Source organism: Barbus barbus, assembly GCF_936440315.1.
Source record: "Barbus barbus genome assembly, chromosome: 42".
Classification (NCBI taxonomy): Eukaryota; Metazoa; Chordata; class Actinopteri; order Cypriniformes; family Cyprinidae; genus Barbus; species Barbus barbus.
This window is the reverse complement of record NC_136720.1, coordinates 6,421,486-6,493,574: the sequence shown is the minus strand read 5'-3', so window position 1 is coordinate 6,493,574 and position 72,089 is coordinate 6,421,486.

The following is a 72,089-nucleotide window of genomic DNA, read 5'->3' as shown; positions in this document are numbered from 1 at the left end:
GAGCGTCTAAATACATTAATGCTGTGTTTAGTGCAACTAAGCGAATAAAGAGAAAGCAAGGCCACAGATGCTGAAAATCTTCTTTCTCAGTGAGAGAAAGTTGGTTTATGCAATTTTAAGAGTAAAGCTAAAGTACATGAAAGATGTTTTTTTCTCATGAAATGTAAAGTAATTTGCAATGCAGAAGACAGTTTTTCATATTTTGGAGCTTTTTGCAGAGCAAGTTATTTTACAGCTTCAATGCACAGAATCAATGTGCATAGAGCGTCTAGAGACGCTGTGTTTAGAGAAAGCAAGGCCACAGATGCTATAAAGCTTCTTTCGCAGTGAGAGATTGTTGGTTTATGCTATTTTAAGAGTAAAGCTTAAGTACATGAAAGAGGTTTTTTTCTCATGAAATATAATGTAATTTGCAATGCAGAAGAAAGATTTTCATGTTTTGGAGTTTTTCTGCAGAGCAAGTCATATTAGAGCTCCAATGCATAGAATAAATGTGCATAGAGCGTCTAAATACATTAATGCTGTGTTTAGTGCAACTAAGCGAATAAAGAGAAAGCAAGGCCACAGATGCTGAAAATCTTCTTTCTCAGTGAGAGAAAGTTGGTTTATGCAATTTTAAGAGTAAAGCTAAAGTACATGAAAGATGTTTTTTTCTCATGAAATGTAAAGTAATTTGCAATGCAGAAGACAGTTTTTCATATTTTGGAGCTTTTTGCAGAGCAAGTTATTTTACAGCTTCAATGCACAGAATCAATGTGCATAGAGCGTCTAGAGACGCTGTGTTTAGAGAAAGCAAGGCCACAGATGCTATAAAGCTTCTTTCGCAGTGAGAGATTGTTGGTTTATGCTATTTTAAGAGTAAAGCTTAAGTACATGAAAGAGGTTTTTTCTCATGAAATGTAATGTAATTTGCAATGCAGAAGAAAGATTTTCATGTTTTGGAGTTTTTCTGCAGAGCAAGTCATATTAGAGCTCCAATGCACAGAATAAATGTGAATTAATGTGCGTAGAGCGTCTAAGAACACTAATGCTGTGTTTAGTGCAACTAAACAAATGAAGAGAAAGCAAGGCCACAGATGCTGTAAAGCTTCTTTCGCAGTGAGAGAATGTTGGTTTATGCAATTTTAAGAGTAAAGCTAAAGTACATGAAAGATGTTTTTTTCTCGTGAAATGTAATTTGATTTGCAATGCAGAAGAAAGATTTTCATGTTTTGGAGTTTTTCTGCAGAGCAAGTCATATTAGAGCTCCAATGCACATAATAAATGTTAATTAATGTGCATAGAGTGTCTAAGAACACTAATGCTGTGTTTAATGCAACTAAGCAAATGAAGAGAAAGCAAGGCCACTAATGCTGTAAAACTTCATCCGCAGTGAGAGAAAGTTGGTTTATGCAATTTTAATAGTAAAGCTTAAGTACATGAAAGATGCTTTTTTTCTCATGAAATATAATGTAATTTGCAATGCAGAAGAAAGATTTTCATGTTGTGGAGTTTTTCTGCAGAGCAAGTCATATTAGAGCTCCAATGCATAGAATAAATGTGCATAGAGCGTCTAAATACATTAATGCTGTGTTTAGTGCAACTAAGCGAATAAAGAGAAAGCAAGGCCACAGATGCTGAAAATCTTCTTTCTCAGTGAGAGAAAGTTGGTTTATGCAATTTTAAGAGTAAAGCTAAAGTACATGAAAGATGTTTTTTTCTCATGAAATGTAAAGTAATTTGCAATGCAGAAGACAGTTTTTCATATTTTGGAGCTTTTTGCAGAGCAAGTTATTTTACAGCTTCAATGCACAGAATCAATGTGCATAGAGCGTCTAGAGACGCTGTGTTTAGAGAAAGCAAGGCCACAGATGCTATAAAGCTTCTTTCGCAGTGAGAGATTGTTGGTTTATGCTATTTTAAGAGTAAAGCTTAAGTACATGAAAGATGTTTTTTCTCATGAAATGTAATGTAATTTGCAATGCAGAAGAAAGATTTTCATGTTTTGGAGTTTTTCTGCAGAGCAAGTCATATTAGAGCTCCAATGCACAGAATAAATGTGAATTAATGTGCGTAGAGCGTCTAAGAACACTAATGCTGTGTTTAGTGCAACTAAACAAAAGCAAGGCCACAGATGCTGTAAAGCTTCTTTCGCAGTGAGAGAATGTTGGTTTATGCAATTTTAAGAGTAAAGCTTAAGTACATGAAAGAGGTTTTTTTCTCATGAAATATAATGTAATTTGCAATGCAGAAGAAAGATTTTCATGTTTTGGAGTTTTTCTGCAGAGCAAGTCATATTAGAGCTCCAATGCATAGAATAAATGTGCATAGAGCGTCTAAATACATTAATGCTGTGTTTAGTGCAACTAAGCGAATAAAGAGAAAGCAAGGCCACAGATGCTGAAAATCTTCTTTCTCAGTGAGAGAAAGTTGGTTTATGCAATTTTAAGAGTAAAGCTAAAGTACATGAAAGATGTTTTTTTCTCATGAAATGTAAAGTAATTTGCAATGCAGAAGACAGTTTTTCATATTTTGGAGCTTTTTGCAGAGCAAGTTATTTTACAGCTTCAATGCACAGAATCAATGTGCATAGAGCGTCTAGAGACGCTGTGTTTAGAGAAAGCAAGGCCACAGATGCTATAAAGCTTCTTTCGCAGTGAGAGATTGTTGGTTTATGCTATTTTAAGAGTAAAGCTTAAGTACATGAAAGAGGTTTTTTTTCTCATGAAATATAATGTAATTTGCAATGCAGAAGAAAGATTTTCATGTTTTGGAGTTTTTCTGCAGAGCAAGTCATATTAGAGCTCCAATGCATAGAATAAATGTGCATAGAGCGTCTAAATACATTAATGCTGTGTTTAGTGCAACTAAGCGAATAAAGAGAAAGCAAGGCCACAGATGCTGAAAATCTTCTTTCTCAGTGAGAGAAAGTTGGTTTATGCAATTTTAAGAGTAAAGCTAAAGTACATGAAAGATGTTTTTTTCTCGTGAAATGTAATTTAATTTGCAATGCAGAAGAAAGATTTTCATGTTTTGGAGTTTTTCTGCAGAGCAAGTCATATTAGAGCTCCAATGCACATAATAAATGTTAATTAATGTGCATAGAGTGTCTAAGAACACTAATGCTGTGTTTAATGCAACTAAGCAAATGAAGAGAAAGCAAGGCCACTAATGCTGTAAAACTTCATCCCCAGTGAGAGAAAGTTGGTTTATGCAATTTTAAGAGTAAAGCTAAAGTACATGAAAGATGTTTTTTTCTCATGAAATGTAAAGTAATTTGCAATGCAGAAGACAGATTTTCATATTTTGGAGCTTTTTGCAGAGCAAGTTATTTTACAGCTTCAATGCATAGAATCAATGTGCATAGAGCGTCTAGAGACGCTGTGTTTAGAGAAAGCAAGGCCACAGATGCTATAAAGCTTCTTTCGCAGTGAGAGATTGTTGGTTTATGCTATTTTAAGAGTAAAGCTTAAGTACATGAAAGATGTTTTTTCTCATGAAATGTAATGTAATTTGCAATGCAGAAGAAAGATTTTCATGTTTTGGAGTTTTTCTGCAGAGCAAGTCATATTAGAGCTCCAATGCACAGAATAAATGTGAATTAATGTGCGTAGAGCGTCTAAGAACACTAATGCTGTGTTTAGTGCAACTAAACAAATGAAGAGAAAGCAAGGCCACAGATGCTGTAAAGCTTCTTTCGCAGTGAGAGAATGTTGGTTTATGCAATTTTAAGAGTAAAGCTTAAGTACATGAAAGAGGTTTTTTTCTCATGAAATATAATGTAATTTGCAATGCAGAAGAAAGATTTTCATGTTTTGGAGTTTTTCTGCAGAGCAAGTCATATTAGAGCTCCAATGCATAGAATAAATGTGCATAGAGCGTCTAAATACATTAATGCTGTGTTTAGTGCAACTAAGCGAATAAAGAGAAAGCAAGGCCACAGATGCTGAAAATCTTCTTTCTCAGTGAGAGAAAGTTGGTTTATGCAATTTTAAGAGTAAAGCTAAAGTACATGAAAGATGTTTTTTTCTCATGAAATGTAAAGTAATTTGCAATGCAGAAGACAGTTTTTCATATTTTGGAGCTTTTTGCAGAGCAAGTTATTTTACAGCTTCAATGCACAGAATCAATGTGCATAGAGCGTCTAGAGACGCTGTGTTTAGAGAAAGCAAGGCCACAGATGCTATAAAGCTTCTTTCGCAGTGAGAGATTGTTGGTTTATGCTATTTTAAGAGTAAAGCTTAAGTACATGAAAGAGGTTTTTTTCTCATGAAATATAATGTAATTTGCAATGCAGAAGAAAGATTTTCATGTTTTGGAGTTTTTCTGCAGAGCAAGTCATATTAGAGCTCCAATGCATAGAATAAATGTGCATAGAGCGTCTAAATACATTAATGCTGTGTTTAGTGCAACTAAGCGAATAAAGAGAAAGCAAGGCCACAGATGCTGAAAATCTTCTTTCTCAGTGAGAGAAAGTTGGTTTATGCAATTTTAAGAGTAAAGCTAAAGTACATGAAAGATGTTTTTTTCTCGTGAAATGTAATTTAATTTGCAATGCAGAAGAAAGATTTTCATGTTTTGGAGTTTTTCTGCAGAGCAAGTCATATTAGAGCTCCAATGCACATAATAAATGTTAATTAATGTGCATAGAGTGTCTAAGAACACTAATGCTGTGTTTAATGCAACTAAGCAAATGAAGAGAAAGCAAGGCCACTAATGCTGTAAAACTTCATCCGCAGTGAGAGAAAGTTGGTTTATGCAATTTTAATAGTAAAGCTTAAGTACATGAAAGATGCTTTTTTTCTCATGAAATATAATGTAATTTGCAATGCAGAAGAAAGATTTTCATGTTGTGGAGTTTTTCTGCAGAGCAAGTCATATTAGAGCTCCAATGCATAGAATAAATGTGCATAGAGCGTCTAAATACATTAATGCTGTGTTTAGTGCAACTAAGCGAATAAAGAGAAAGCAAGGCCACAGATGCTGAAAATCTTCTTTCTCAGTGAGAGAAAGTTGGTTTATGCAATTTTAAGAGTAAAGCTAAAGTACATGAAAGATGTTTTTTTCTCATGAAATGTAAAGTAATTTGCAATGCAGAAGACAGTTTTTCATATTTTGGAGCTTTTTGCAGAGCAAGTTATTTTACAGCTTCAATGCACAGAATCAATGTGCATAGAGCGTCTAGAGACGCTGTGTTTAGAGAAAGCAAGGCCACAGATGCTATAAAGCTTCTTTCGCAGTGAGAGATTGTTGGTTTATGCTATTTTAAGAGTAAAGCTTAAGTACATGAAAGATGTTTTTTCTCATGAAATGTAATGTAATTTGCAATGCAGAAGAAAGATTTTCATGTTTTGGAGTTTTTCTGCAGAGCAAGTCATATTAGAGCTCCAATGCACAGAATAAATGTGAATTAATGTGCGTAGAGCGTCTAAGAACACTAATGCTGTGTTTAGTGCAACTAAACAAATGAAGAGAAAGCAAGGCCACAGATGCTGTAAAGCTTCTTTCGCAGTGAGAGAATGTTGGTTTATGCAATTTTAAGAGTAAAGCTTAAGTACATGAAAGAGGTTTTTTTCTCATGAAATATAATGTAATTTGCAATGCAGAAGAAAGATTTTCATGTTTTGGAGTTTTTCTGCAGAGCAAGTCATATTAGAGCTCCAATGCATAGAATAAATGTGCATAGAGCGTCTAAATACATTAATGCTGTGTTTAGTGCAACTAAGCGAATAAAGAGAAAGCAAGGCCACAGATGCTGAAAATCTTCTTTCTCAGTGAGAGAAAGTTGGTTTATGCAATTTTAAGAGTAAAGCTAAAGTACATGAAAGATGTTTTTTTCTCATGAAATGTAAAGTAATTTGCAATGCAGAAGACAGTTTTTCATATTTTGGAGCTTTTTGCAGAGCAAGTTATTTTACAGCTTCAATGCACAGAATCAATGTGCATAGAGCGTCTAGAGACGCTGTGTTTAGAGAAAGCAAGGCCACAGATGCTATAAAGCTTCTTTCGCAGTGAGAGATTGTTGGTTTATGCTATTTTAAGAGTAAAGCTTAAGTACATGAAAGAGGTTTTTTTCTCATGAAATATAATGTAATTTGCAATGCAGAAGAAAGATTTTCATGTTTTGGAGTTTTTCTGCAGAGCAAGTCATATTAGAGCTCCAATGCATAGAATAAATGTGCATAGAGCGTCTAAATACATTAATGCTGTGTTTAGTGCAACTAAGCGAATAAAGAGAAAGCAAGGCCACAGATGCTGAAAATCTTCTTTCTCAGTGAGAGAAAGTTGGTTTATGCAATTTTAAGAGTAAAGCTAAAGTACATGAAAGATGTTTTTTTCTCATGAAATGTAAAGTAATTTGCAATGCAGAAGACAGTTTTTCATATTTTGGAGCTTTTTGCAGAGCAAGTTATTTTACAGCTTCAATGCACAGAATCAATGTGCATAGAGCGTCTAGAGACGCTGTGTTTAGAGAAAGCAAGGCCACAGATGCTATAAAGCTTCTTTCGCAGTGAGAGATTGTTGGTTTATGCTATTTTAAGAGTAAAGCTTAAGTACATGAAAGAGGTTTTTTCTCATGAAATGTAATGTAATTTGCAATGCAGAAGAAAGATTTTCATGTTTTGGAGTTTTTCTGCAGAGCAAGTCATATTAGAGCTCCAATGCACAGAATAAATGTGAATTAATGTGCGTAGAGCGTCTAAGAACACTAATGCTGTGTTTAGTGCAACTAAACAAATGAAGAGAAAGCAAGGCCACAGATGCTGTAAAGCTTCTTTCGCAGTGAGAGAATGTTGGTTTATGCAATTTTAAGAGTAAAGCTTAAGTACATGAAAGAGGTTTTTTTCTCATGAAATATAATGTAATTTGCAATGCAGAAGAAAGATTTTCATGTTTTGGAGTTTTTCTGCAGAGCAAGTCATATTAGAGCTCCAATGCATAGAATAAATGTGCATAGAGCGTCTAAATACATTAATGCTGTGTTTAGTGCAACTAAGCGAATAAAGAGAAAGCAAGGCCACAGATGCTGAAAATCTTCTTTCTCAGTGAGAGAAAGTTGGTTTATGCAATTTTAAGAGTAAAGCTAAAGTACATGAAAGATGTTTTTTTCTCATGAAATGTAAAGTAATTTGCAATGCAGAAGACAGTTTTTCATATTTTGGAGCTTTTTGCAGAGCAAGTTATTTTACAGTTTCAATGCACAGAATCAATGTGCATAGAGCGTCTAGAGACGCTGTGTTTAGAGAAAGCAAGGCCACAGATGCTATAAAGCTTCTTTCGCAGTGAGAGATTGTTGGTTTATGCTATTTTAAGAGTAAAGCTTAAGTACATGAAAGAGGTTTTTTTCTCATGAAATATAATGTAATTTGCAATGCAGAAGAAAGATTTTCATGTTTTGGAGTTTTTCTGCAGAGCAAGTCATATTAGAGCTCCAATGCATAGAATAAATGTGCATAGAGCGTCTAAATACATTAATGCTGTGTTTAGTGCAACTAAGCGAATAAAGAGAAAGCAAGGCCACAGATGCTGAAAATCTTCTTTCTCAGTGAGAGAAAGTTGGTTTATGCAATTTTAAGAGTAAAGCTAAAGTACATGAAAGATGTTTTTTTCTCGTGAAATGTAATTTAATTTGCAATGCAGAAGAAAGATTTTCATGTTTTGGAGTTTTTCTGCAGAGCAAGTCATATTAGAGCTCCAATGCACATAATAAATGTTAATTAATGTGCATAGAGTGTCTAAGAACACTAATGCTGTGTTTAATGCAACTAAGCAAATGAAGAGAAAGCAAGGCCACTAATGCTGTAAAACTTCATCCCCAGTGAGAGAAAGTTGGTTTATGCAATTTTAAGAGTAAAGCTAAAGTACATGAAAGATGTTTTTTTCTCATGAAATGTAAAGTAATTTGCAATGCAGAAGACAGATTTTCATATTTTGGAGCTTTTTGCAGAGCAAGTTATTTTACAGCTTCAATGCATAGAATCAATGTGCATAGAGCGTCTAGAGACGCTGTGTTTAGAGAAAGCAAGGCCACAGATGCTATAAAGCTTCTTTCGCAGTGAGAGATTGTTGGTTTATGCTATTTTAAGAGTAAAGCTTAAGTACATGAAAGATGTTTTTTCTCATGAAATGTAATGTAATTTGCAATGCAGAAGAAAGATTTTCATGTTTTGGAGTTTTTCTGCAGAGCAAGTCATATTAGAGCTCCAATGCACAGAATAAATGTGAATTAATGTGCGTAGAGCGTCTAAGAACACTAATGCTGTGTTTAGTGCAACTAAACAAATGAAGAGAAAGCAAGGCCACAGATGCTGTAAAGCTTCTTTCGCAGTGAGAGAATGTTGGTTTATGCAATTTTAAGAGTAAAGCTTAAGTACATGAAAGAGGTTTTTTTCTCATGAAATATAATGTAATTTGCAATGCAGAAGAAAGATTTTCATGTTTTGGAGTTTTTCTGCAGAGCAAGTCATATTAGAGCTCCAATGCATAGAATAAATGTGCATAGAGCGTCTAAATACATTAATGCTGTGTTTAGTGCAACTAAGCGAATAAAGAGAAAGCAAGGCCACAGATGCTGAAAATCTTCTTTCTCAGTGAGAGAAAGTTGGTTTATGCAATTTTAAGAGTAAAGCTAAAGTACATGAAAGATGTTTTTTTTCTCATGAAATGTAAAGTAATTTGCAATGCAGAAGACAGTTTTTCATATTTTGGAGCTTTTTGCAGAGCAAGTTATTTTACAGCTTCAATGCACAGAATCAATGTGCATAGAGCGTCTAGAGACGCTGTGTTTAGAGAAAGCAAGGCCACAGATGCTATAAAGCTTCTTTCGCAGTGAGAGATTGTTGGTTTATGCTATTTTAAGAGTAAAGCTTAAGTACATGAAAGAGGTTTTTTTCTCATGAAATATAATGTAATTTGCAATGCAGAAGAAAGATTTTCATGTTTTGGAGTTTTTCTGCAGAGCAAGTCATATTAGAGCTCCAATGCATAGAATAAATGTGCATAGAGCGTCTAAATACATTAATGCTGTGTTTAGTGCAACTAAGCGAATAAAGAGAAAGCAAGGCCACAGATGCTGAAAATCTTCTTTCTCAGTGAGAGAAAGTTGGTTTATGCAATTTTAAGAGTAAAGCTAAAGTACATGAAAGATGTTTTTTTCTCGTGAAATGTAATTTAATTTGCAATGCAGAAGAAAGATTTTCATGTTTTGGAGTTTTTCTGCAGAGCAAGTCATATTAGAGCTCCAATGCACATAATAAATGTTAATTAATGTGCATAGAGTGTCTAAGAACACTAATGCTGTGTTTAATGCAACTAAGCAAATGAAGAGAAAGCAAGGCCACTAATGCTGTAAAACTTCATCCGCAGTGAGAGAAAGTTGGTTTATGCAATTTTAATAGTAAAGCTTAAGTACATGAAAGATGCTTTTTTTCTCATGAAATATAATGTAATTTGCAATGCAGAAGAAAGATTTTCATGTTGTGGAGTTTTTCTGCAGAGCAAGTCATATTAGAGCTCCAATGCATAGAATAAATGTGCATAGAGCGTCTAAATACATTAATGCTGTGTTTAGTGCAACTAAGCGAATAAAGAGAAAGCAAGGCCACAGATGCTGAAAATCTTCTTTCTCAGTGAGAGAAAGTTGGTTTATGCAATTTTAAGAGTAAAGCTAAAGTACATGAAAGATGTTTTTTTCTCATGAAATGTAAAGTAATTTGCAATGCAGAAGACAGTTTTTCATATTTTGGAGCTTTTTGCAGAGCAAGTTATTTTACAGCTTCAATGCACAGAATCAATGTGCATAGAGCGTCTAGAGACGCTGTGTTTAGAGAAAGCAAGGCCACAGATGCTATAAAGCTTCTTTCGCAGTGAGAGATTGTTGGTTTATGCTATTTTAAGAGTAAAGCTTAAGTACATGAAAGATGTTTTTTCTCATGAAATGTAATGTAATTTGCAATGCAGAAGAAAGATTTTCATGTTTTGGAGTTTTTCTGCAGAGCAAGTCATATTAGAGCTCCAATGCACAGAATAAATGTGAATTAATGTGCGTAGAGCGTCTAAGAACACTAATGCTGTGTTTAGTGCAACTAAACAAATGAAGAGAAAGCAAGGCCACAGATGCTGTAAAGCTTCTTTCGCAGTGAGAGAATGTTGGTTTATGCAATTTTAAGAGTAAAGCTTAAGTACATGAAAGAGGTTTTTTTCTCATGAAATATAATGTAATTTGCAATGCAGAAGAAAGATTTTCATGTTTTGGAGTTTTTCTGCAGAGCAAGTCATATTAGAGCTCCAATGCATAGAATAAATGTGCATAGAGCGTCTAAATACATTAATGCTGTGTTTAGTGCAACTAAGCGAATAAAGAGAAAGCAAGGCCACAGATGCTGAAAATCTTCTTTCTCAGTGAGAGAAAGTTGGTTTATGCAATTTTAAGAGTAAAGCTAAAGTACATGAAAGATGTTTTTTTCTCATGAAATGTAAAGTAATTTGCAATGCAGAAGACAGTTTTTCATATTTTGGAGCTTTTTGCAGAGCAAGTTATTTTACAGCTTCAATGCACAGAATCAATGTGCATAGAGCGTCTAGAGACGCTGTGTTTAGAGAAAGCAAGGCCACAGATGCTATAAAGCTTCTTTCGCAGTGAGAGATTGTTGGTTTATGCTATTTTAAGAGTAAAGCTTAAGTACATGAAAGAGGTTTTTTTCTCATGAAATATAATGTAATTTGCAATGCAGAAGAAAGATTTTCATGTTTTGGAGTTTTTCTGCAGAGCAAGTCATATTAGAGCTCCAATGCATAGAATAAATGTGCATAGAGCGTCTAAATACATTAATGCTGTGTTTAGTGCAACTAAGCGAATAAAGAGAAAGCAAGGCCACAGATGCTGAAAATCTTCTTTCTCAGTGAGAGAAAGTTGGTTTATGCAATTTTAAGAGTAAAGCTAAAGTACATGAAAGATGTTTTTTTCTCATGAAATGTAAAGTAATTTGCAATGCAGAAGACAGTTTTTCATATTTTGGAGCTTTTTGCAGAGCAAGTTATTTTACAGCTTCAATGCACAGAATCAATGTGCATAGAGCGTCTAGAGACGCTGTGTTTAGAGAAAGCAAGGCCACAGATGCTATAAAGCTTCTTTCGCAGTGAGAGATTGTTGGTTTATGCTATTTTAAGAGTAAAGCTTAAGTACATGAAAGAGGTTTTTTCTCATGAAATGTAATGTAATTTGCAATGCAGAAGAAAGATTTTCATGTTTTGGAGTTTTTCTGCAGAGCAAGTCATATTAGAGCTCCAATGCACAGAATAAATGTGAATTAATGTGCGTAGAGCGTCTAAGAACACTAATGCTGTGTTTAGTGCAACTAAACAAATGAAGAGAAAGCAAGGCCACAGATGCTGTAAAGCTTCTTTCGCAGTGAGAGAATGTTGGTTTATGCAATTTTAAGAGTAAAGCTTAAGTACATGAAAGAGGTTTTTTTCTCATGAAATATAATGTAATTTGCAATGCAGAAGAAAGATTTTCATGTTTTGGAGTTTTTCTGCAGAGCAAGTCATATTAGAGCTCCAATGCATAGAATAAATGTGCATAGAGCGTCTAAATACATTAATGCTGTGTTTAGTGCAACTAAGCGAATAAAGAGAAAGCAAGGCCACAGATGCTGAAAATCTTCTTTCTCAGTGAGAGAAAGTTGGTTTATGCAATTTTAAGAGTAAAGCTAAAGTACATGAAAGATGTTTTTTTCTCATGAAATGTAAAGTAATTTGCAATGCAGAAGACAGTTTTTCATATTTTGGAGCTTTTTGCAGAGCAAGTTATTTTACAGTTTCAATGCACAGAATCAATGTGCATAGAGCGTCTAGAGACGCTGTGTTTAGAGAAAGCAAGGCCACAGATGCTATAAAGCTTCTTTCGCAGTGAGAGATTGTTGGTTTATGCTATTTTAAGAGTAAAGCTTAAGTACATGAAAGAGGTTTTTTTCTCATGAAATATAATGTAATTTGCAATGCAGAAGAAAGATTTTCATGTTTTGGAGTTTTTCTGCAGAGCAAGTCATATTAGAGCTCCAATGCATAGAATAAATGTGCATAGAGCGTCTAAATACATTAATGCTGTGTTTAGTGCAACTAAGCGAATAAAGAGAAAGCAAGGCCACAGATGCTGAAAATCTTCTTTCTCAGTGAGAGAAAGTTGGTTTATGCAATTTTAAGAGTAAAGCTAAAGTACATGAAAGATGTTTTTTTCTCGTGAAATGTAATTTAATTTGCAATGCAGAAGAAAGATTTTCATGTTTTGGAGTTTTTCTGCAGAGCAAGTCATATTAGAGCTCCAATGCACATAATAAATGTTAATTAATGTGCATAGAGTGTCTAAGAACACTAATGCTGTGTTTAATGCAACTAAGCAAATGAAGAGAAAGCAAGGCCACTAATGCTGTAAAACTTCATCCCCAGTGAGAGAAAGTTGGTTTATGCAATTTTAAGAGTAAAGCTAAAGTACATGAAAGATGTTTTTTTCTCATGAAATGTAAAGTAATTTGCAATGCAGAAGACAGATTTTCATATTTTGGAGCTTTTTGCAGAGCAAGTTATTTTACAGCTTCAATGCATAGAATCAATGTGCATAGAGCGTCTAGAGACGCTGTGTTTAGAGAAAGCAAGGCCACAGATGCTATAAAGCTTCTTTCGCAGTGAGAGATTGTTGGTTTATGCTATTTTAAGAGTAAAGCTTAAGTACATGAAAGATGTTTTTTCTCATGAAATGTAATGTAATTTGCAATGCAGAAGAAAGATTTTCATGTTTTGGAGTTTTTCTGCAGAGCAAGTCATATTAGAGCTCCAATGCACAGAATAAATGTGAATTAATGTGCGTAGAGCGTCTAAGAACACTAATGCTGTGTTTAGTGCAACTAAACAAATGAAGAGAAAGCAAGGCCACAGATGCTGTAAAGCTTCTTTCGCAGTGAGAGAATGTTGGTTTATGCAATTTTAAGAGTAAAGCTTAAGTACATGAAAGAGGTTTTTTTCTCATGAAATATAATGTAATTTGCAATGCAGAAGAAAGATTTTCATGTTTTGGAGTTTTTCTGCAGAGCAAGTCATATTAGAGCTCCAATGCATAGAATAAATGTGCATAGAGCGTCTAAATACATTAATGCTGTGTTTAGTGCAACTAAGCGAATAAAGAGAAAGCAAGGCCACAGATGCTGAAAATCTTCTTTCTCAGTGAGAGAAAGTTGGTTTATGCAATTTTAAGAGTAAAGCTAAAGTACATGAAAGATGTTTTTTTCTCATGAAATGTAAAGTAATTTGCAATGCAGAAGACAGTTTTTCATATTTTGGAGCTTTTTGCAGAGCAAGTTATTTTACAGCTTCAATGCACAGAATCAATGTGCATAGAGCGTCTAGAGACGCTGTGTTTAGAGAAAGCAAGGCCACAGATGCTATAAAGCTTCTTTCGCAGTGAGAGATTGTTGGTTTATGCTATTTTAAGAGTAAAGCTTAAGTACATGAAAGAGGTTTTTTTCTCATGAAATATAATGTAATTTGCAATGCAGAAGAAAGATTTTCATGTTTTGGAGTTTTTCTGCAGAGCAAGTCATATTAGAGCTCCAATGCATAGAATAAATGTGCATAGAGCGTCTAAATACATTAATGCTGTGTTTAGTGCAACTAAGCGAATAAAGAGAAAGCAAGGCCACAGATGCTGAAAATCTTCTTTCTCAGTGAGAGAAAGTTGGTTTATGCAATTTTAAGAGTAAAGCTAAAGTACATGAAAGATGTTTTTTTCTCGTGAAATGTAATTTAATTTGCAATGCAGAAGAAAGATTTTCATGTTTTGGAGTTTTTCTGCAGAGCAAGTCATATTAGAGCTCCAATGCACATAATAAATGTTAATTAATGTGCATAGAGTGTCTAAGAACACTAATGCTGTGTTTAATGCAACTAAGCAAATGAAGAGAAAGCAAGGCCACTAATGCTGTAAAACTTCATCCGCAGTGAGAGAAAGTTGGTTTATGCAATTTTAATAGTAAAGCTTAAGTACATGAAAGATGCTTTTTTTCTCATGAAATATAATGTAATTTGCAATGCAGAAGAAAGATTTTCATGTTGTGGAGTTTTTCTGCAGAGCAAGTCATATTAGAGCTCCAATGCATAGAATAAATGTGCATAGAGCGTCTAAATACATTAATGCTGTGTTTAGTGCAACTAAGCGAATAAAGAGAAAGCAAGGCCACAGATGCTGAAAATCTTCTTTCTCAGTGAGAGAAAGTTGGTTTATGCAATTTTAAGAGTAAAGCTAAAGTACATGAAAGATGTTTTTTTCTCATGAAATGTAAAGTAATTTGCAATGCAGAAGACAGTTTTTCATATTTTGGAGCTTTTTGCAGAGCAAGTTATTTTACAGCTTCAATGCACAGAATCAATGTGCATAGAGCGTCTAGAGACGCTGTGTTTAGAGAAAGCAAGGCCACAGATGCTATAAAGCTTCTTTCGCAGTGAGAGATTGTTGGTTTATGCTATTTTAAGAGTAAAGCTTAAGTACATGAAAGATGTTTTTTCTCATGAAATGTAATGTAATTTGCAATGCAGAAGAAAGATTTTCATGTTTTGGAGTTTTTCTGCAGAGCAAGTCATATTAGAGCTCCAATGCACAGAATAAATGTGAATTAATGTGCGTAGAGCGTCTAAGAACACTAATGCTGTGTTTAGTGCAACTAAACAAATGAAGAGAAAGCAAGGCCACAGATGCTGTAAAGCTTCTTTCGCAGTGAGAGAATGTTGGTTTATGCAATTTTAAGAGTAAAGCTTAAGTACATGAAAGAGGTTTTTTTCTCATGAAATATAATGTAATTTGCAATGCAGAAGAAAGATTTTCATGTTTTGGAGTTTTTCTGCAGCGCAAGTCATATTAGAGCTCCAATGCATAGAATAAATGTGCATAGAGCGTCTAAATACATTAATGCTGTGTTTAGTGCAACTAAGCGAATAAAGAGAAAGCAAGGCCACAGATGCTGAAAATCTTCTTTCTCAGTGAGAGAAAGTTGGTTTATGCAATTTTAAGAGTAAAGCTAAAGTACATGAAAGATGTTTTTTTCTCATGAAATGTAAAGTAATTTGCAATGCAGAAGACAGTTTTTCATATTTTGGAGCTTTTTGCAGAGCAAGTTATTTTACAGCTTCAATGCACAGAATCAATGTGCATAGAGCGTCTAGAGACGCTGTGTTTAGAGAAAGCAAGGCCACAGATGCTATAAAGCTTCTTTCGCAGTGAGAGATTGTTGGTTTATGCTATTTTAAGAGTAAAGCTTAAGTACATGAAAGAGGTTTTTTTCTCATGAAATATAATGTAATTTGCAATGCAGAAGAAAGATTTTCATGTTTTGGAGTTTTTCTGCAGAGCAAGTCATATTAGAGCTCCAATGCATAGAATAAATGTGCATAGAGCGTCTAAATACATTAATGCTGTGTTTAGTGCAACTAAGCGAATAAAGAGAAAGCAAGGCCACAGATGCTGAAAATCTTCTTTCTCAGTGAGAGAAAGTTGGTTTATGCAATTTTAAGAGTAAAGCTAAAGTACATGAAAGATGTTTTTTTCTCGTGAAATGTAATTTAATTTGCAATGCAGAAGAAAGATTTTCATGTTTTGGAGTTTTTCTGCAGAGCAAGTCATATTAGAGCTCCAATGCACATAATAAATGTTAATTAATGTGCATAGAGTGTCTAAGAACACTAATGCTGTGTTTAATGCAACTAAGCAAATGAAGAGAAAGCAAGGCCACTAATGCTGTAAAACTTCATCCGCAGTGAGAGAAAGTTGGTTTATGCAATTTTAATAGTAAAGCTTAAGTACATGAAAGATGCTTTTTTTCTCATGAAATATAATGTAATTTGCAATGCAGAAGAAAGATTTTCATGTTGTGGAGTTTTTCTGCAGAGCAAGTCATATTAGAGCTCCAATGCATAGAATAAATGTGCATAGAGCGTCTAAATACATTAATGCTGTGTTTAGTGCAACTAAGCGAATAAAGAGAAAGCAAGGCCACAGATGCTGAAAATCTTCTTTCTCAGTGAGAGAAAGTTGGTTTATGCAATTTTTAGAGTAAAGCTAAAGTACATGAAAGATGTTTTTTTCTCATGAAATGTAAAGTAATTTGCAATGCAGAAGACAGTTTTTCATATTTTGGAGCTTTTTGCAGAGCAAGTTATTTTACAGCTTCAATGCACAGAATCAATGTGCATAGAGCGTCTAGAGACGCTGTGTTTAGAGAAAGCAAGGCCACAGATGCTATAAAGCTTCTTTCGCAGTGAGAGATTGTTGGTTTATGCTATTTTAAGAGTAAAGCTTAAGTACATGAAAGATGTTTTTTCTCATGAAATGTAATGTAATTTGCAATGCAGAAGAAAGATTTTCATGTTTTGGAGTTTTTCTGCAGAGCAAGTCATATTAGAGCTCCAATGCACAGAATAAATGTGAATTAATGTGCGTAGAGCGTCTAAGAACACTAATGCTGTGTTTAGTGCAACTAAACAAATGAAGAGAAAGCAAGGCCACAGATGCTGTAAAGCTTCTTTCGCAGTGAGAGAATGTTGGTTTATGCAATTTTAAGAGTAAAGCTTAAGTACATGAAAGAGGTTTTTTTCTCATGAAATATAATGTAATTTGCAATGCAGAAGAAAGATTTTCATGTTTTGGAGTTTTTCTGCAGAGCAAGTCATATTAGAGCTCCAATGCATAGAATAAATGTGCATAGAGCGTCTAAATACATTAATGCTGTGTTTAGTGCAACTAAGCGAATAAAGAGAAAGCAAGGCCACAGATGCTGAAAATCTTCTTTCTCAGTGAGAGAAAGTTGGTTTATGCAATTTTAAGAGTAAAGCTAAAGTACATGAAAGATGTTTTTTTCTCATGAAATGTAAAGTAATTTGCAATGCAGAAGACAGTTTTTCATATTTTGGAGCTTTTTGCAGAGCAAGTTATTTTACAGCTTCAATGCACAGAATCAATGTGCATAGAGCGTCTAGAGACGCTGTGTTTAGAGAAAGCAAGGCCACAGATGCTATAAAGCTTCTTTCGCAGTGAGAGATTGTTGGTTTATGCTATTTTAAGAGTAAAGCTTAAGTACATGAAAGAGGTTTTTTTCTCATGAAATATAATGTAATTTGCAATGCAGAAGAAAGATTTTCATGTTTTGGAGTTTTTCTGCAGAGCAAGTCATATTAGAGCTCCAATGCATAGAATAAATGTGCATAGAGCGTCTAAATACATTAATGCTGTGTTTAGTGCAACTAAGCGAATAAAGAGAAAGCAAGGCCACAGATGCTGAAAATCTTCTTTCTCAGTGAGAGAAAGTTGGTTTATGCAATTTTAAGAGTAAAGCTAAAGTACATGAAAGATGTTTTTTTCTCGTGAAATGTAATTTGATTTGCAATGCAGAAGAAAGATTTTCATGTTTTGGAGTTTTTCTGCAGAGCAAGTCATATTAGAGCTCCAATGCACATAATAAATGTTAATTAATGTGCATAGAGTGTCTAAGAACACTAATGCTGTGTTTAATGCAACTAAGCAAATGAAGAGAAAGCAAGGCCACTAATGCTGTAAAACTTCATCCGCAGTGAGAGAAAGTTGGTTTATGCAATTTTAATAGTAAAGCTTAAGTACATGAAAGATGCTTTTTTTCTCATGAAATATAATGTAATTTGCAATGCAGAAGAAAGATTTTCATGTTGTGGAGTTTTTCTGCAGAGCAAGTCATATTAGAGCTCCAATGCATAGAATAAATGTGCATAGAGCGTCTAAATACATTAATGCTGTGTTTAGTGCAACTAAGCGAATAAAGAGAAAGCAAGGCCACAGATGCTGAAAATCTTCTTTCTCAGTGAGAGAAAGTTGGTTTATGCAATTTTAAGAGTAAAGCTAAAGTACATGAAAGATGTTTTTTTCTCATGAAATGTAAAGTAATTTGCAATGCAGAAGACAGTTTTTCATATTTTGGAGCTTTTTGCAGAGCAAGTTATTTTACAGCTTCAATGCACAGAATCAATGTGCATAGAGCGTCTAGAGACGCTGTGTTTAGAGAAAGCAAGGCCACAGATGCTATAAAGCTTCTTTCGCAGTGAGAGATTGTTGGTTTATGCTATTTTAAGAGTAAAGCTTAAGTACATGAAAGATGTTTTTTCTCATGAAATGTAATGTAATTTGCAATGCAGAAGAAAGATTTTCATGTTTTGGAGTTTTTCTGCAGAGCAAGTCATATTAGAGCTCCAATGCACAGAATAAATGTGAATTAATGTGCGTAGAGCGTCTAAGAACACTAATGCTGTGTTTAGTGCAACTAAACAAATGAAGAGAAAGCAAGGCCACAGATGCTGTAAAGCTTCTTTCGCAGTGAGAGAATGTTGGTTTATGCAATTTTAAGAGTAAAGCTTAAGTACATGAAAGAGGTTTTTTTCTCATGAAATATAATGTAATTTGCAATGCAGAAGAAAGATTTTCATGTTTTGGAGTTTTTCTGCAGCGCAAGTCATATTAGAGCTCCAATGCATAGAATAAATGTGCATAGAGCGTCTAAATACATTAATGCTGTGTTTAGTGCAACTAAGCGAATAAAGAGAAAGCAAGGCCACAGATGCTGAAAATCTTCTTTCTCAGTGAGAGAAAGTTGGTTTATGCAATTTTAAGAGTAAAGCTAAAGTACATGAAAGATGTTTTTTTCTCATGAAATGTAAAGTAATTTGCAATGCAGAAGACAGTTTTTCATATTTTGGAGCTTTTTGCAGAGCAAGTTATTTTACAGCTTCAATGCACAGAATCAATGTGCATAGAGCGTCTAGAGACGCTGTGTTTAGAGAAAGCAAGGCCACAGATGCTATAAAGCTTCTTTCGCAGTGAGAGATTGTTGGTTTATGCTATTTTAAGAGTAAAGCTTAAGTACATGAAAGAGGTTTTTTTCTCATGAAATATAATGTAATTTGCAATGCAGAAGAAAGATTTTCATGTTTTGGAGTTTTTCTGCAGAGCAAGTCATATTAGAGCTCCAATGCATAGAATAAATGTGCATAGAGCGTCTAAATACATTAATGCTGTGTTTAGTGCAACTAAGCGAATAAAGAGAAAGCAAGGCCACAGATGCTGAAAATCTTCTTTCTCAGTGAGAGAAAGTTGGTTTATGCAATTTTAAGAGTAAAGCTAAAGTACATGAAAGATGTTTTTTTCTCGTGAAATGTAATTTAATTTGCAATGCAGAAGAAAGATTTTCATGTTTTGGAGTTTTTCTGCAGAGCAAGTCATATTAGAGCTCCAATGCACATAATAAATGTTAATTAATGTGCATAGAGTGTCTAAGAACACTAATGCTGTGTTTAATGCAACTAAGCAAATGAAGAGAAAGCAAGGCCACTAATGCTGTAAAACTTCATCCGCAGTGAGAGAAAGTTGGTTTATGCAATTTTAATAGTAAAGCTTAAGTACATGAAAGATGCTTTTTTTCTCATGAAATATAATGTAATTTGCAATGCAGAAGAAAGATTTTCATGTTGTGGAGTTTTTCTGCAGAGCAAGTCATATTAGAGCTCCAATGCATAGAATAAATGTGCATAGAGCGTCTAAATACATTAATGCTGTGTTTAGTGCAACTAAGCGAATAAAGAGAAAGCAAGGCCACAGATGCTGAAAATCTTCTTTCTCAGTGAGAGAAAGTTGGTTTATGCAATTTTAAGAGTAAAGCTAAAGTACATGAAAGATGTTTTTTTCTCATGAAATGTAAAGTAATTTGCAATGCAGAAGACAGTTTTTCATATTTTGGAGCTTTTTGCAGAGCAAGTTATTTTACAGCTTCAATGCACAGAATCAATGTGCATAGAGCGTCTAGAGACGCTGTGTTTAGAGAAAGCAAGGCCACAGATGCTATAAAGCTTCTTTCGCAGTGAGAGATTGTTGGTTTATGCTATTTTAAGAGTAAAGCTTAAGTACATGAAAGAGGTTTTTTTCTCATGAAATATAATGTAATTTGCAATGCAGAAGAAAGATTTTCATGTTTTGGAGTTTTTCTGCAGAGCAAGTCATATTAGAGCTCCAATGCATAGAATAAATGTGCATAGAGCGTCTAAATACATTAATGCTGTGTTTAGTGCAACTAAGCGAATAAAGAGAAAGCAAGGCCACAGATGCTGAAAATCTTCTTTCTCAGTGAGAGAAAGTTGGTTTATGCAATTTTAAGAGTAAAGCTAAAGTACATGAAAGATGTTTTTTTCTCGTGAAATGTAATTTAATTTGCAATGCAGAAGAAAGATTTTCATGTTTTGGAGTTTTTCTGCAGAGCAAGTCATATTAGAGCTCCAATGCACATAATAAATGTTAATTAATGTGCATAGAGTGTCTAAGAACACTAATGCTGTGTTTAATGCAACTAAGCAAATGAAGAGAAAGCAAGGCCACTAATGCTGTAAAACTTCATCCGCAGTGAGAGAAAGTTGGTTTATGCAATTTTAATAGTAAAGCTTAAGTACATGAAAGATGCTTTTTTTCTCATGAAATATAATGTAATTTGCAATGCAGAAGAAAGATTTTCATGTTGTGGAGTTTTTCTGCAGAGCAAGTCATATTAGAGCTCCAATGCATAGAATAAATGTGCATAGAGCGTCTAAATACATTAATGCTGTGTTTAGTGCAACTAAGCGAATAAAGAGAAAGCAAGGCCACAGATGCTGAAAATCTTCTTTCTCAGTGAGAGAAAGTTGGTTTATGCAATTTTTAGAGTAAAGCTAAAGTACATGAAAGATGTTTTTTTCTCATGAAATGTAAAGTAATTTGCAATGCAGAAGACAGTTTTTCATATTTTGGAGCTTTTTGCAGAGCAAGTTATTTTACAGCTTCAATGCACAGAATCAATGTGCATAGAGCGTCTAGAGACGCTGTGTTTAGAGAAAGCAAGGCCACAGATGCTATAAAGCTTCTTTCGCAGTGAGAGATTGTTGGTTTATGCTATTTTAAGAGTAAAGCTTAAGTACATGAAAGATGTTTTTTCTCATGAAATGTAATGTAATTTGCAATGCAGAAGAAAGATTTTCATGTTTTGGAGTTTTTCTGCAGAGCAAGTCATATTAGAGCTCCAATGCACAGAATAAATGTGAATTAATGTGCGTAGAGCGTCTAAGAACACTAATGCTGTGTTTAGTGCAACTAAACAAATGAAGAGAAAGCAAGGCCACAGATGCTGTAAAGCTTCTTTCGCAGTGAGAGAATGTTGGTTTATGCAATTTTAAGAGTAAAGCTTAAGTACATGAAAGAGGTTTTTTTCTCATGAAATATAATGTAATTTGCAATGCAGAAGAAAGATTTTCATGTTTTGGAGTTTTTCTGCAGAGCAAGTCATATTAGAGCTCCAATGCATAGAATAAATGTGCATAGAGCGTCTAAATACATTAATGCTGTGTTTAGTGCAACTAAGCGAATAAAGAGAAAGCAAGGCCACAGATGCTGAAAATCTTCTTTCTCAGTGAGAGAAAGTTGGTTTATGCAATTTTAAGAGTAAAGCTAAAGTACATGAAAGATGTTTTTTTCTCATGAAATGTAAAGTAATTTGCAATGCAGAAGACAGTTTTTCATATTTTGGAGCTTTTTGCAGAGCAAGTTATTTTACAGCTTCAATGCACAGAATCAATGTGCATAGAGCGTCTAGAGACGCTGTGTTTAGAGAAAGCAAGGCCACAGATGCTATAAAGCTTCTTTCGCAGTGAGAGATTGTTGGTTTATGCTATTTTAAGAGTAAAGCTTAAGTACATGAAAGAGGTTTTTTTCTCATGAAATATAATGTAATTTGCAATGCAGAAGAAAGATTTTCATGTTTTGGAGTTTTTCTGCAGAGCAAGTCATATTAGAGCTCCAATGCATAGAATAAATGTGCATAGAGCGTCTAAATACATTAATGCTGTGTTTAGTGCAACTAAGCGAATAAAGAGAAAGCAAGGCCACAGATGCTGAAAATCTTCTTTCTCAGTGAGAGAAAGTTGGTTTATGCAATTTTAAGAGTAAAGCTAAAGTACATGAAAGATGTTTTTTTCTCGTGAAATGTAATTTAATTTGCAATGCAGAAGAAAGATTTTCATGTTTTGGAGTTTTTCTGCAGAGCAAGTCATATTAGAGCTCCAATGCACATAATAAATGTTAATTAATGTGCATAGAGTGTCTAAGAACACTAATGCTGTGTTTAATGCAACTAAGCAAATGAAGAGAAAGCAAGGCCACTAATGCTGTAAAACTTCATCCGCAGTGAGAGAAAGTTGGTTTATGCAATTTTAATAGTAAAGCTTAAGTACATGAAAGATGCTTTTTTTCTCATGAAATATAATGTAATTTGCAATGCAGAAGAAAGATTTTCATGTTGTGGAGTTTTTCTGCAGAGCAAGTCATATTAGAGCTCCAATGCATAGAATAAATGTGCATAGAGCGTCTAAATACATTAATGCTGTGTTTAGTGCAACTAAGCGAATAAAGAGAAAGCAAGGCCACAGATGCTGAAAATCTTCTTTCTCAGTGAGAGAAAGTTGGTTTATGCAATTTTTAGAGTAAAGCTAAAGTACATGAAAGATGTTTTTTTCTCATGAAATGTAAAGTAATTTGCAATGCAGAAGACAGTTTTTCATATTTTGGAGCTTTTTGCAGAGCAAGTTATTTTACAGCTTCAATGCACAGAATCAATGTGCATAGAGCGTCTAGAGACGCTGTGTTTAGAGAAAGCAAGGCCACAGATGCTATAAAGCTTCTTTCGCAGTGAGAGATTGTTGGTTTATGCTATTTTAAGAGTAAAGCTTAAGTACATGAAAGATGTTTTTTCTCATGAAATGTAATGTAATTTGCAATGCAGAAGAAAGATTTTCATGTTTTGGAGTTTTTCTGCAGAGCAAGTCATATTAGAGCTCCAATGCACAGAATAAATGTGAATTAATGTGCGTAGAGCGTCTAAGAACACTAATGCTGTGTTTAGTGCAACTAAACAAATGAAGAGAAAGCAAGGCCACAGATGCTGTAAAGCTTCTTTCGCAGTGAGAGAATGTTGGTTTATGCAATTTTAAGAGTAAAGCTTAAGTACATGAAAGAGGTTTTTTTCTCATGAAATATAATGTAATTTGCAATGCAGAAGAAAGATTTTCATGTTTTGGAGTTTTTCTGCAGAGCAAGTCATATTAGAGCTCCAATGCATAGAATAAATGTGCATAGAGCGTCTAAATACATTAATGCTGTGTTTAGTGCAACTAAGCGAATAAAGAGAAAGCAAGGCCACAGATGCTGAAAATCTTCTTTCTCAGTGAGAGAAAGTTGGTTTATGCAATTTTAAGAGTAAAGCTAAAGTACATGAAAGATGTTTTTTTCTCATGAAATGTAAAGTAATTTGCAATGCAGAAGACAGTTTTTCATATTTTGGAGCTTTTTGCAGAGCAAGTTATTTTACAGCTTCAATGCACAGAATCAATGTGCATAGAGCGTCTAGAGACGCTGTGTTTAGAGAAAGCAAGGCCACAGATGCTATAAAGCTTCTTTCGCAGTGAGAGATTGTTGGTTTATGCTATTTTAAGAGTAAAGCTTAAGTACATGAAAGATGTTTTTTCTCATGAAATGTAATGTAATTTGCAATGCAGAAGAAAGATTTTCATGTTTTGGAGTTTTTCTGCAGAGCAAGTCATATTAGAGCTCCAATGCACAGAATAAATGTGAATTAATGTGCGTAGAGCGTCTAAGAACACTAATGCTGTGTTTAGTGCAACTAAACAAATGAAGAGAAAGCAAGGCCACAGATGCTGTAAAGCTTCTTTCGCAGTGAGAGAATGTTGGTTTATGCAATTTTAAGAGTAAAGCTTAAGTACATGAAAGAGGTTTTTTTCTCATGAAATATAATGTAATTTGCAATGCAGAAGAAAGATTTTCATGTTTTGGAGTTTTTCTGCAGAGCAAGTCATATTAGAGCTCCAATGCATAGAATAAATGTGCATAGAGCGTCTAAATACATTAATGCTGTGTTTAGTGCAACTAAGCGAATAAAGAGAAAGCAAGGCCACAGATGCTGAAAATCTTCTTTCTCAGTGAGAGAAAGTTGGTTTATGCAATTTTAAGAGTAAAGCTAAAGTACATGAAAGATGTTTTTTTCTCATGAAATGTAAAGTAATTTGCAATGCAGAAGACAGTTTTTCATATTTTGGAGCTTTTTGCAGAGCAAGTTATTTTACAGCTTCAATGCACAGAATCAATGTGCATAGAGCGTCTAGAGACGCTGTGTTTAGAGAAAGCAAGGCCACAGATGCTATAAAGCTTCTTTCGCAGTGAGAGATTGTTGGTTTATGCTATTTTAAGAGTAAAGCTTAAGTACATGAAAGAGGTTTTTTTCTCATGAAATATAATGTAATTTGCAATGCAGAAGAAAGATTTTCATGTTTTGGAGTTTTTCTGCAGAGCAAGTCATATTAGAGCTCCAATGCATAGAATAAATGTGCATAGAGTGTCAAAATACATTAATGCTGTGTTTAGTGCAACTAAGCGAATAAAGAGAAAGCAAGGCCACAGATGCTGAAAATCTTCTTTCTCAGTGAGAGAAAGTTGGTTTATGCAATTTTAAGAGTAAAGCTAAAGTACATGAAAGATGTTTTTTTCTCGTGAAATGTAATTTAATTTGCAATGCAGAAGAAAGATTTTCATGTTTTGGAGTTTTTCTGCAGAGCAAGTCATATTAGAGCTCCAATGCACATAATAAATGTTAATTAATGTGCATAGAGTGTCTAAGAACACTAATGCTGTGTTTAATGCAACTAAGCAAATGAAGAGAAAGCAAGGCCACTAATGCTGTAAAACTTCATCCGCAGTGAGAGAAAGTTGGTTTATGCAATTTTAATAGTAAAGCTTAAGTACATGAAAGATGCTTTTTTTCTCATGAAATATAATGTAATTTGCAATGCAGAAGAAAGATTTTCATGTTGTGGAGTTTTTCTGCAGAGCAAGTCATATTAGAGCTCCAATGCATAGAATAAATGTGCATAGAGCGTCTAAATACATTAATGCTGTGTTTAGTGCAACTAAGCGAATAAAGAGAAAGCAAGGCCACAGATGCTGAAAATCTTCTTTCTCAGTGAGAGAAAGTTGGTTTATGCAATTTTAAGAGTAAAGCTAAAGTACATGAAAGATGTTTTTTTCTCGTGAAATGTAATTTAATTTGCAATGCAGAAGAAAGATTTTCATGTTTTGGAGTTTTTCTGCAGAGCAAGTCATATTAGAGCTCCAATGCACATAATAAATGTTAATTAATGTGCATAGAGTGTCTAAGAACACTAATGCTGTGTTTAATGCAACTAAGCAAATGAAGAGAAAGCAAGGCCACTAATGCTGTAAAACTTCATCCCCAGTGAGAGAAAGTTGGTTTATGCAATTTTAAGAGTAAAGCTAAAGTACATGAAAGATGTTTTTTTCTCATGAAATGTAAAGTAATTTGCAATGCAGAAGACAGTTTTTCATATTTTGGAGCTTTTTGCAGAGCAAGTTATTTTACAGCTTCAATGCATAGAATCAATGTGCATAGAGCGTCTAGAGACGCTGTGTTTAGAGAAAGCAAGGCCACAGATGCTATAAAGCTTCTTTCGCAGTGAGAGATTGTTGGTTTATGCTATTTTAAGAGTAAAGCTTAAGTACATGAAAGATGTTTTTTCTCATGAAATGTAATGTAATTTGCAATGCAGAAGAAAGATTTTCATGTTTTGGAGTTTTTCTGCAGAGCAAGTCATATTAGAGCTCCAATGCACAGAATAAATGTGAATTAATGTGCGTAGAGCGTCTAAGAACACTAATGCTGTGTTTAGTGCAACTAAACAAATGAAGAGAAAGCAAGGCCACAGATGCTGTAAAGCTTCTTTCGCAGTGAGAGAATGTTGGTTTATGCAATTTTAAGAGTAAAGCTTAAGTACATGAAAGAGGTTTTTTTCTCATGAAATATAATGTAATTTGCAATGCAGAAGAAAGATTTTCATGTTTTGGAGTTTTTCTGCAGAGCAAGTCATATTAGAGCTCCAATGCATAGAATAAATGTGCATAGAGCGTCTAAATACATTAATGCTGTGTTTAGTGCAACTAAGCGAATAAAGAGAAAGCAAGGCCACAGATGCTGAAAATCTTCTTTCTCAGTGAGAGAAAGTTGGTTTATGCAATTTTAAGAGTAAAGCTAAAGTACATGAAAGATGTTTTTTTCTCATGAAATGTAAAGTAATTTGCAATGCAGAAGACAGTTTTTCATATTTTGGAGCTTTTTGCAGAGCAAGTTATTTTACAGCTTCAATGCACAGAATCAATGTGCATAGAGCGTCTAGAGACGCTGTGTTTAGAGAAAGCAAGGCCACAGATGCTATAAAGCTTCTTTCGCAGTGAGAGATTGTTGGTTTATGCTATTTTAAGAGTAAAGCTTAAGTACATGAAAGAGGTTTTTTTCTCATGAAATATAATGTAATTTGCAATGCAGAAGAAAGATTTTCATGTTTTGGAGTTTTTCTGCAGAGCAAGTCATATTAGAGCTCCAATGCATAGAATAAATGTGCATAGAGCGTCTAAATACATTAATGCTGTGTTTAGTGCAACTAAGCGAATAAAGAGAAAGCAAGGCCACAGATGCTGAAAATCTTCTTTCTCAGTGAGAGAAAGTTGGTTTATGCAATTTTAAGAGTAAAGCTAAAGTACATGAAAGATGTTTTTTTCTCATGAAATGTAAAGTAATTTGCAATGCAGAAGACAGTTTTTCATATTTTGGAGCTTTTTGCAGAGCAAGTTATTTTACAGCTTCAATGCACAGAATCAATGTGCATAGAGCGTCTAGAGACGCTGTGTTTAGAGAAAGCAAGGCCACAGATGCTATAAAGCTTCTTTCGCAGTGAGAGATTGTTGGTTTATGCTATTTTAAGAGTAAAGCTTAAGTACATGAAAGAGGTTTTTTCTCATGAAATGTAATGTAATTTGCAATGCAGAAGAAAGATTTTCATGTTTTGGAGTTTTTCTGCAGAGCAAGTCATATTAGAGCTCCAATGCACAGAATAAATGTGAATTAATGTGCGTAGAGCGTCTAAGAACACTAATGCTGTGTTTAGTGCAACTAAACAAATGAAGAGAAAGCAAGGCCACAGATGCTGTAAAGCTTCTTTCGCAGTGAGAGAATGTTGGTTTATGCAATTTTAAGAGTAAAGCTAAAGTACATGAAAGATGTTTTTTTCTCGTGAAATGTAATTTGATTTGCAATGCAGAAGAAAGATTTTCATGTTTTGGAGTTTTTCTGCAGAGCAAGTCATATTAGAGCTCCAATGCACATAATAAATGTTAATTAATGTGCATAGAGTGTCTAAGAACACTAATGCTGTGTTTAATGCAACTAAGCAAATGAAGAGAAAGCAAGGCCACTAATGCTGTAAAACTTCATCCGCAGTGAGAGAAAGTTGGTTTATGCAATTTTAATAGTAAAGCTTAAGTACATGAAAGATGCTTTTTTTCTCATGAAATATAATGTAATTTGCAATGCAGAAGAAAGATTTTCATGTTGTGGAGTTTTTCTGCAGAGCAAGTCATATTAGAGCTCCAATGCATAGAATAAATGTGCATAGAGCGTCTAAATACATTAATGCTGTGTTTAGTGCAACTAAGCGAATAAAGAGAAAGCAAGGCCACAGATGCTGAAAATCTTCTTTCTCAGTGAGAGAAAGTTGGTTTATGCAATTTTAAGAGTAAAGCTAAAGTACATGAAAGATGTTTTTTTCTCATGAAATGTAAAGTAATTTGCAATGCAGAAGACAGTTTTTCATATTTTGGAGCTTTTTGCAGAGCAAGTTATTTTACAGCTTCAATGCACAGAATCAATGTGCATAGAGCGTCTAGAGACGCTGTGTTTAGAGAAAGCAAGGCCACAGATGCTATAAAGCTTCTTTCGCAGTGAGAGATTGTTGGTTTATGCTATTTTAAGAGTAAAGCTTAAGTACATGAAAGATGTTTTTTCTCATGAAATGTAATGTAATTTGCAATGCAGAAGAAAGATTTTCATGTTTTGGAGTTTTTCTGCAGAGCAAGTCATATTAGAGCTCCAATGCACAGAATAAATGTGAATTAATGTGCGTAGAGCGTCTAAGAACACTAATGCTGTGTTTAGTGCAACTAAACAAATGAAGAGAAAGCAAGGCCACAGATGCTGTAAAGCTTCTTTCGCAGTGAGAGAATGTTGGTTTATGCAATTTTAAGAGTAAAGCTTAAGTACATGAAAGAGGTTTTTTTCTCATGAAATATAATGTAATTTGCAATGCAGAAGAAAGATTTTCATGTTTTGGAGTTTTTCTGCAGAGCAAGTCATATTAGAGCTCCAATGCATAGAATAAATGTGCATAGAGCGTCTAAATACATTAATGCTGTGTTTAGTGCAACTAAGCGAATAAAGAGAAAGCAAGGCCACAGATGCTGAAAATCTTCTTTCTCAGTGAGAGAAAGTTGGTTTATGCAATTTTTAGAGTAAAGCTAAAGTACATGAAAGATGTTTTTTTCTCATGAAATGTAAAGTAATTTGCAATGCAGAAGACAGTTTTTCATATTTTGGAGCTTTTTGCAGAGCAAGTTATTTTACAGCTTCAATGCACAGAATCAATGTGCATAGAGCGTCTAGAGACGCTGTGTTTAGAGAAAGCAAGGCCACAGATGCTATAAAGCTTCTTTCGCAGTGAGAGATTGTTGGTTTATGCTATTTTAAGAGTAAAGCTTAAGTACATGAAAGATGTTTTTTCTCATGAAATGTAATGTAATTTGCAATGCAGAAGAAAGATTTTCATGTTTTGGAGTTTTTCTGCAGAGCAAGTCATATTAGAGCTCCAATGCACAGAATAAATGTGAATTAATGTGCGTAGAGCGTCTAAGAACACTAATGCTGTGTTTAGTGCAACTAAACAAATGAAGAGAAAGCAAGGCCACAGATGCTGTAAAGCTTCTTTCGCAGTGAGAGAATGTTGGTTTATGCAATTTTAAGAGTAAAGCTTAAGTACATGAAAGAGGTTTTTTTCTCATGAAATATAATGTAATTTGCAATGCAGAAGAAAGATTTTCATGTTTTGGAGTTTTTCTGCAGAGCAAGTCATATTAGAGCTCCAATGCATAGAATAAATGTGCATAGAGCGTCTAAATACATTAATGCTGTGTTTAGTGCAACTAAGCGAATAAAGAGAAAGCAAGGCCACAGATGCTGAAAATCTTCTTTCTCAGTGAGAGAAAGTTGGTTTATGCAATTTTAAGAGTAAAGCTAAAGTACATGAAAGATGTTTTTTTCTCATGAAATGTAAAGTAATTTGCAATGCAGAAGACAGTTTTTCATATTTTGGAGCTTTTTGCAGAGCAAGTTATTTTACAGCTTCAATGCACAGAATCAATGTGCATAGAGCGTCTAGAGACGCTGTGTTTAGAGAAAGCAAGGCCACAGATGCTATAAAGCTTCTTTCGCAGTGAGAGATTGTTGGTTTATGCTATTTTAAGAGTAAAGCTTAAGTACATGAAAGATGTTTTTTCTCATGAAATGTAATGTAATTTGCAATGCAGAAGAAAGATTTTCATGTTTTGGAGTTTTTCTGCAGAGCAAGTCATATTAGAGCTCCAATGCACAGAATAAATGTGAATTAATGTGCGTAGAGCGTCTAAGAACACTAATACTGTGTTTAGTGCAACTAAACAAATGAAGAGAAAGCAAGGCCACAGATGCTGTAAAGCTTCTTTCGCAGTGAGAGAATGTTGGTTTATGCAATTTTAAGAGTAAAGCTTAAGTACATGAAAGAGGTTTTTTTCTCATGAAATATAATGTAATTTGCAATGCAGAAGAAAGATTTTCATGTTTTGGAGTTTTTCTGCAGAGCAAGTCATATTAGAGCTCCAATGCATAGAATAAATGTGCATAGAGCGTCTAAATACATTAATGCTGTGTTTAGTGCAACTAAGCGAATAAAGAGAAAGCAAGGCCACAGATGCTGAAAATCTTCTTTCTCAGTGAGAGAAAGTTGGTTTATGCAATTTTAAGAGTAAAGCTAAAGTACATGAAAGATGTTTTTTTCTCATGAAATGTAAAGTAATTTGCAATGCAGAAGACAGTTTTTCATATTTTGGAGCTTTTTGCAGAGCAAGTTATTTTACAGCTTCAATGCACAGAATCAATGTGCATAGAGCGTCTAGAGACGCTGTGTTTAGAGAAAGCAAGGCCACAGATGCTATAAAGCTTCTTTCGCAGTGAGAGATTGTTGGTTTATGCTATTTTAAGAGTAAAGCTTAAGTACATGAAAGAGGTTTTTTTCTCATGAAATGTAATTTGCAATGCAGAAGAAAGATTTTCATGTTTTGGAGTTTTTCTGCAGAGCAAGTCATATTAGAGCTCCAATGCATAGAATAAATGTGCATAGAGCGTCTAAATACATTAATGCTGTGTTTAGTGCAACTAAGCGAATAAAGAGAAAGCAAGGCCACAGATGCTGAAAATCTTCTTTCTCAGTGAGAGAAAGTTGGTTTATGCAATTTTAAGAGTAAAGCTAAAGTACATGAAAGATGTTTTTTTCTCATGAAATGTAAAGTAATTTGCAATGCAGAAGACAGTTTTTCATATTTTGGAGCTTTTTGCAGAGCAAGTTATTTTACAGCTTCAATGCACAGAATCAATGTGCATAGAGCGTCTAGAGACGCTGTGTTTAGAGAAAGCAAGGCCACAGATGCTATAAAGCTTCTTTCGCAGTGAGAGATTGTTGGTTTATGCTATTTTAAGAGTAAAGCTTAAGTACATGAAAGAGGTTTTTTCTCATGAAATGTAATGTAATTTGCAATGCAGAAGAAAGATTTTCATGTTTTGGAGTTTTTCTGCAGAACAAGTCATATTAGAGCTCCAATGCACAGAATAAATGTGAATTAATGTGCGTAGAGCGTCTAAGAACACTAATGCTGTGTTTAGTGCAACTAAACAAATGAAGAGAAAGCAAGGCCACAGATGCTGTAAAGCTTCTTTCGCAGTGAGAGAATGTTGGTTAATGCAATTTTAAGAGTAAAGCTTAAGTACATGAAAGAGGTTTTTTTCTCATGAAATATAATGTAATTTGCAATGCAGAAGAAAGATTTTCATGTTTTGGAGTTTTTCTGCAGAGCAAGTCATATTAGAGCTCCAATGCATAGAATAAATGTGCATAGAGCGTCTAAATACATTAATGCTGTGTTTAGTGCAACTAAGCGAATAAAGAGAAAGCAAGGCCACAGATGCTGAAAATCTTCTTTCTCAGTGAGAGAAAGTTGGTTTATGCAATTTTAAGAGTAAAGCTAAAGTACATGAAAGATTTTTATTCTCGTGAAATGTAATTTAATTTGCAATGCAGAAGAAAGATTTTCATGTTTTGGAGTTTTTCTGCAGAGCAAGTCATATTAGAGCTCCAATGCACATAATAAATGTTAATTAATGTGCATAGAGTGTCTAAGAACACTAATGCTGTGTTTAATGCAACTAAGCAAATGAAGAGAAAGCAAGGCCACTAATGCTGTAAAACTTCATCCCCAGTGAGAGAAAGTTGGTTTATGCAATTTTAAGAGTAAAGCTAAAGTACATGAAAGATGTTTTTTTCTCATGAAATGTAAAGTAATTTGCAATGCAGAAGACAGTTTTTCATATTTTGGAGCTTTTTGCAGAGCAAGTTATTTTACAGCTTCAATGCATAGAATCAATGTGCATAGAGCGTCTAGAGACGCTGTGTTTAGAGAAAGCAAGGCCACAGATGCTATAAAGCTTCTTTCGCAGTGAGAGATTGTTGGTTTATGCTATTTTAAGAGTAAAGCTTAAGTACATGAAAGATGTTTTTTCTCATGAAATGTAATGTAATTTGCAATGCAGAAGAAAGATTTTCATGTTTTGGAGTTTTTCTGCAGAGCAAGTCATATTAGAGCTCCAATGCACAGAATAAATGTGAATTAATGTGCGTAGAGCGTCTAAGAACACTAATGCTGTGTTTAGTGCAACTAAACAAATGAAGAGAAAGCAAGGCCACAGATGCTGTAAAGCTTCTTTCGCAGTGAGAGAATGTTGGTTTATGCAATTTTAAGAGTAAAGCTTAAGTACATGAAAGAGGTTTTTTTCTCATGAAATATAATGTAATTTGCAATGCAGAAGAAAGATTTTCATGTTTTGGAGTTTTTCTGCAGAGCAAGTCATATTAGAGCTCCAATGCATAGAATAAATGTGCATAGAGCGTCTAAATACATTAATGCTGTGTTTAGTGCAACTAAGCGAATAAAGAGAAAGCAAGGCCACAGATGCTGAAAATCTTCTTTCTCAGTGAGAGAAAGTTGGTTTATGCAATTTTAAGAGTAAAGCTAAAGTACATGAAAGATGTTTTTTTCTCATGAAATGTAAAGTAATTTGCAATGCAGAAGACAGTTTTTCATATTTTGGAGCTTTTTGCAGAGCAAGTTATTTTACAGCTTCAATGCACAGAATCAATGTGCATAGAGCGTCTAGAGACGCTGTGTTTAGAGAAAGCAAGGCCACAGATGCTATAAAGCTTCTTTCGCAGTGAGAGATTGTTGGTTTATGCTATTTTAAGAGTAAAGCTTAAGTACATGAAAGGGGTTTTTTTCTCATGAAATATAATGTAATTTGCAATGCAGAAGAAAGATTTTCATGTTGTGGAGTTTTTCTGCAGAGCAAGTCATATTAGAGCTCCAATGCATAGAATAAATGTGCATAGAGCGTCTAAATACATTAATGCTGTGTTTAGTGCAACTAAGCGAATAAAGAGAAAGCAAGGCCACAGATGCTGAAAATCTTCTTTCTCAGTGAGAGAAAGTTGGTTTATGCAATTTTAAGAGTAAAGCTAAAGTACATGAAAGATGTTTTTTTCTCATGAAATGTAAAGTAATTTGCAATGCAGAAGACAGTTTTTCATATTTTGGAGCTTTTTGCAGAGCAAGTTATTTTACAGCTTCAATGCACAGAATCAATGTGCATAGAGCGTCTAGAGACGCTGTGTTTAGAGAAAGCAAGGCCACAGATGCTATAAAGCTTCTTTCGCAGTGAGAGATTGTTGGTTTATGCTATTTTAAGAGTAAAGCTTAAGTACATGAAAGATGTTTTTTCTCATGAAATGTAATGTAATTTGCAATGCAGAAGAAAGATTTTCATGTTTTGGAGTTTTTCTGCAGAGCAAGTCATATTAGAGCTCCAATGCACAGAATAAATGTGAATTAATGTGCGTAGAGCGTCTAAGAACACTAATGCTGTGTTTAGTGCAACTAAACAAATGAAGAGAAAGCAAGGCCACAGATGCTGTAAAGCTTCTTTCGCAGTGAGAGAATGTTGGTTTATGCAATTTTAAGAGTAAAGCTTAAGTACATGAAAGAGGTTTTTTTCTCATGAAATATAATGTAATTTGCAATGCAGAAGAAAGATTTTCATGTTTTGGAGTTTTTCTGCAGAGCAAGTCATATTAGAGCTCCAATGCATAGAATAAATGTGCATAGAGCGTCTAAATACATTAATGCTGTGTTTAGTGCAACTAAGCGAATAAAGAGAAAGCAAGGCCACAGATGCTGAAAATCTTCTTTCTCAGTGAGAGAAAGTTGGTTTATGCAATTTTAAGAGTAAAGCTAAAGTACATGAAAGATGTTTTTTTCTCATGAAATGTAAAGTAATTTGCAATGCAGAAGACAGTTTTTCATATTTTGGAGCTTTTTGCAGAGCAAGTTATTTTACAGCTTCAATGCACAGAATCAATGTGCATAGAGCGTCTAGAGACGCTGTGTTTAGAGAAAGCAAGGCCACAGATGCTATAAAGCTTCTTTCGCAGTGAGAGATTGTTGGTTTATGCTATTTTAAGAGTAAAGCTTAAGTACATGAAAGAGGTTTTTTTCTCATGAAATATAATGTAATTTGCAATGCAGAAGAAAGATTTTCATGTTTTGGAGTTTTTCTGCAGAGCAAGTCATATTAGAGCTCCAATGCATAGAATAAATGTGCATAGAGCGTCTAAATACATTAATGCTGTGTTTAGTGCAACTAAGCGAATAAAGAGAAAGCAAGGCCACAGATGCTGAAAATCTTCTTTCTCAGTGAGAGAAAGTTGGTTTATGCAATTTTAAGAGTAAAGCTAAAGTACATGAAAGATGTTTTTTTCTCGTGAAATGTAATTTAATTTGCAATGCAGAAGAAAGATTTTCATGTTTTGGAGTTTTTCTGCAGAGCAAGTCATATTAGAGCTCCAATGCACATAATAAATGTTAATTAATGTGCATAGAGTGTCTAAGAACACTAATGCTGTGTTTAATGCAACTAAGCAAATGAAGAGAAAGCAAGGCCACTAATGCTGTAAAACTTCATCCGCAGTGAGAGAAAGTTGGTTTATGCAATTTTAATAGTAAAGCTTAAGTACATGAAAGATGCTTTTTTTCTCATGAAATATAATGTAATTTGCAATGCAGAAGAAAGATTTTCATGTTGTGGAGTTTTTCTGCAGAGCAAGTCATATTAGAGCTCCAATGCATAGAATAAATGTGCATAGAGCGTCTAAATACATTAATGCTGTGTTTAGTGCAACTAAGCGAATAAAGAGAAAGCAAGGCCACAGATGCTGAAAATCTTCTTTCTCAGTGAGAGAAAGTTGGTTTATGCAATTTTAAGAGTAAAGCTAAAGTACATGAAAGATGTTTTTTTCTCATGAAATGTAAAGTAATTTGCAATGCAGAAGACAGTTTTTCATATTTTGGAGCTTTTTGCAGAGCAAGTTATTTTACAGCTTCAATGCACAGAATCAATGTGCATAGAGCGTCTAGAGACGCTGTGTTTAGAGAAAGCAAGGCCACAGATGCTATAAAGCTTCTTTCGCAGTGAGAGATTGTTGGTTTATGCTATTTTAAGAGTAAAGCTTAAGTACATGAAAGATGTTTTTTCTCATGAAATGTAATGTAATTTGCAATGCAGAAGAAAGATTTTCATGTTTTGGAGTTTTTCTGCAGAGCAAGTCATATTAGAGCTCCAATGCACAGAATAAATGTGAATTAATGTGCGTAGAGCGTCTAAGAACACTAATGCTGTGTTTAGTGCAACTAAACAAATGAAGAGAAAGCAAGGCCACAGATGCTGTAAAGCTTCTTTCGCAGTGAGAGAATGTTGGTTTATGCAATTTTAAGAGTAAAGCTTAAGTACATGAAAGAGGTTTTTTTCTCATGAAATATAATGTAATTTGCAATGCAGAAGAAAGATTTTCATGTTTTGGAGTTTTTCTGCAGCGCAAGTCATATTAGAGCTCCAATGCATAGAATAAATGTGCATAGAGCGTCTAAATACATTAATGCTGTGTTTAGTGCAACTAAGCGAATAAAGAGAAAGCAAGGCCACAGATGCTGAAAATCTTCTTTCTCAGTGAGAGAAAGTTGGTTTATGCAATTTTAAGAGTAAAGCTAAAGTACATGAAAGATGTTTTTTTCTCATGAAATGTAAAGTAATTTGCAATGCAGAAGACAGTTTTTCATATTTTGGAGCTTTTTGCAGAGCAAGTTATTTTACAGCTTCAATGCACAGAATCAATGTGCATAGAGCGTCTAGAGACGCTGTGTTTAGAGAAAGCAAGGCCACAGATGCTATAAAGCTTCTTTCGCAGTGAGAGATTGTTGGTTTATGCTATTTTAAGAGTAAAGCTTAAGTACATGAAAGAGGTTTTTTTCTCATGAAATATAATGTAATTTGCAATGCAGAAGAAAGATTTTCATGTTTTGGAGTTTTTCTGCAGAGCAAGTCATATTAGAGCTCCAATGCATAGAATAAATGTGCATAGAGCGTCTAAATACATTAATGCTGTGTTTAGTGCAACTAAGCGAATAAAGAGAAAGCAAGGCCACAGATGCTGAAAATCTTCTTTCTCAGTGAGAGAAAGTTGGTTTATGCAATTTTAAGAGTAAAGCTAAAGTACATGAAAGATGTTTTTTTCTCGTGAAATGTAATTTAATTTGCAATGCAGAAGAAAGATTTTCATGTTTTGGAGTTTTTCTGCAGAGCAAGTCATATTAGAGCTCCAATGCACATAATAAATGTTAATTAATGTGCATAGAGTGTCTAAGAACACTAATGCTGTGTTTAATGCAACTAAGCAAATGAAGAGAAAGCAAGGCCACTAATGCTGTAAAACTTCATCCGCAGTGAGAGAAAGTTGGTTTATGCAATTTTAATAGTAAAGCTTAAGTACATGAAAGATGCTTTTTTTCTCATGAAATATAATGTAATTTGCAATGCAGAAGAAAGATTTTCATGTTGTGGAGTTTTTCTGCAGAGCAAGTCATATTAGAGCTCCAATGCATAGAATAAATGTGCATAGAGCGTCTAAATACATTAATGCTGTGTTTAGTGCAACTAAGCGAATAAAGAGAAAGCAAGGCCACAGATGCTGAAAATCTTCTTTCTCAGTGAGAGAAAGTTGGTTTATGCAATTTTTAGAGTAAAGCTAAAGTACATGAAAGATGTTTTTTTCTCATGAAATGTAAAGTAATTTGCAATGCAGAAGACAGTTTTTCATATTTTGGAGCTTTTTGCAGAGCAAGTTATTTTACAGCTTCAATGCACAGAATCAATGTGCATAGAGCGTCTAGAGACGCTGTGTTTAGAGAAAGCAAGGCCACAGATGCTATAAAGCTTCTTTCGCAGTGAGAGATTGTTGGTTTATGCTATTTTAAGAGTAAAGCTTAAGTACATGAAAGATGTTTTTTCTCATGAAATGTAATGTAATTTGCAATGCAGAAGAAAGATTTTCATGTTTTGGAGTTTTTCTGCAGAGCAAGTCATATTAGAGCTCCAATGCACAGAATAAATGTGAATTAATGTGCGTAGAGCGTCTAAGAACACTAATGCTGTGTTTAGTGCAACTAAACAAATGAAGAGAAAGCAAGGCCACAGATGCTGTAAAGCTTCTTTCGCAGTGAGAGAATGTTGGTTTATGCAATTTTAAGAGTAAAGCTTAAGTACATGAAAGAGGTTTTTTTCTCATGAAATATAATGTAATTTGCAATGCAGAAGAAAGATTTTCATGTTTTGGAGTTTTTCTGCAGAGCAAGTCATATTAGAGCTCCAATGCATAGAATAAATGTGCATAGAGCGTCTAAATACATTAATGCTGTGTTTAGTGCAACTAAGCGAATAAAGAGAAAGCAAGGCCACAGATGCTGAAAATCTTCTTTCTCAGTGAGAGAAAGTTGGTTTATGCAATTTTAAGAGTAAAGCTAAAGTACATGAAAGATGTTTTTTTCTCATGAAATGTAAAGTAATTTGCAATGCAGAAGACAGTTTTTCATATTTTGGAGCTTTTTGCAGAGCAAGTTATTTTACAGCTTCAATGCACAGAATCAATGTGCATAGAGCGTCTAGAGACGCTGTGTTTAGAGAAAGCAAGGCCACAGATGCTATAAAGCTTCTTTCGCAGTGAGAGATTGTTGGTTTATGCTATTTTAAGAGTAAAGCTTAAGTACATGAAAGATGTTTTTTCTCATGAAATGTAATGTAATTTGCAATGCAGAAGAAAGATTTTCATGTTTTGGAGTTTTTCTGCAGAGCAAGTCATATTAGAGCTCCAATGCACAGAATAAATGTGAATTAATGTGCGTAGAGCGTCTAAGAACACTAATGCTGTGTTTAGTGCAACTAAACAAATGAAGAGAAAGCAAGGCCACAGATGCTGTAAAGCTTCTTTCGCAGTGAGAGAATGTTGGTTTATGCAATTTTAAGAGTAAAGCTTAAGTACATGAAAGAGGTTTTTTTCTCATGAAATATAATGTAATTTGCAATGCAGAAGAAAGATTTTCATGTTTTGGAGTTTTTCTGCAGAGCAAGTCATATTAGAGCTCCAATGCATAGAATAAATGTGCATAGAGCGTCTAAATACATTAATGCTGTGTTTAGTGCAACTAAGCGAATAAAGAGAAAGCAAGGCCACAGATGCTGAAAATCTTCTTTCTCAGTGAGAGAAAGTTGGTTTATGCAATTTTAAGAGTAAAGCTAAAGTACATGAAAGATGTTTTTTTCTCATGAAATGTAAAGTAATTTGCAATGCAGAAGACAGTTTTTCATATTTTGGAGCTTTTTGCAGAGCAAGTTATTTTACAGCTTCAATGCACAGAATCAATGTGCATAGAGCGTCTAGAGACGCTGTGTTTAGAGAAAGCAAGGCCACAGATGCTATAAAGCTTCTTTCGCAGTGAGAGATTGTTGGTTTATGCTATTTTAAGAGTAAAGCTTAAGTACATGAAAGAGGTTTTTTTCTCATGAAATGTAATTTGCAATGCAGAAGAAAGATTTTCATGTTTTGGAGTTTTTCTGCAGAGCAAGTCATATTAGAGCTCCAATGCATAGAATAAATGTGCATAGAGCGTCTAAATACATTAATGCTGTGTTTAGTGCAACTAAGCGAATAAAGAGAAAGCAAGGCCACAGATGCTGAAAATCTTCTTTCTCAGTGAGAGAAAGTTGGTTTATGCAATTTTAAGAGTAAAGCTAAAGTACATGAAAGATGTTTTTTTCTCATGAAATGTAAAGTAATTTGCAATGCAGAAGACAGTTTTTCATATTTTGGAGCTTTTTGCAGAGCAAGTTATTTTACAGCTTCAATGCACAGAATCAATGTGCATAGAGCGTCTAGAGACGCTGTGTTTAGAGAAAGCAAGGCCACAGATGCTATAAAGCTTCTTTCGCAGTGAGAGATTGTTGGTTTATGCTATTTTAAGAGTAAAGCTTAAGTACATGAAAGAGGTTTTTTCTCATGAAATGTAATGTAATTTGCAATGCAGAAGAAAGATTTTCATGTTTTGGAGTTTTTCTGCAGAGCAAGTCATATTAGAGCTCCAATGCACAGAATAAATGTGAATTAATGTGCGTAGAGCGTCTAAGAACACTAATGCTGTGTTTAGTGCAACTAAACAAATGAAGAGAAAGCAAGGCCACAGATGCTGTAAAGCTTCTTTCGCAGTGAGAGAATGTTGGTTAATGCAATTTTAAGAGTAAAGCTTAAGTACATGAAAGAGGTTTTTTTCTCATGAAATATAATGTAATTTGCAATGCAGAAGAAAGATTTTCATGTTTTGGAGTTTTTCTGCAGAGCAAGTCATATTAGAGCTCCAATGCATAGAATAAATGTGCATAGAGCGTCTAAATACATTAATGCTGTGTTTAGTGCAACTAAGCGAATAAAGAGAAAGCAAGGCCACAGATGCTGAAAATCTTCTTTCTCAGTGAGAGAAAGTTGGTTTATGCAATTTTAAGAGTAAAGCTAAAGTACATGAAAGATGTTTTTTTCTCATGAAATGTAAAGTAATTTGCAATGCAGAAGACAGTTTTTCATATTTTGGAGCTTTTTGCAGAGCAAGTTATTTTACAGCTTCAATGCACAGAATCAATGTGCATAGAGCATCTAGAGACGCTGTGTTTAGAGAAAGCAAGGCCACAGATGCTATAAAGCTTCTTTCGCAGTGAGAGATTGTTGGTTTATGCTATTTTAAGAGTAAAGCTTAAGTACATGAAAGAGGTTTTTTTCTCATGAAATATAATGTAATTTGCAATGCAGAAGAAAGATTTTCATGTTTTGGAGTTTTTCTGCAGAGCAAGTCATATTAGAGCTCCAATGCATAGAATAAATGTGCATAGAGCGTCTAAATACATTAATGCTGTGTTTAGTGCAACTAAGCGAATAAAGAGAAAGCAAGGCCACAGATGCTGAAAATCTTCTTTCTCAGTGAGAGAAAGTTGGTTTATGCAATTTTAAGAGTAAAGCTAAAGTACATGAAAGATTTTTTTTCTCGTGAAATGTAATTTAATTTGCAATGCAGAAGAAAGATTTTCATGTTTTGGAGTTTTTCTGCAGAGCAAGTCATATTAGAGCTCCAATGCACATAATAAATGTTAATTAATGTGCATAGAGTGTCTAAGAACACTAATGCTGTGTTTAATGCAACTAAGCAAATGAAGAGAAAGCAAGGCCACTAATGCTGTAAAACTTCATCCCCAGTGAGAGAAAGTTGGTTTATGCAATTTTAAGAGTAAAGCTAAAGTACATGAAAGATGTTTTTTTCTCATGAAATGTAAAGTAATTTGCAATGCAGAAGACAGTTTTTCATATTTTGGAGCTTTTTGTAGAGCAAGTTATTTTACAGCTTCAATGCATAGAATCAATGTGCATAGAGCGTCTAGAGACGCTGTGTTTAGAGAAAGCAAGGCCACAGATGCTATAAAGCTTCTTTCGCAGTGAGAGATTGTTGGTTTATGCTATTTTAAGAGTAAAGCTTAAGTACATGAAAGATGTTTTTTCTCATGAAATGTAATGTAATTTGCAATGCAGAAGAAAGATTTTCATGTTTTGGAGTTTTTCTGCAGAGCAAGTCATATTAGAGCTCCAATGCACAGAATAAATGTGAATTAATGTGCGTAGAGCGTCTAAGAACACTAATGCTGTGTTTAGTGCAACTAAACAAATGAAGAGAAAGCAAGGCCACAGATGCTGTAAAGCTTCTTTCGCAGTGAGAGAATGTTGGTTTATGCAATTTTAAGAGTAAAGCTTAAGTACATGAAAGAGGTTTTTTTCTCATGAAATATAATGTAATTTGCAATGCAGAAGAAAGATTTTCATGTTTTGGAGTTTTTCTGCAGAGCAAGTCATATTAGAGCTCCAATGCATAGAATAAATGTGCATAGAGCGTCTAAATACATTAATGCTGTGTTTAGTGCAACTAAGCGAATAAAGAGAAAGCAAGGCCACAGATGCTGAAAATCTTCTTTCTCAGTGAGAGAAAGTTGGTTTATGCAATTTTAAGAGTAAAGCTAAAGTACATGAAAGATGTTTTTTTCTCATGAAATGTAAAGTAATTTGCAATGCAGAAGACAGTTTTTCATATTTTGGAGCTTTTTGCAGAGCAAGTTATTTTACAGCTTCAATGCACAGAATCAATGTGCATAGAGCGTCTAGAGACGCTGTGTTTAGAGAAAGCAAGGCCACAGATGCTATAAAGCTTCTTTCGCAGTGAGAGATTGTTGGTTTATGCTATTTTAAGAGTAAAGCTTAAGTACATGAAAGAGGTTTTTTTCTCATGAAATATAATGTAATTTGCAATGCAGAAGAAAGATTTTCATGTTTTGGAGTTTTTCTGCAGAGCAAGTCATATTAGAGCTCCAATGCATAGAATAAATGTGCATAGAGCGTCTAAATACATTAATGCTGTGTTTAGTGCAACTAAGCGAATAAAGAGAAAGCAAGGCCACAGATGCTGAAAATCTTCTTTCTCAGTGAGAGAAAGTTGGTTTATGCAATTTTAAGAGTAAAGCTAAAGTACATGAAAGATGTTTTTTTCTCGTGAAATGTAATTTAATTTGCAATGCAGAAGAAAGATTTTCATGTTTTGGAGTTTTTCTGCAGAGCAAGTCATATTAGAGCTCCAATGCACATAATAAATGTTAATTAATGTGCATAGAGTGTCTAAGAACACTAATGCTGTGTTTAATGCAACTAAGCAAATGAAGAGAAAGCAAGGCCACTAATGCTGTAAAACTTCATCCGCAGTGAGAGAAAGTTGGTTTATGCAATTTTAATAGTAAAGCTTAAGTACATGAAAGATGCTTTTTTTCTCATGAAATATAATGTAATTTGCAATGCAGAAGAAAGATTTTCATGTTGTGGAGTTTTTCTGCAGAGCAAGTCATATTAGAGCTCCAATGCATAGAATAAATGTGCATAGAGCGTCTAAATACATTAATGCTGTGTTTAGTGCAACTAAGCGAATAAAGAGAAAGCAAGGCCACAGATGCTGAAAATCTTCTTTCTCAGTGAGAGAAAGTTGGTTTATGCAATTTTAAGAGTAAAGCTAAAGTACATGAAAGATGTTTTTTTCTCATGAAATGTAAAGTAATTTGCAATGCAGAAGACAGTTTTTCATATTTTGGAGCTTTTTGCAGAGCAAGTTATTTTACAGCTTCAATGCACAGAATCAATGTGCATAGAGCGTCTAGAGACGCTGTGTTTAGAGAAAGCAAGGCCACAGATGCTATAAAGCTTCTTTCGCAGTGAGAGATTGTTGGTTTATGCTATTTTAAGAGTAAAGCTTAAGTACATGAAAGATGTTTTTTCTCATGAAATGTAATGTAATTTGCAATGCAGAAGAAAGATTTTCATGTTTTGGAGTTTTTCTGCAGAGCAAGTCATATTAGAGCTCCAATGCACAGAATAAATGTGAATTAATGTGCGTAGAGCGTCTAAGAACACTAATGCTGTGTTTAGTGCAACTAAACAAATGAAGAGAAAGCAAGGCCACAGATGCTGTAAAGCTTCTTTCGCAGTGAGAGAATGTTGGTTTATGCAATTTTAAGAGTAAAGCTTAAGTACATGAAAGAGGTTTTTTTCTCATGAAATATAATGTAATTTGCAATGCAGAAGAAAGATTTTCATGTTTTGGAGTTTTTCTGCAGCGCAAGTCATATTAGAGCTCCAATGCATAGAATAAATGTGCATAGAGCGTCTAAATACATTAATGCTGTGTTTAGTGCAACTAAGCGAATAAAGAGAAAGCAAGGCCACAGATGCTGAAAATCTTCTTTCTCAGTGAGAGAAAGTTGGTTTATGCAATTTTAAGAGTAAAGCTAAAGTACATGAAAGATGTTTTTTTCTCATGAAATGTAAAGTAATTTGCAATGCAGAAGACAGTTTTTCATATTTTGGAGCTTTTTGCAGAGCAAGTTATTTTACAGCTTCAATGCACAGAATCAATGTGCATAGAGCGTCTAGAGACGCTGTGTTTAGAGAAAGCAAGGCCACAGATGCTATAAAGCTTCTTTCGCAGTGAGAGATTGTTGGTTTATGCTATTTTAAGAGTAAAGCTTAAGTACATGAAAGAGGTTTTTTTCTCATGAAATATAATGTAATTTGCAATGCAGAAGAAAGATTTTCATGTTTTGGAGTTTTTCTGCAGAGCAAGTCATATTAGAGCTCCAATGCATAGAATAAATGTGCATAGAGCGTCTAAATACATTAATGCTGTGTTTAGTGCAACTAAGCGAATAAAGAGAAAGCAAGGCCACAGATGCTGAAAATCTTCTTTCTCAGTGAGAGAAAGTTGGTTTATGCAATTTTAAGAGTAAAGCTAAAGTACATGAAAGATGTTTTTTTCTCGTGAAATGTAATTTAATTTGCAATGCAGAAGAAAGATTTTCATGTTTTGGAGTTTTTCTGCAGAGCAAGTCATATTAGAGCTCCAATGCACATAATAAATGTTAATTAATGTGCATAGAGTGTCTAAGAACACTAATGCTGTGTTTAATGCAACTAAGCAAATGAAGAGAAAGCAAGGCCACTAATGCTGTAAAACTTCATCCGCAGTGAGAGAAAGTTGGTTTATGCAATTTTAATAGTAAAGCTTAAGTACATGAAAGATGCTTTTTTTCTCATGAAATATAATGTAATTTGCAATGCAGAAGAAAGATTTTCATGTTGTGGAGTTTTTCTGCAGAGCAAGTCATATTAGAGCTCCAATGCATAGAATAAATGTGCATAGAGCGTCTAAATACATTAATGCTGTGTTTAGTGCAACTAAGCGAATAAAGAGAAAGCAAGGCCACAGATGCTGAAAATCTTCTTTCTCAGTGAGAGAAAGTTGGTTTATGCAATTTTTAGAGTAAAGCTAAAGTACATGAAAGATGTTTTTTTCTCATGAAATGTAAAGTAATTTGCAATGCAGAAGACAGTTTTTCATATTTTGGAGCTTTTTGCAGAGCAAGTTATTTTACAGCTTCAATGCACAGAATCAATGTGCATAGAGCGTCTAGAGACGCTGTGTTTAGAGAAAGCAAGGCCACAGATGCTATAAAGCTTCTTTCGCAGTGAGAGATTGTTGGTTTATGCTATTTTAAGAGTAAAGCTTAAGTACATGAAAGATGTTTTTTCTCATGAAATGTAATGTAATTTGCAATGCAGAAGAAAGATTTTCATGTTTTGGAGTTTTTCTGCAGAGCAAGTCATATTAGAGCTCCAATGCACAGAATAAATGTGAATTAATGTGCGTAGAGCGTCTAAGAACACTAATGCTGTGTTTAGTGCAACTAAACAAATGAAGAGAAAGCAAGGCCACAGATGCTGTAAAGCTTCTTTCGCAGTGAGAGAATGTTGGTTTATGCAATTTTAAGAGTAAAGCTTAAGTACATGAAAGAGGTTTTTTTCTCATGAAATATAATGTAATTTGCAATGCAGAAGAAAGATTTTCATGTTTTGGAGTTTTTCTGCAGAGCAAGTCATATTAGAGCTCCAATGCATAGAATAAATGTGCATAGAGCGTCTAAATACATTAATGCTGTGTTTAGTGCAACTAAGCGAATAAAGAGAAAGCAAGGCCACAGATGCTGAAAATCTTCTTTCTCAGTGAGAGAAAGTTGGTTTATGCAATTTTAAGAGTAAAGCTAAAGTACATGAAAGATGTTTTTTTCTCATGAAATGTAAAGTAATTTGCAATGCAGAAGACAGTTTTTCATATTTTGGAGCTTTTTGCAGAGCAAGTTATTTTACAGCTTCAATGCACAGAATCAATGTGCATAGAGCGTCTAGAGACGCTGTGTTTAGAGAAAGCAAGGCCACAGATGCTATAAAGCTTCTTTCGCAGTGAGAGATTGTTGGTTTATGCTATTTTAAGAGTAAAGCTTAAGTACATGAAAGATGTTTTTTCTCATGAAATGTAATGTAATTTGCAATGCAGAAGAAAGATTTTCATGTTTTGGAGTTTTTCTGCAGAGCAAGTCATATTAGAGCTCCAATGCACAGAATAAATGTGAATTAATGTGCGTAGAGCGTCTAAGAACACTAATGCTGTGTTTAGTGCAACTAAACAAATGAAGAGAAAGCAAGGCCACAGATGCTGTAAAGCTTCTTTCGCAGTGAGAGAATGTTGGTTTATGCAATTTTAAGAGTAAAGCTTAAGTACATGAAAGAGGTTTTTTTCTCATGAAATATAATGTAATTTGCAATGCAGAAGAAAGATTTTCATGTTTTGGAGTTTTTCTGCAGAGCAAGTCATATTAGAGCTCCAATGCATAGAATAAATGTGCATAGAGCGTCTAAATACATTAATGCTGTGTTTAGTGCAACTAAGCGAATAAAGAGAAAGCAAGGCCACAGATGCTGAAAATCTTCTTTCTCAGTGAGAGAAAGTTGGTTTATGCAATTTTAAGAGTAAAGCTAAAGTACATGAAAGATGTTTTTTTCTCATGAAATGTAAAGTAATTTGCAATGCAGAAGACAGTTTTTCATATTTTGGAGCTTTTTGCAGAGCAAGTTATTTTACAGCTTCAATGCACAGAATCAATGTGCATAGAGCGTCTAGAGACGCTGTGTTTAGAGAAAGCAAGGCCACAGATGCTATAAAGCTTCTTTCGCAGTGAGAGATTGTTGGTTTATGCTATTTTAAGAGTAAAGCTTAAGTACATGAAAGAGGTTTTTTTCTCATGAAATGTAATTTGCAATGCAGAAGAAAGATTTTCATGTTTTGGAGTTTTTCTGCAGAGCAAGTCATATTAGAGCTCCAATGCATAGAATAAATGTGCATAGAGCGTCTAAATACATTAATGCTGTGTTTAGTGCAACTAAGCGAATAAAGAGAAAGCAAGGCCACAGATGCTGAAAATCTTCTTTCTCAGTGAGAGAAAGTTGGTTTATGCAATTTTAAGAGTAAAGCTAAAGTACATGAAAGATGTTTTTTTCTCATGAAATGTAAAGTAATTTGCAATGCAGAAGACAGTTTTTCATATTTTGGAGCTTTTTGCAGAGCAAGTTATTTTACAGCTTCAATGCACAGAATCAATGTGCATAGAGCGTCTAGAGACGCTGTGTTTAGAGAAAGCAAGGCCACAGATGCTATAAAGCTTCTTTCGCAGTGAGAGATTGTTGGTTTATGCTATTTTAAGAGTAAAGCTTAAGTACATGAAAGAGGTTTTTTCTCATGAAATGTAATGTAATTTGCAATGCAGAAGAAAGATTTTCATGTTTTGGAGTTTTTCTGCAGAGCAAGTCATATTAGAGCTCCAATGCACAGAATAAATGTGAATTAATGTGCGTAGAGCGTCTAAGAACACTAATGCTGTGTTTAGTGCAACTAAACAAATGAAGAGAAAGCAAGGCCACAGATGCTGTAAAGCTTCTTTCGCAGTGAGAGAATGTTGGTTAATGCAATTTTAAGAGTAAAGCTTAAGTACATGAAAGAGGTTTTTTTCTCATGAAATATAATGTAATTTGCAATGCAGAAGAAAGATTTTCATGTTTTGGAGTTTTTCTGCAGAGCAAGTCATATTAGAGCTCCAATGCATAGAATAAATGTGCATAGAGCGTCTAAATACATTAATGCTGTGTTTAGTGCAACTAAGCGAATAAAGAGAAAGCAAGGCCACAGATGCTGAAAATCTTCTTTCTCAGTGAGAGAAAGTTGGTTTATGCAATTTTAAGAGTAAAGCTAAAGTACATGAAAGATGTTTTTTTCTCATGAAATGTAAAGTAATTTGCAATGCAGAAGACAGTTTTTCATATTTTGGAGCTTTTTGCAGAGCAAGTTATTTTACAGCTTCAATGCACAGAATCAATGTGCATAGAGCATCTAGAGACGCTGTGTTTAGAGAAAGCAAGGCCACAGATGCTATAAAGCTTCTTTCGCAGTGAGAGATTGTTGGTTTATGCTATTTTAAGAGTAAAGCTTAAGTACATGAAAGAGGTTTTTTTCTCATGAAATATAATGTAATTTGCAATGCAGAAGAAAGATTTTCATGTTTTGGAGTTTTTCTGCAGAGCAAGTCATATTAGAGCTCCAATGCATAGAATAAATGTGCATAGAGCGTCTAAATACATTAATGCTGTGTTTAGTGCAACTAAGCGAATAAAGAGAAAGCAAGGCCACAGATGCTGAAAATCTTCTTTCTCAGTGAGAGAAAGTTGGTTTATGCAATTTTAAGAGTAAAGCTAAAGTACATGAAAGATTTTTTTTCTCGTGAAATGTAATTTAATTTGCAATGCAGAAGAAAGATTTTCATGTTTTGGAGTTTTTCTGCAGAGCAAGTCATATTAGAGCTCCAATGCACATAATAAATGTTAATTAATGTGCATAGAGTGTCTAAGAACACTAATGCTGTGTTTAATGCAACTAAGCAAATGAAGAGAAAGCAAGGCCACTAATGCTGTAAAACTTCATCCCCAGTGAGAGAAAGTTGGTTTATGCAATTTTAAGAGTAAAGCTAAAGTACATGAAAGATGTTTTTTTCTCATGAAATGTAAAGTAATTTGCAATGCAGAAGACAGTTTTTCATATTTTGGAGCTTTTTGTAGAGCAAGTTATTTTACAGCTTCAATGCATAGAATCAATGTGCATAGAGCGTCTAGAGACGCTGTGTTTAGAGAAAGCAAGGCCACAGATGCTATAAAGCTTCTTTCGCAGTGAGAGATTGTTGGTTTATGCTATTTTAAGAGTAAAGCTTAAGTACATGAAAGATGTTTTTTCTCATGAAATGTAATGTAATTTGCAATGCAGAAGAAAGATTTTCATGTTTTGGAGTTTTTCTGCAGAGCAAGTCATATTAGAGCTCCAATGCACAGAATAAATGTGAATTAATGTGCGTAGAGCGTCTAAGAACACTAATGCTGTGTTTAGTGCAACTAAACAAATGAAGAGAAAGCAAGGCCACAGATGCTGTAAAGCTTCTTTCGCAGTGAGAGAATGTTGGTTTATGCAATTTTAAGAGTAAAGCTTAAGTACATGAAAGAGGTTTTTTTCTCATGAAATATAATGTAATTTGCAATGCAGAAGAAAGATTTTCATGTTTTGGAGTTTTTCTGCAGAGCAAGTCATATTAGAGCTCCAATGCATAGAATAAATGTGCATAGAGCGTCTAAATACATTAATGCTGTGTTTAGTGCAACTAAGCGAATAAAGAGAAAGCAAGGCCACAGATGCTGAAAATCTTCTTTCTCAGTGAGAGAAAGTTGGTTTATGCAATTTTAAGAGTAAAGCTAAAGTACATGAAAGATGTTTTTTTCTCATGAAATGTAAAGTAATTTGCAATGCAGAAGACAGTTTTTCATATTTTGGAGCTTTTTGCAGAGCAAGTTATTTTACAGCTTCAATGCACAGAATCAATGTGCATAGAGCGTCTAGAGACGCTGTGTTTAGAGAAAGCAAGGCCACAGATGCTATAAAGCTTCTTTCGCAGTGAGAGATTGTTGGTTTATGCTATTTTAAGAGTAAAGCTTAAGTACATGAAAGAGGTTTTTTCTCATGAAATGTAATGTAATTTGCAATGCAGAAGAAAGATTTTCATGTTTTGGAGTTTTTCTGCAGAGCAAGTCATATTAGAGCTCCAATGCACAGAATAAATGTGAATTAATGTGCGTAGAGCGTCTAAGAACACTAATGCTGTGTTTAGTGCAACTAAACAAATGAAGAGAAAGCAAGGCCACAGATGCTGTAAAGCTTCTTTCGCAGTGAGAGAATGTTGGTTTATGCAATTTTAAGAGTAAAGCTTAAGTACATGAAAGAGGTTTTTTTCTCATGAAATATAATGTAATTTGCAATGCAGAAGAAAGATTTTCATGTTTTGGAGTTTTTCTGCAGAGCAAGTCATATTAGAGCTCCAATGCATAGAATAAATGTGCATAGAGCGTCTAAATACATTAATGCTGTGTTTAGTGCAACTAAGCGAATAAAGAGAAAGCAAGGCCACAGATGCTGAAAATCTTCTTTCTCAGTGAGAGAAAGTTGGTTTATGCAATTTTAAGAGTAAAGCTAAAGTACATGAAAGATGTTTTTTTCTCATGAAATGTAAAGTAATTTGCAATGCAGAAGACAGTTTTTCATATTTTGGAGCTTTTTGCAGAGCAAGTTATTTTACAGCTTCAATGCACAGAATCAATGTGCATAGAGCGTCTAGAGACGCTGTGTTTAGAGAAAGCAAGGCCACAGATGCTATAAAGCTTCTTTCGCAGTGAGAGATTGTTGGTTTATGCTATTTTAAGAGTAAAGCTTAAGTACATGAAAGGGGTTTTTTTCTCATGAAATATAATGTAATTTGCAATGCAGAAGAAAGATTTTCATGTTGTGGAGTTTTTCTGCAGAGCAAGTCATATTAGAGCTCCAATGCATAGAATAAATGTGCATAGAGCGTCTAAATACATTAATGCTGTGTTTAGTGCAACTAAGCGAATAAAGAGAAAGCAAGGCCACAGATGCTGAAAATCTTCTTTCTCAGTGAGAGAAAGTTGGTTTATGCAATTTTAAGAGTAAAGCTAAAGTACATGAAAGATGTTTTTTTCTCATGAAATGTAAAGTAATTTGCAATGCAGAAGACAGTTTTTCATATTTTGGAGCTTTTTGCAGAGCAAGTTATTTTACAGCTTCAATGCACAGAATCAATGTGCATAGAGCGTCTAGAGACGCTGTGTTTAGAGAAAGCAAGGCCACAGATGCTATAAAGCTTCTTTCGCAGTGAGAGATTGTTGGTTTATGCTATTTTAAGAGTAAAGCTTAAGTACATGAAAGATGTTTTTTCTCATGAAATGTAATGTAATTTGCAATGCAGAAGAAAGATTTTCATGTTTTGGAGTTTTTCTGCAGAGCAAGTCATATTAGAGCTCCAATGCACAGAATAAATGTGAATTAATGTGCGTAGAGCGTCTAAGAACACTAATGCTGTGTTTAGTGCAACTAAACAAATGAAGAGAAAGCAAGGCCACAGATGCTGTAAAGCTTCTTTCGCAGTGAGAGAATGTTGGTTTATGCAATTTTAAGAGTAAAGCTTAAGTACATGAAAGAGGTTTTTTTCTCATGAAATATAATGTAATTTGCAATGCAGAAGAAAGATTTTCATGTTTTGGAGTTTTTCTGCAGAGCAAGTCATATTAGAGCTCCAATGCATAGAATAAATGTGCATAGAGCGTCTAAATACATTAATGCTGTGTTTAGTGCAACTAAGCGAATAAAGAGAAAGCAAGGCCACAGATGCTGAAAATCTTCTTTCTCAGTGAGAGAAAGTTGGTTTATGCAATTTTAAGAGTAAAGCTAAAGTACATGAAAGATGTTTTTTTCTCATGAAATGTAAAGTAATTTGCAATGCAGAAGACAGTTTTTCATATTTTGGAGCTTTTTGCAGAGCAAGTTATTTTACAGCTTCAATGCACAGAATCAATGTGCATAGAGCGTCTAGAGACGCTGTGTTTAGAGAAAGCAAGGCCACAGATGCTATAAAGCTTCTTTCGCAGTGAGAGATTGTTGGTTTATGCTATTTTAAGAGTAAAGCTTAAGTACATGAAAGAGGTTTTTTTCTCATGAAATATAATGTAATTTGCAATGCAGAAGAAAGATTTTCATGTTTTGGAGTTTTTCTGCAGAGCAAGTCATATTAGAGCTCCAATGCATAGAATAAATGTGCATAGAGCGTCTAAATACATTAATGCTGTGTTTAGTGCAACTAAGCGAATAAAGAGAAAGCAAGGCCACAGATGCTGAAAATCTTCTTTCTCAGTGAGAGAAAGTTGGTTTATGCAATTTTAAGAGTAAAGCTAAAGTACATGAAAGATGTTTTTTTCTCATGAAATGTAAAGTAATTTGCAATGCAGAAGACAGTTTTTCATATTTTGGAGCTTTTTGCAGAGCAAGTTATTTTACAGCTTCAATGCACAGAATCAATGTGCATAGAGCGTCTAGAGACGCTGTGTTTAGAGAAAGCAAGGCCACAGATGCTATAAAGCTTCTTTCGCAGTGAGAGATTGTTGGTTTATGCTATTTTAAGAGTAAAGCTTAAGTACATGAAAGAGGTTTTTTCTCATGAAATGTAATGTAATTTGCAATGCAGAAGAAAGATTTTCATGTTTTGGAGTTTTTCTGCAGAGCAAGTCATATTAGAGCTCCAATGCACAGAATAAATGTGAATTAATGTGCGTAGAGCGTCTAAGAACACTAATGCTGTGTTTAGTGCAACTAAACAAATGAAGAGAAAGCAAGGCCACAGATGCTGTAAAGCTTCTTTCGCAGTGAGAGAATGTTGGTTTATGCAATTTTAAGAGTAAAGCTTAAGTACATGAAAGAGGTTTTTTTCTCATGAAATATAATGTAATTTGCAATGCAGAAGAAAGATTTTCATGTTTTGGAGTTTTTCTGCAGAGCAAGTCATATTAGAGCTCCAATGCATAGAATAAATGTGCATAGAGCGTCTAAATACATTAATGCTGTGTTTAGTGCAACTAAGCGAATAAAGAGAAAGCAAGGCCACAGATGCTGAAAATCTTCTTTCTCAGTGAGAGAAAGTTGGTTTATGCAATTTTAAGAGTAAAGCTAAAGTACATGAAAGATGTTTTTTTCTCATGAAATGTAAAGTAATTTGCAATGCAGAAGACAGTTTTTCATATTTTGGAGCTTTTTGCAGAGCAAGTTATTTTACAGCTTCAATGCACAGAATCAATGTGCATAGAGCGTCTAGAGACGCTGTGTTTAGAGAAAGCAAGGCCACAGATGCTATAAAGCTTCTTTCGCAGTGAGAGATTGTTGGTTTATGCTATTTTAAGAGTAAAGCTTAAGTACATGAAAGATGTTTTTTCTCATGAAATGTAATGTAATTTGCAATGCAGAAGAAAGATTTTCATGTTTTGGAGTTTTTCTGCAGAGCAAGTCATATTAGAGCTCCAATGCACAGAATAAATGTGAATTAATGTGCGTAGAGCGTCTAAGAACACTAATGCTGTGTTTAGTGCAACTAAACAAATGAAGAGAAAGCAAGGCCACAGATGCTGTAAAGCTTCTTTCGCAGTGAGAGAATGTTGGTTTATGCAATTTTAAGAGTAAAGCTTAAGTACATGAAAGAGGTTTTTTTCTCATGAAATATAATGTAATTTGCAATGCAGAAGAAAGATTTTCATGTTTTGGAGTTTTTCTGCAGAGCAAGTCATATTAGAGCTCCAATGCATAGAATAAATGTGCATAGAGCGTCTAAATACATTAATGCTGTGTTTAGTGCAACTAAGCGAATAAAGAGAAAGCAAGGCCACAGATGCTGAAAATCTTCTTTCTCAGTGAGAGAAAGTTGGTTTATGCAATTTTTAGAGTAAAGCTAAAGTACATGAAAGATGTTTTTTTCTCATGAAATGTAAAGTAATTTGCAATGCAGAAGACAGTTTTTCATATTTTGGAGCTTTTTGCAGAGCAAGTTATTTTACAGCTTCAATGCACAGAATCAATGTGCATAGAGCGTCTAGAGACGCTGTGTTTAGAGAAAGCAAGGCCACAGATGCTATAAAGCTTCTTTCGCAGTGAGAGATTGTTGGTTTATGCTATTTTAAGAGTAAAGCTTAAGTACATGAAAGATGTTTTTTCTCATGAAATGTAATGTAATTTGCAATGCAGAAGAAAGATTTTCATGTTTTGGAGTTTTTCTGCAGAGCAAGTCATATTAGAGCTCCAATGCACAGAATAAATGTGAATTAATGTGCGTAGAGCGTCTAAGAACACTAATGCTGTGTTTAGTGCAACTAAACAAATGAAGAGAAAGCAAGGCCACAGATGCTGTAAAGCTTCTTTCGCAGTGAGAGAATGTTGGTTTATGCAATTTTAAGAGTAAAGCTTAAGTACATGAAAGAGGTTTTTTTCTCATGAAATATAATGTAATTTGCAATGCAGAAGAAAGATTTTCATGTTTTGGAGTTTTTCTGCAGAGCAAGTCATATTAGAGCTCCAATGCATAGAATAAATGTGCATAGAGCGTCTAAATACATTAATGCTGTGTTTAGTGCAACTAAGCGAATAAAGAGAAAGCAAGGCCACAGATGCTGAAAATCTTCTTTCTCAGTGAGAGAAAGTTGGTTTATGCAATTTTAAGAGTAAAGCTAAAGTACATGAAAGATGTTTTTTTCTCATGAAATGTAAAGTAATTTGCAATGCAGAAGACAGTTTTTCATATTTTGGAGCTTTTTGCAGAGCAAGTTATTTTACAGCTTCAATGCACAGAATCAATGTGCATAGAGCGTCTAGAGACGCTGTGTTTAGAGAAAGCAAGGCCACAGATGCTATAAAGCTTCTTTCGCAGTGAGAGATTGTTGGTTTATGCTATTTTAAGAGTAAAGCTTAAGTACATGAAAGATGTTTTTTCTCATGAAATGTAATGTAATTTGCAATGCAGAAGAAAGATTTTCATGTTTTGGAGTTTTTCTGCAGAGCAAGTCATATTAGAGCTCCAATGCACAGAATAAATGTGAATTAATGTGCGTAGAGCGTCTAAGAACACTAATACTGTGTTTAGTGCAACTAAACAAATGAAGAGAAAGCAAGGCCACAGATGCTGTAAAGCTTCTTTCGCAGTGAGAGAATGTTGGTTTATGCAATTTTAAGAGTAAAGCTTAAGTACATGAAAGAGGTTTTTTTCTCATGAAATATAATGTAATTTGCAATGCAGAAGAAAGATTTTCATGTTTTGGAGTTTTTCTGCAGAGCAAGTCATATTAGAGCTCCAATGCATAGAATAAATGTGCATAGAGCGTCTAAATACATTAATGCTGTGTTTAGTGCAACTAAGCGAATAAAGAGAAAGCAAGGCCACAGATGCTGAAAATCTTCTTTCTCAGTGAGAGAAAGTTGGTTTATGCAATTTTAAGAGTAAAGCTAAAGTACATGAAAGATGTTTTTTTCTCATGAAATGTAAAGTAATTTGCAATGCAGAAGACAGTTTTTCATATTTTGGAGCTTTTTGCAGAGCAAGTTATTTTACAGCTTCAATGCACAGAATCAATGTGCATAGAGCGTCTAGAGACGCTGTGTTTAGAGAAAGCAAGGCCACAGATGCTATAAAGCTTCTTTCGCAGTGAGAGATTGTTGGTTTATGCTATTTTAAGAGTAAAGCTTAAGTACATGAAAGAGGTTTTTTTCTCATGAAATGTAATTTGCAATGCAGAAGAAAGATTTTCATGTTTTGGAGTTTTTCTGCAGAGCAAGTCATATTAGAGCTCCAATGCATAGAATAAATGTGCATAGAGCGTCTAAATACATTAATGCTGTGTTTAGTGCAACTAAGCGAATAAAGAGAAAGCAAGGCCACAGATGCTGAAAATCTTCTTTCTCAGTGAGAGAAAGTTGGTTTATGCAATTTTAAGAGTAAAGCTAAAGTACATGAAAGATGTTTTTTTCTCATGAAATGTAAAGTAATTTGCAATGCAGAAGACAGTTTTTCATATTTTGGAGCTTTTTGCAGAGCAAGTTATTTTACAGCTTCAATGCACAGAATCAATGTGCATAGAGCGTCTAGAGACGCTGTGTTTAGAGAAAGCAAGGCCACAGATGCTATAAAGCTTCTTTCGCAGTGAGAGATTGTTGGTTTATGCTATTTTAAGAGTAAAGCTTAAGTACATGAAAGAGGTTTTTTCTCATGAAATGTAATGTAATTTGCAATGCAGAAGAAAGATTTTCATGTTTTGGAGTTTTTCTGCAGAACAAGTCATATTAGAGCTCCAATGCACAGAATAAATGTGAATTAATGTGCGTAGAGCGTCTAAGAACACTAATGCTGTGTTTAGTGCAACTAAACAAATGAAGAGAAAGCAAGGCCACAGATGCTGTAAAGCTTCTTTCGCAGTGAGAGAATGTTGGTTAATGCAATTTTAAGAGTAAAGCTTAAGTACATGAAAGAGGTTTTTTTCTCATGAAATATAATGTAATTTGCAATGCAGAAGAAAGATTTTCATGTTTTGGAGTTTTTCTGCAGAGCAAGTCATATTAGAGCTCCAATGCATAGAATAAATGTGCATAGAGCGTCTAAATACATTAATGCTGTGTTTAGTGCAACTAAGCGAATAAAGAGAAAGCAAGGCCACAGATGCTGAAAATCTTCTTTCTCAGTGAGAGAAAGTTGGTTTATGCAATTTTAAGAGTAAAGCTAAAGTACATGAAAGATTTTTATTCTCGTGAAATGTAATTTAATTTGCAATGCAGAAGAAAGATTTTCATGTTTTGGAGTTTTTCTGCAGAGCAAGTCATATTAGAGCTCCAATGCACATAATAAATGTTAATTAATGTGCATAGAGTGTCTAAGAACACTAATGCTGTGTTTAATGCAACTAAGCAAATGAAGAGAAAGCAAGGCCACTAATGCTGTAAAACTTCATCCCCAGTGAGAGAAAGTTGGTTTATGCAATTTTAAGAGTAAAGCTAAAGTACATGAAAGATGTTTTTTTCTCATGAAATGTAAAGTAATTTGCAATGCAGAAGACAGTTTTTCATATTTTGGAGCTTTTTGCAGAGCAAGTTATTTTACAGCTTCAATGCATAGAATCAATGTGCATAGAGCGTCTAGAGACGCTGTGTTTAGAGAAAGCAAGGCCACAGATGCTATAAAGCTTCTTTCGCAGTGAGAGATTGTTGGTTTATGCTATTTTAAGAGTAAAGCTTAAGTACATGAAAGATGTTTTTTCTCATGAAATGTAATGTAATTTGCAATGCAGAAGAAAGATTTTCATGTTTTGGAGTTTTTCTGCAGAGCAAGTCATATTAGAGCTCCAATGCACAGAATAAATGTGAATTAATGTGCGTAGAGCGTCTAAGAACACTAATGCTGTGTTTAGTGCAACTAAACAAATGAAGAGAAAGCAAGGCCACAGATGCTGTAAAGCTTCTTTCGCAGTGAGAGAATGTTGGTTTATGCAATTTTAAGAGTAAAGCTTAAGTACATGAAAGAGGTTTTTTTCTCATGAAATATAATGTAATTTGCAATGCAGAAGAAAGATTTTCATGTTTTGGAGTTTTTCTGCAGAGCAAGTCATATTAGAGCTCCAATGCATAGAATAAATGTGCATAGAGCGTCTAAATACATTAATGCTGTGTTTAGTGCAACTAAGCGAATAAAGAGAAAGCAAGGCCACAGATGCTGAAAATCTTCTTTCTCAGTGAGAGAAAGTTGGTTTATGCAATTTTAAGAGTAAAGCTAAAGTACATGAAAGATGTTTTTTTCTCATGAAATGTAAAGTAATTTGCAATGCAGAAGACAGTTTTTCATATTTTGGAGCTTTTTGCAGAGCAAGTTATTTTACAGCTTCAATGCACAGAATCAATGTGCATAGAGCGTCTAGAGACGCTGTGTTTAGAGAAAGCAAGGCCACAGATGCTATAAAGCTTCTTTCGCAGTGAGAGATTGTTGGTTTATGCTATTTTAAGAGTAAAGCTTAAGTACATGAAAGGGGTTTTTTTCTCATGAAATATAATGTAATTTGCAATGCAGAAGAAAGATTTTCATGTTGTGGAGTTTTTCTGCAGAGCAAGTCATATTAGAGCTCCAATGCATAGAATAAATGTGCATAGAGCGTCTAAATACATTAATGCTGTGTTTAGTGCAACTAAGCGAATAAAGAGAAAGCAAGGCCACAGATGCTGAAAATCTTCTTTCTCAGTGAGAGAAAGTTGGTTTATGCAATTTTAAGAGTAAAGCTAAAGTACATGAAAGATGTTTTTTTCTCATGAAATGTAAAGTAATTTGCAATGCAGAAGACAGTTTTTCATATTTTGGAGCTTTTTGCAGAGCAAGTTATTTTACAGCTTCAATGCACAGAATCAATGTGCATAGAGCGTCTAGAGACGCTGTGTTTAGAGAAAGCAAGGCCACAGATGCTATAAAGCTTCTTTCGCAGTGAGAGATTGTTGGTTTATGCTATTTTAAGAGTAAAGCTTAAGTACATGAAAGATGTTTTTTCTCATGAAATGTAATGTAATTTGCAATGCAGAAGAAAGATTTTCATGTTTTGGAGTTTTTCTGCAGAGCAAGTCATATTAGAGCTCCAATGCACAGAATAAATGTGAATTAATGTGCGTAGAGCGTCTAAGAACACTAATGCTGTGTTTAGTGCAACTAAACAAATGAAGAGAAAGCAAGGCCACAGATGCTGTAAAGCTTCTTTCGCAGTGAGAGAATGTTGGTTTATGCAATTTTAAGAGTAAAGCTTAAGTACATGAAAGAGGTTTTTTTCTCATGAAATATAATGTAATTTGCAATGCAGAAGAAAGATTTTCATGTTTTGGAGTTTTTCTGCAGAGCAAGTCATATTAGAGCTCCAATGCATAGAATAAATGTGCATAGAGCGTCTAAATACATTAATGCTGTGTTTAGTGCAACTAAGCGAATAAAGAGAAAGCAAGGCCACAGATGCTGAAAATCTTCTTTCTCAGTGAGAGAAAGTTGGTTTATGCAATTTTAAGAGTAAAGCTAAAGTACATGAAAGATGTTTTTTTCTCATGAAATGTAAAGTAATTTGCAATGCAGAAGACAGTTTTTCATATTTTGGAGCTTTTTGCAGAGCAAGTTATTTTACAGCTTCAATGCACAGAATCAATGTGCATAGAGCGTCTAGAGACGCTGTGTTTAGAGAAAGCAAGGCCACAGATGCTATAAAGCTTCTTTCGCAGTGAGAGATTGTTGGTTTATGCTATTTTAAGAGTAAAGCTTAAGTACATGAAAGAGGTTTTTTTCTCATGAAATATAATGTAATTTGCAATGCAGAAGAAAGATTTTCATGTTTTGGAGTTTTTCTGCAGAGCAAGTCATATTAGAGCTCCAATGCATAGAATAAATGTGCATAGAGCGTCTAAATACATTAATGCTGTGTTTAGTGCAACTAAGCGAATAAAGAGAAAGCAAGGCCACAGATGCTGAAAATCTTCTTTCTCAGTGAGAGAAAGTTGGTTTATGCAATTTTAAGAGTAAAGCTAAAGTACATGAAAGATGTTTTTTTCTCGTGAAATGTAATTTAATTTGCAATGCAGAAGAAAGATTTTCATGTTTTGGAGTTTTTCTGCAGAGCAAGTCATATTAGAGCTCCAATGCACATAATAAATGTTAATTAATGTGCATAGAGTGTCTAAGAACACTAATGCTGTGTTTAATGCAACTAAGCAAATGAAGAGAAAGCAAGGCCACTAATGCTGTAAAACTTCATCCGCAGTGAGAGAAAGTTGGTTTATGCAATTTTAATAGTAAAGCTTAAGTACATGAAAGATGCTTTTTTTCTCATGAAATATAATGTAATTTGCAATGCAGAAGAAAGATTTTCATGTTGTGGAGTTTTTCTGCAGAGCAAGTCATATTAGAGCTCCAATGCATAGAATAAATGTGCATAGAGCGTCTAAATACATTAATGCTGTGTTTAGTGCAACTAAGCGAATAAAGAGAAAGCAAGGCCACAGATGCTGAAAATCTTCTTTCTCAGTGAGAGAAAGTTGGTTTATGCAATTTTAAGAGTAAAGCTAAAGTACATGAAAGATGTTTTTTTCTCATGAAATGTAAAGTAATTTGCAATGCAGAAGACAGTTTTTCATATTTTGGAGCTTTTTGCAGAGCAAGTTATTTTACAGCTTCAATGCACAGAATCAATGTGCATAGAGCGTCTAGAGACGCTGTGTTTAGAGAAAGCAAGGCCACAGATGCTATAAAGCTTCTTTCGCAGTGAGAGATTGTTGGTTTATGCTATTTTAAGAGTAAAGCTTAAGTACATGAAAGATGTTTTTTCTCATGAAATGTAATGTAATTTGCAATGCAGAAGAAAGATTTTCATGTTTTGGAGTTTTTCTGCAGAGCAAGTCATATTAGAGCTCCAATGCACAGAATAAATGTGAATTAATGTGCGTAGAGCGTCTAAGAACACTAATGCTGTGTTTAGTGCAACTAAACAAATGAAGAGAAAGCAAGGCCACAGATGCTGTAAAGCTTCTTTCGCAGTGAGAGAATGTTGGTTTATGCAATTTTAAGAGTAAAGCTTAAGTACATGAAAGAGGTTTTTTTCTCATGAAATATAATGTAATTTGCAATGCAGAAGAAAGATTTTCATGTTTTGGAGTTTTTCTGCAGCGCAAGTCATATTAGAGCTCCAATGCATAGAATAAATGTGCATAGAGCGTCTAAATACATTAATGCTGTGTTTAGTGCAACTAAGCGAATAAAGAGAAAGCAAGGCCACAGATGCTGAAAATCTTCTTTCTCAGTGAGAGAAAGTTGGTTTATGCAATTTTAAGAGTAAAGCTAAAGTACATGAAAGATGTTTTTTTCTCATGAAATGTAAAGTAATTTGCAATGCAGAAGACAGTTTTTCATATTTTGGAGCTTTTTGCAGAGCAAGTTATTTTACAGCTTCAATGCACAGAATCAATGTGCATAGAGCGTCTAGAGACGCTGTGTTTAGAGAAAGCAAGGCCACAGATGCTATAAAGCTTCTTTCGCAGTGAGAGATTGTTGGTTTATGCTATTTTAAGAGTAAAGCTTAAGTACATGAAAGAGGTTTTTTTCTCATGAAATATAATGTAATTTGCAATGCAGAAGAAAGATTTTCATGTTTTGGAGTTTTTCTGCAGAGCAAGTCATATTAGAGCTCCAATGCATAGAATAAATGTGCATAGAGCGTCTAAATACATTAATGCTGTGTTTAGTGCAACTAAGCGAATAAAGAGAAAGCAAGGCCACAGATGCTGAAAATCTTCTTTCTCAGTGAGAGAAAGTTGGTTTATGCAATTTTAAGAGTAAAGCTAAAGTACATGAAAGATGTTTTTTTCTCGTGAAATGTAATTTAATTTGCAATGCAGAAGAAAGATTTTCATGTTTTGGAGTTTTTCTGCAGAGCAAGTCATATTAGAGCTCCAATGCACATAATAAATGTTAATTAATGTGCATAGAGTGTCTAAGAACACTAATGCTGTGTTTAATGCAACTAAGCAAATGAAGAGAAAGCAAGGCCACTAATGCTGTAAAACTTCATCCGCAGTGAGAGAAAGTTGGTTTATGCAATTTTAATAGTAAAGCTTAAGTACATGAAAGATGCTTTTTTTCTCATGAAATATAATGTAATTTGCAATGCAGAAGAAAGATTTTCATGTTGTGGAGTTTTTCTGCAGAGCAAGTCATATTAGAGCTCCAATGCATAGAATAAATGTGCATAGAGCGTCTAAATACATTAATGCTGTGTTTAGTGCAACTAAGCGAATAAAGAGAAAGCAAGGCCACAGATGCTGAAAATCTTCTTTCTCAGTGAGAGAAAGTTGGTTTATGCAATTTTTAGAGTAAAGCTAAAGTACATGAAAGATGTTTTTTTCTCATGAAATGTAAAGTAATTTGCAATGCAGAAGACAGTTTTTCATATTTTGGAGCTTTTTGCAGAGCAAGTTATTTTACAGCTTCAATGCACAGAATCAATGTGCATAGAGCGTCTAGAGACGCTGTGTTTAGAGAAAGCAAGGCCACAGATGCTATAAAGCTTCTTTCGCAGTGAGAGATTGTTGGTTTATGCTATTTTAAGAGTAAAGCTTAAGTACATGAAAGATGTTTTTTCTCATGAAATGTAATGTAATTTGCAATGCAGAAGAAAGATTTTCATGTTTTGGAGTTTTTCTGCAGAGCAAGTCATATTAGAGCTCCAATGCACAGAATAAATGTGAATTAATGTGCGTAGAGCGTCTAAGAACACTAATGCTGTGTTTAGTGCAACTAAACAAATGAAGAGAAAGCAAGGCCACAGATGCTGTAAAGCTTCTTTCGCAGTGAGAGAATGTTGGTTTATGCAATTTTAAGAGTAAAGCTTAAGTACATGAAAGAGGTTTTTTTCTCATGAAATATAATGTAATTTGCAATGCAGAAGAAAGATTTTCATGTTTTGGAGTTTTTCTGCAGAGCAAGTCATATTAGAGCTCCAATGCATAGAATAAATGTGCATAGAGCGTCTAAATACATTAATGCTGTGTTTAGTGCAACTAAGCGAATAAAGAGAAAGCAAGGCCACAGATGCTGAAAATCTTCTTTCTCAGTGAGAGAAAGTTGGTTTATGCAATTTTAAGAGTAAAGCTAAAGTACATGAAAGATGTTTTTTTCTCATGAAATGTAAAGTAATTTGCAATGCAGAAGACAGTTTTTCATATTTTGGAGCTTTTTGCAGAGCAAGTTATTTTACAGCTTCAATGCACAGAATCAATGTGCATAGAGCGTCTAGAGACGCTGTGTTTAGAGAAAGCAAGGCCACAGATGCTATAAAGCTTCTTTCGCAGTGAGAGATTGTTGGTTTATGCTATTTTAAGAGTAAAGCTTAAGTACATGAAAGATGTTTTTTCTCATGAAATGTAATGTAATTTGCAATGCAGAAGAAAGATTTTCATGTTTTGGAGTTTTTCTGCAGAGCAAGTCATATTAGAGCTCCAATGCACAGAATAAATGTGAATTAATGTGCGTAGAGCGTCTAAGAACACTAATGCTGTGTTTAGTGCAACTAAACAAATGAAGAGAAAGCAAGGCCACAGATGCTGTAAAGCTTCTTTCGCAGTGAGAGAATGTTGGTTTATGCAATTTTAAGAGTAAAGCTTAAGTACATGAAAGAGGTTTTTTTCTCATGAAATATAATGTAATTTGCAATGCAGAAGAAAGATTTTCATGTTTTGGAGTTTTTCTGCAGAGCAAGTCATATTAGAGCTCCAATGCATAGAATAAATGTGCATAGAGCGTCTAAATACATTAATGCTGTGTTTAGTGCAACTAAGCGAATAAAGAGAAAGCAAGGCCACAGATGCTGAAAATCTTCTTTCTCAGTGAGAGAAAGTTGGTTTATGCAATTTTAAGAGTAAAGCTAAAGTACATGAAAGATGTTTTTTTCTCATGAAATGTAAAGTAATTTGCAATGCAGAAGACAGTTTTTCATATTTTGGAGCTTTTTGCAGAGCAAGTTATTTTACAGCTTCAATGCACAGAATCAATGTGCATAGAGCGTCTAGAGACGCTGTGTTTAGAGAAAGCAAGGCCACAGATGCTATAAAGCTTCTTTCGCAGTGAGAGATTGTTGGTTTATGCTATTTTAAGAGTAAAGCTTAAGTACATGAAAGAGGTTTTTTTCTCATGAAATGTAATTTGCAATGCAGAAGAAAGATTTTCATGTTTTGGAGTTTTTCTGCAGAGCAAGTCATATTAGAGCTCCAATGCATAGAATAAATGTGCATAGAGCGTCTAAATACATTAATGCTGTGTTTAGTGCAACTAAGCGAATAAAGAGAAAGCAAGGCCACAGATGCTGAAAATCTTCTTTCTCAGTGAGAGAAAGTTGGTTTATGCAATTTTAAGAGTAAAGCTAAAGTACATGAAAGATGTTTTTTTCTCATGAAATGTAAAGTAATTTGCAATGCAGAAGACAGTTTTTCATATTTTGGAGCTTTTTGCAGAGCAAGTTATTTTACAGCTTCAATGCACAGAATCAATGTGCATAGAGCGTCTAGAGACGCTGTGTTTAGAGAAAGCAAGGCCACAGATGCTATAAAGCTTCTTTCGCAGTGAGAGATTGTTGGTTTATGCTATTTTAAGAGTAAAGCTTAAGTACATGAAAGAGGTTTTTTCTCATGAAATGTAATGTAATTTGCAATGCAGAAGAAAGATTTTCATGTTTTGGAGTTTTTCTGCAGAGCAAGTCATATTAGAGCTCCAATGCACAGAATAAATGTGAATTAATGTGCGTAGAGCGTCTAAGAACACTAATGCTGTGTTTAGTGCAACTAAACAAATGAAGAGAAAGCAAGGCCACAGATGCTGTAAAGCTTCTTTCGCAGTGAGAGAATGTTGGTTAATGCAATTTTAAGAGTAAAGCTTAAGTACATGAAAGAGGTTTTTTTCTCATGAAATATAATGTAATTTGCAATGCAGAAGAAAGATTTTCATGTTTTGGAGTTTTTCTGCAGAGCAAGTCATATTAGAGCTCCAATGCATAGAATAAATGTGCATAGAGCGTCTAAATACATTAATGCTGTGTTTAGTGCAACTAAGCGAATAAAGAGAAAGCAAGGCCACAGATGCTGAAAATCTTCTTTCTCAGTGAGAGAAAGTTGGTTTATGCAATTTTAAGAGTAAAGCTAAAGTACATGAAAGATGTTTTTTTCTCATGAAATGTAAAGTAATTTGCAATGCAGAAGACAGTTTTTCATATTTTGGAGCTTTTTGCAGAGCAAGTTATTTTACAGCTTCAATGCACAGAATCAATGTGCATAGAGCATCTAGAGACGCTGTGTTTAGAGAAAGCAAGGCCACAGATGCTATAAAGCTTCTTTCGCAGTGAGAGATTGTTGGTTTATGCTATTTTAAGAGTAAAGCTTAAGTACATGAAAGAGGTTTTTTTCTCATGAAATATAATGTAATTTGCAATGCAGAAGAAAGATTTTCATGTTTTGGAGTTTTTCTGCAGAGCAAGTCATATTAGAGCTCCAATGCATAGAATAAATGTGCATAGAGCGTCTAAATACATTAATGCTGTGTTTAGTGCAACTAAGCGAATAAAGAGAAAGCAAGGCCACAGATGCTGAAAATCTTCTTTCTCAGTGAGAGAAAGTTGGTTTATGCAATTTTAAGAGTAAAGCTAAAGTACATGAAAGATTTTTTTTCTCGTGAAATGTAATTTAATTTGCAATGCAGAAGAAAGATTTTCATGTTTTGGAGTTTTTCTGCAGAGCAAGTCATATTAGAGCTCCAATGCACATAATAAATGTTAATTAATGTGCATAGAGTGTCTAAGAACACTAATGCTGTGTTTAATGCAACTAAGCAAATGAAGAGAAAGCAAGGCCACTAATGCTGTAAAACTTCATCCCCAGTGAGAGAAAGTTGGTTTATGCAATTTTAAGAGTAAAGCTAAAGTACATGAAAGATGTTTTTTTCTCATGAAATGTAAAGTAATTTGCAATGCAGAAGACAGTTTTTCATATTTTGGAGCTTTTTGTAGAGCAAGTTATTTTACAGCTTCAATGCATAGAATCAATGTGCATAGAGCGTCTAGAGACGCTGTGTTTAGAGAAAGCAAGGCCACAGATGCTATAAAGCTTCTTTCGCAGTGAGAGATTGTTGGTTTATGCTATTTTAAGAGTAAAGCTTAAGTACATGAAAGATGTTTTTTCTCATGAAATGTAATGTAATTTGCAATGCAGAAGAAAGATTTTCATGTTTTGGAGTTTTTCTGCAGAGCAAGTCATATTAGAGCTCCAATGCACAGAATAAATGTGAATTAATGTGCGTAGAGCGTCTAAGAACACTAATGCTGTGTTTAGTGCAACTAAACAAATGAAGAGAAAGCAAGGCCACAGATGCTGTAAAGCTTCTTTCGCAGTGAGAGAATGTTGGTTTATGCAATTTTAAGAGTAAAGCTTAAGTACATGAAAGAGGTTTTTTTCTCATGAAATATAATGTAATTTGCAATGCAGAAGAAAGATTTTCATGTTTTGGAGTTTTTCTGCAGAGCAAGTCATATTAGAGCTCCAATGCATAGAATAAATGTGCATAGAGCGTCTAAATACATTAATGCTGTGTTTAGTGCAACTAAGCGAATAAAGAGAAAGCAAGGCCACAGATGCTGAAAATCTTCTTTCTCAGTGAGAGAAAGTTGGTTTATGCAATTTTAAGAGTAAAGCTAAAGTACATGAAAGATGTTTTTTTCTCATGAAATGTAAAGTAATTTGCAATGCAGAAGACAGTTTTTCATATTTTGGAGCTTTTTGCAGAGCAAGTTATTTTACAGCTTCAATGCACAGAATCAATGTGCATAGAGCGTCTAGAGACGCTGTGTTTAGAGAAAGCAAGGCCACAGATGCTATAAAGCTTCTTTCGCAGTGAGAGATTGTTGGTTTATGCTATTTTAAGAGTAAAGCTTAAGTACATGAAAGAGGTTTTTTTCTCATGAAATATAATGTAATTTGCAATGCAGAAGAAAGATTTTCATGTTTTGGAGTTTTTCTGCAGAGCAAGTCATATTAGAGCTCCAATGCATAGAATAAATGTGCATAGAGCGTCTAAATACATTAATGCTGTGTTTAGTGCAACTAAGCGAATAAAGAGAAAGCAAGGCCACAGATGCTGAAAATCTTCTTTCTCAGTGAGAGAAAGTTGGTTTATGCAATTTTAAGAGTAAAGCTAAAGTACATGAAAGATGTTTTTTTCTCGTGAAATGTAATTTAATTTGCAATGCAGAAGAAAGATTTTCATGTTTTGGAGTTTTTCTGCAGAGCAAGTCATATTAGAGCTCCAATGCACATAATAAATGTTAATTAATGTGCATAGAGTGTCTAAGAACACTAATGCTGTGTTTAATGCAACTAAGCAAATGAAGAGAAAGCAAGGCCACTAATGCTGTAAAACTTCATCCGCAGTGAGAGAAAGTTGGTTTATGCAATTTTAATAGTAAAGCTTAAGTACATGAAAGATGCTTTTTTTCTCATGAAATATAATGTAATTTGCAATGCAGAAGAAAGATTTTCATGTTGTGGAGTTTTTCTGCAGAGCAAGTCATATTAGAGCTCCAATGCATAGAATAAATGTGCATAGAGCGTCTAAATACATTAATGCTGTGTTTAGTGCAACTAAGCGAATAAAGAGAAAGCAAGGCCACAGATGCTGAAAATCTTCTTTCTCAGTGAGAGAAAGTTGGTTTATGCAATTTTAAGAGTAAAGCTAAAGTACATGAAAGATGTTTTTTTCTCATGAAATGTAAAGTAATTTGCAATGCAGAAGACAGTTTTTCATATTTTGGAGCTTTTTGCAGAGCAAGTTATTTTACAGCTTCAATGCACAGAATCAATGTGCATAGAGCGTCTAGAGACGCTGTGTTTAGAGAAAGCAAGGCCACAGATGCTATAAAGCTTCTTTCGCAGTGAGAGATTGTTGGTTTATGCTATTTTAAGAGTAAAGCTTAAGTACATGAAAGATGTTTTTTCTCATGAAATGTAATGTAATTTGCAATGCAGAAGAAAGATTTTCATGTTTTGGAGTTTTTCTGCAGAGCAAGTCATATTAGAGCTCCAATGCACAGAATAAATGTGAATTAATGTGCGTAGAGCGTCTAAGAACACTAATGCTGTGTTTAGTGCAACTAAACAAATGAAGAGAAAGCAAGGCCACAGATGCTGTAAAGCTTCTTTCGCAGTGAGAGAATGTTGGTTTATGCAATTTTAAGAGTAAAGCTTAAGTACATGAAAGAGGTTTTTTTCTCATGAAATATAATGTAATTTGCAATGCAGAAGAAAGATTTTCATGTTTTGGAGTTTTTCTGCAGCGCAAGTCATATTAGAGCTCCAATGCATAGAATAAATGTGCATAGAGCGTCTAAATACATTAATGCTGTGTTTAGTGCAACTAAGCGAATAAAGAGAAAGCAAGGCCACAGATGCTGAAAATCTTCTTTCTCAGTGAGAGAAAGTTGGTTTATGCAATTTTAAGAGTAAAGCTAAAGTACATGAAAGATGTTTTTTTCTCATGAAATGTAAAGTAATTTGCAATGCAGAAGACAGTTTTTCATATTTTGGAGCTTTTTGCAGAGCAAGTTATTTTACAGCTTCAATGCACAGAATCAATGTGCATAGAGCGTCTAGAGACGCTGTGTTTAGAGAAAGCAAGGCCACAGATGCTATAAAGCTTCTTTCGCAGTGAGAGATTGTTGGTTTATGCTATTTTAAGAGTAAAGCTTAAGTACATGAAAGAGGTTTTTTTCTCATGAAATATAATGTAATTTGCAATGCAGAAGAAAGATTTTCATGTTTTGGAGTTTTTCTGCAGAGCAAGTCATATTAGAGCTCCAATGCATAGAATAAATGTGCATAGAGCGTCTAAATACATTAATGCTGTGTTTAGTGCAACTAAGCGAATAAAGAGAAAGCAAGGCCACAGATGCTGAAAATCTTCTTTCTCAGTGAGAGAAAGTTGGTTTATGCAATTTTAAGAGTAAAGCTAAAGTACATGAAAGATGTTTTTTTCTCGTGAAATGTAATTTAATTTGCAATGCAGAAGAAAGATTTTCATGTTTTGGAGTTTTTCTGCAGAGCAAGTCATATTAGAGCTCCAATGCACATAATAAATGTTAATTAATGTGCATAGAGTGTCTAAGAACACTAATGCTGTGTTTAATGCAACTAAGCAAATGAAGAGAAAGCAAGGCCACTAATGCTGTAAAACTTCATCCGCAGTGAGAGAAAGTTGGTTTATGCAATTTTAATAGTAAAGCTTAAGTACATGAAAGATGCTTTTTTTCTCATGAAATATAATGTAATTTGCAATGCAGAAGAAAGATTTTCATGTTGTGGAGTTTTTCTGCAGAGCAAGTCATATTAGAGCTCCAATGCATAGAATAAATGTGCATAGAGCGTCTAAATACATTAATGCTGTGTTTAGTGCAACTAAGCGAATAAAGAGAAAGCAAGGCCACAGATGCTGAAAATCTTCTTTCTCAGTGAGAGAAAGTTGGTTTATGCAATTTTTAGAGTAAAGCTAAAGTACATGAAAGATGTTTTTTTCTCATGAAATGTAAAGTAATTTGCAATGCAGAAGACAGTTTTTCATATTTTGGAGCTTTTTGCAGAGCAAGTTATTTTACAGCTTCAATGCACAGAATCAATGTGCATAGAGCGTCTAGAGACGCTGTGTTTAGAGAAAGCAAGGCCACAGATGCTATAAAGCTTCTTTCGCAGTGAGAGATTGTTGGTTTATGCTATTTTAAGAGTAAAGCTTAAGTACATGAAAGATGTTTTTTCTCATGAAATGTAATGTAATTTGCAATGCAGAAGAAAGATTTTCATGTTTTGGAGTTTTTCTGCAGAGCAAGTCATATTAGAGCTCCAATGCACAGAATAAATGTGAATTAATGTGCGTAGAGCGTCTAAGAACACTAATGCTGTGTTTAGTGCAACTAAACAAATGAAGAGAAAGCAAGGCCACAGATGCTGTAAAGCTTCTTTCGCAGTGAGAGAATGTTGGTTTATGCAATTTTAAGAGTAAAGCTTAAGTACATGAAAGAGGTTTTTTTCTCATGAAATATAATGTAATTTGCAATGCAGAAGAAAGATTTTCATGTTTTGGAGTTTTTCTGCAGAGCAAGTCATATTAGAGCTCCAATGCATAGAATAAATGTGCATAGAGCGTCTAAATACATTAATGCTGTGTTTAGTGCAACTAAGCGAATAAAGAGAAAGCAAGGCCACAGATGCTGAAAATCTTCTTTCTCAGTGAGAGAAAGTTGGTTTATGCAATTTTAAGAGTAAAGCTAAAGTACATGAAAGATGTTTTTTTCTCATGAAATGTAAAGTAATTTGCAATGCAGAAGACAGTTTTTCATATTTTGGAGCTTTTTGCAGAGCAAGTTATTTTACAGCTTCAATGCACAGAATCAATGTGCATAGAGCGTCTAGAGACGCTGTGTTTAGAGAAAGCAAGGCCACAGATGCTATAAAGCTTCTTTCGCAGTGAGAGATTGTTGGTTTATGCTATTTTAAGAGTAAAGCTTAAGTACATGAAAGATGTTTTTTCTCATGAAATGTAATGTAATTTGCAATGCAGAAGAAAGATTTTCATGTTTTGGAGTTTTTCTGCAGAGCAAGTCATATTAGAGCTCCAATGCACAGAATAAATGTGAATTAATGTGCGTAGAGCGTCTAAGAACACTAATGCTGTGTTTAGTGCAACTAAACAAATGAAGAGAAAGCAAGGCCACAGATGCTGTAAAGCTTCTTTCGCAGTGAGAGAATGTTGGTTTATGCAATTTTAAGAGTAAAGCTTAAGTACATGAAAGAGGTTTTTTTCTCATGAAATATAATGTAATTTGCAATGCAGAAGAAAGATTTTCATGTTTTGGAGTTTTTCTGCAGAGCAAGTCATATTAGAGCTCCAATGCATAGAATAAATGTGCATAGAGCGTCTAAATACATTAATGCTGTGTTTAGTGCAACTAAGCGAATAAAGAGAAAGCAAGGCCACAGATGCTGAAAATCTTCTTTCTCAGTGAGAGAAAGTTGGTTTATGCAATTTTAAGAGTAAAGCTAAAGTACATGAAAGATGTTTTTTTCTCATGAAATGTAAAGTAATTTGCAATGCAGAAGACAGTTTTTCATATTTTGGAGCTTTTTGCAGAGCAAGTTATTTTACAGCTTCAATGCACAGAATCAATGTGCATAGAGCGTCTAGAGACGCTGTGTTTAGAGAAAGCAAGGCCACAGATGCTATAAAGCTTCTTTCGCAGTGAGAGATTGTTGGTTTATGCTATTTTAAGAGTAAAGCTTAAGTACATGAAAGAGGTTTTTTTCTCATGAAATGTAATTTGCAATGCAGAAGAAAGATTTTCATGTTTTGGAGTTTTTCTGCAGAGCAAGTCATATTAGAGCTCCAATGCATAGAATAAATGTGCATAGAGCGTCTAAATACATTAATGCTGTGTTTAGTGCAACTAAGCGAATAAAGAGAAAGCAAGGCCACAGATGCTGAAAATCTTCTTTCTCAGTGAGAGAAAGTTGGTTTATGCAATTTTAAGAGTAAAGCTAAAGTACATGAAAGATGTTTTTTTCTCATGAAATGTAAAGTAATTTGCAATGCAGAAGACAGTTTTTCATATTTTGGAGCTTTTTGCAGAGCAAGTTATTTTACAGCTTCAATGCACAGAATCAATGTGCATAGAGCGTCTAGAGACGCTGTGTTTAGAGAAAGCAAGGCCACAGATGCTATAAAGCTTCTTTCGCAGTGAGAGATTGTTGGTTTATGCTATTTTAAGAGTAAAGCTTAAGTACATGAAAGAGGTTTTTTCTCATGAAATGTAATGTAATTTGCAATGCAGAAGAAAGATTTTCATGTTTTGGAGTTTTTCTGCAGAGCAAGTCATATTAGAGCTCCAATGCACAGAATAAATGTGAATTAATGTGCGTAGAGCGTCTAAGAACACTAATGCTGTGTTTAGTGCAACTAAACAAATGAAGAGAAAGCAAGGCCACAGATGCTGTAAAGCTTCTTTCGCAGTGAGAGAATGTTGGTTAATGCAATTTTAAGAGTAAAGCTTAAGTACATGAAAGAGGTTTTTTTCTCATGAAATATAATGTAATTTGCAATGCAGAAGAAAGATTTTCATGTTTTGGAGTTTTTCTGCAGAGCAAGTCATATTAGAGCTCCAATGCATAGAATAAATGTGCATAGAGCGTCTAAATACATTAATGCTGTGTTTAGTGCAACTAAGCGAATAAAGAGAAAGCAAGGCCACAGATGCTGAAAATCTTCTTTCTCAGTGAGAGAAAGTTGGTTTATGCAATTTTAAGAGTAAAGCTAAAGTACATGAAAGATGTTTTTTTCTCATGAAATGTAAAGTAATTTGCAATGCAGAAGACAGTTTTTCATATTTTGGAGCTTTTTGCAGAGCAAGTTATTTTACAGCTTCAATGCACAGAATCAATGTGCATAGAGCATCTAGAGACGCTGTGTTTAGAGAAAGCAAGGCCACAGATGCTATAAAGCTTCTTTCGCAGTGAGAGATTGTTGGTTTATGCTATTTTAAGAGTAAAGCTTAAGTACATGAAAGAGGTTTTTTTCTCATGAAATATAATGTAATTTGCAATGCAGAAGAAAGATTTTCATGTTTTGGAGTTTTTCTGCAGAGCAAGTCATATTAGAGCTCCAATGCATAGAATAAATGTGCATAGAGCGTCTAAATACATTAATGCTGTGTTTAGTGCAACTAAGCGAATAAAGAGAAAGCAAGGCCACAGATGCTGAAAATCTTCTTTCTCAGTGAGAGAAAGTTGGTTTATGCAATTTTAAGAGTAAAGCTAAAGTACATGAAAGATTTTTTTTCTCGTGAAATGTAATTTAATTTGCAATGCAGAAGAAAGATTTTCATGTTTTGGAGTTTTTCTGCAGAGCAAGTCATATTAGAGCTCCAATGCACATAATAAATGTTAATTAATGTGCATAGAGTGTCTAAGAACACTAATGCTGTGTTTAATGCAACTAAGCAAATGAAGAGAAAGCAAGGCCACTAATGCTGTAAAACTTCATCCCCAGTGAGAGAAAGTTGGTTTATGCAATTTTAAGAGTAAAGCTAAAGTACATGAAAGATGTTTTTTTCTCATGAAATGTAAAGTAATTTGCAATGCAGAAGACAGTTTTTCATATTTTGGAGCTTTTTGTAGAGCAAGTTATTTTACAGCTTCAATGCATAGAATCAATGTGCATAGAGCGTCTAGAGACGCTGTGTTTAGAGAAAGCAAGGCCACAGATGCTATAAAGCTTCTTTCGCAGTGAGAGATTGTTGGTTTATGCTATTTTAAGAGTAAAGCTTAAGTACATGAAAGATGTTTTTTCTCATGAAATGTAATGTAATTTGCAATGCAGAAGAAAGATTTTCATGTTTTGGAGTTTTTCTGCAGAGCAAGTCATATTAGAGCTCCAATGCACAGAATAAATGTGAATTAATGTGCGTAGAGCGTCTAAGAACACTAATGCTGTGTTTAGTGCAACTAAACAAATGAAGAGAAAGCAAGGCCACAGATGCTGTAAAGCTTCTTTCGCAGTGAGAGAATGTTGGTTTATGCAATTTTAAGAGTAAAGCTTAAGTACATGAAAGAGGTTTTTTTCTCATGAAATATAATGTAATTTGCAATGCAGAAGAAAGATTTTCATGTTTTGGAGTTTTTCTGCAGAGCAAGTCATATTAGAGCTCCAATGCATAGAATAAATGTGCATAGAGCGTCTAAATACATTAATGCTGTGTTTAGTGCAACTAAGCGAATAAAGAGAAAGCAAGGCCACAGATGCTGAAAATCTTCTTTCTCAGTGAGAGAAAGTTGGTTTATGCAATTTTAAGAGTAAAGCTAAAGTACATGAAAGATGTTTTTTTCTCATGAAATGTAAAGTAATTTGCAATGCAGAAGACAGTTTTTCATATTTTGGAGCTTTTTGCAGAGCAAGTTATTTTACAGCTTCAATGCACAGAATCAATGTGCATAGAGCGTCTAGAGACGCTGTGTTTAGAGAAAGCAAGGCCACAGATGCTATAAAGCTTCTTTCGCAGTGAGAGATTGTTGGTTTATGCTATTTTAAGAGTAAAGCTTAAGTACATGAAAGAGGTTTTTTCTCATGAAATGTAATGTAATTTGCAATGCAGAAGAAAGATTTTCATGTTTTGGAGTTTTTCTGCAGAGCAAGTCATATTAGAGCTCCAATGCACAGAATAAATGTGAATTAATGTGCGTAGAGCGTCTAAGAACACTAATGCTGTGTTTAGTGCAACTAAACAAATGAAGAGAAAGCAAGGCCACAGATGCT